Genomic DNA, 72,089 nt, shown 5'->3' with positions numbered 1-72,089 from the left:
ATTGCTGATACCAACTTACGGGTGTCAAGTCATCCAGACCACCGTGGTGCCATGTATATGTACTTCCTGATACCACATTTCTTCTTAACAGTGGCTTATTTGTATTAGGCTGGCAGCTCATACAATGACTGTGTAAAAGTAGCTTTGTGTGCACCTCCTTGTGTGACTTCTGTTATCCAGGCACATGTGTGTTCTGTTCCAAAAGTGGAACATTCACACATTCCAAACATGTCGATTGTGTAAAGTGTTGTGATTCCCAAGGGATCACAATGTATTTCTTTAGGGTTTACAAAGTACTCACAGGTCTCTGAGTGTGGGGACACCTTCAGCATTGGCGTCTGTTATTTGGCCTTGGGTGCACCAATACTGTTTCTTTCACAGTGAACAAGAGGTGGCATGCCTTCATAGTCTGGATGTGCGCCACTGTTCACAGACACTAGCTTCTCAGTATAATTGGATATCGAGTTATTTGCTGTTGTGTCCTGATGTTCATTTTTTCAGGTGGCATGGTGGGTGAACCAACTGGGGAGTGCATTGCTTACATATGTGCGGAGTATTCTAGATGTTACTCATGATGCATTTCCTGATATAAACTGTGACCTATTTTGTTTGGACTCATGTGTCATATGTACACAGGTGACTGATTATTTCATGTCTCTTCACCTTGCACACAGCATCATCGGGGGACACCGAGGGAGACACCTGCACGGACCAGGAGGAGGGATCGAGCACCGGGGAGTCGGCGGAATCAAGTGGCACGAAGGGCGAGGGGAGTCAGGCGTAGGACCTGTCTAGTACCAACACCGACTACGGCGCTGACGGGTCCGAGGCTGAGCTCCCTGAGGGGGCGGAGGCTGCTTCAACAGCTGGCAGCAGCACTACAACTGTCACCGCCCCCTCCTTTCCCATCTCCGCCCTCCCACTTGCTCGGGTCCCTTCTGTCCGTGTAGGGCAACAACGTGTCTCCTTCGTGCCAGGCACCACACCCCCTGCCCCTGTCTCCCCTGCTGCCCTCACTGCCGAGTCTGTGGACATTCAGCGGCAGTTGCAGGTTGGGCAGACATTGATCCTGACTGTCCTCCATGGCCACACCAGACTGCTGACACAGATGGTGTCGTACATGGAGTGCATGTCATCAGCGATGTCTGACCAACGGATGTTGCTGAGGTCCATGGACTCGTCACTGACGGCAGCACCGAGTCTCCTGCAGCGCTTTGTCCCCCCCACCCCTGCACCATCCACACTTCTCACTCCCAAGCCTGTCCCAAGCACACCCAGACATTCCCAGCGACGCACCCCTCCAGACACAGGCACACCTCCTGTCACCCACACTCAGGGGGAAGAAGGCACACCCACTGGGTCTAGGGCACACAGGCAGACACGCAGCCACAGTCCAAGTCCATATGCCTCACTCCCCAGTCCCTCCAATGTCACTCCCCTCAGCTCCCCTGCCCCACAGTCTGAGAAGGAGACATACTTGGCTGTGCTGGGCCTCAGCCCCACTGGTTTACCATCACGCAAACGGGCAAGGCACTCCACAGGTAGGGGAGTTGAGTCCCCCCCTGTCCACCACCTCCCCCAGTAGCGCTGCAACCCATCTCTCCAACCCCCCCCCCTCCTTGGGGCCTGTGGTTTCTTCGGGTACAGGGGAGACGCTGGACGAGCTTGCGGACGTGTGCAGCGCCATGCTAACCGCCACCTTTGGCGCTGACCCACCCCCTGTGGTGGAGTCATCCGTCCTTGCACCCACAACACCTACCCTTCCCCCTCCTGTCCCTGCAGTGCCTGGTCCTTCCCCACATGATGCCCCCCCCAGTCGCTGAACCAGAGGTTTAGTATGTGCAGGCAAGCTCGGGGAGACGCGTGGACATGTGTCCCCCCCAGGACTTCGCATCTTGACTGGCCTATGGGCTTTGTAAATATTGTCCTTTTATACCTTTTAATTTAATGCTGAATAAAGCATTTTTGTTTTTCCTTTGACCACGATTGGTTTTCAGGTTATTGATGTTGGTGCTGATGCTCCATGAGTTGGGGTGGTGATCATGTGTTAGGTGTCTGGGAAATGTTGTAGTCTGCTGCTCATGGGGTGGACCCTGGTATCTGCGTGCCATCACAAGGTATCAGAAAAGAATCTTTGGTCGTGTATGCTCTTTGTGTTTGGAGACATTGTCCCAAGGAGTGTTCCTTCCTCTGTGGCACCTCCTGACATCTTCCCTGCTGGGAGTTTCACAATTGTTGTGCTTAACCTGTGTCTACATTTCCTTTGTGGGTGACGGATCCCTTCAACTATGGCCATGCCTGCTCATCAATGTCTCTGGCTGCATCGTCTGTGCCATCCTTGGTAGTCACTGTACTTGTGTATAGAGTATGTTGCCATGCCTTCATGTAGAAATTGTCCCTTTTTCGCACTATGCATGTGTGTACTCCCAGCCTGGCACACATATGGTACTTGTTCAGCAGGGTATTTGTTCACCTGACTCACAATTGTGGGCATTGTATCTGTGGGAAGTCCTCCCTATTCCTTCCATGGGAGACAACAACTTGGTGGCTGTCCCAGCACCTGTACATTCCTATCAGTCCTGGAATGTGCGTGACAGTGTGTGTTCCCTTTGGCTCTCTTAGTTTAGTAGGCTTTAACATAACTATACAGTCTTGTGATAAGATCTCAGTGTGTGTATTGTGCTGCATCCACCAGGGGTGGGTATGCATGTGTCATTTGTCCTCACACCCACATGTGGTGTGTCATGCAGTGGGGGAAAGACATCCATCCTCATGGGAGTGGGACACTGCTGTCAGTGATGTGTTGTTCTGGCACCCTCAACATAGTCGCACATTGGGGATGCGTTCAGACACCCATGGAGTTGTGGTCATCTGAGGATGATGTACTCACCCCTATGTCTCTGTCCACTGCTGGTAGTGATATGCACCCACTCCTCATATGTCTGGGCACTGCTGGGAGTGATATGCACCCACCCCTCATATGTCTGTCCACTGCTGGGAATACTCTGCACCCACCTCTCATACGTCTCTGTGCACTGCTGGTAGTGATATGCACCCACTCCTCATATGTCTGGACACTGCTGGGAGTCATCTGCACCCACCCCTCATATGTCTGGACACTGCTGGTAGTCCTCTGCACCCACCCCTCATATGTCTGGGCACTGCTGGGAGTAATATGCACCCACCCCTCATATGTCTGTCCACTGCTGGGAATACTCTGCACCCACCCCTCAAACGTCTCTGTCCACTGCTGGTAGTGATATGCACCCACCCCTCATATGTCTGGACACTGCTGGGAGTCCTCTGCACCCACCCCTCATATGTCTGGGCACTGCTGGGAGTGATATGCACCCACCCCTCATATGTCTGTCCACTGCTGGGAATTCTCTGCACCCACCCCTCATACGTCTCTGTCCACTGCTGGTAGTGATATGCACCCACTCCTCATATGTCTGGACACTGCTGGGGGTCCTCTGCACCACCCCTCATATGTCTGGACACTGCTGGTAGTCCTCTGTACCCACCCCTCATATGTCTGGGCACTGCTGGGAGTGATATGCACCCACCCCTCATTTGTCTGGGCACTGCTGGGAGTAATATGCACCCACCCCTCATATGTCTGGACACTGCTGGGAGTCCTCTGCACCCACCCCTCATATGTCTGGGCACTGCTGGGAGTGATATGCACCCACCCCTCATATGTCTGTCCACTGCTGGGAATTCTCTGCACCCACCCCTCATACGTCTCTGTCCACTGCTGGTAGTGATATGCACCCACTCCTCATATGTCTGGACACTGCTGGGGGTCCTCTGCACCACCCCTCATATGTCTGGACACTGCTGGTAGTCCTCTGTACCCACCCCTCATATGTCTGGGCACTGCTGGGAGTGATATGCACCCACCCCTCATTTGTCTGGGCACTGCTGGGTGTGATATGCACCCACCTCTCATATGTCTGGGCACTGCTGGTAGTGATATGCACCCACTCCTCATATGTCTGGGCACTGCTGGGAGTGATATGCACCCACCCCTCATATGTCTGGACACTGCTGGTAGTCCTCTGCACCCACCCCTCATATGTCTGGGCACTGCTGGGAGTGATATGCACCCACCCCTCATATGTCTGGGCACTGCTGGGAGTCCTCTGCACCCACCCCTCATATGTCTGGACACTGCTGGGAATCGTCTGCACCCACCCCTCATACGACTCTGTCCACTGCTGGGAGTCCTCTGCACCCACTCCTCATATGTCTGGACACTGCTGGGAGTCCTCTGCAGCCACCCACCCACCCCCTTGGTGCAGTACACTGCTGTCCTGGGCATACACCCCCCCCAAATTTACTGCTAATATGCTGCACCAGGTCGTAGTCCGACATTTGTGGCGTGTGTATGCCTTGTATCCATAATGTACAGTTGCCGTAGGGGAACGGGTGAGACGGACCCTACCCCTGCTTTCATAGGGTGTGTACGGTCCGTACCACGGTGCCCCTACATCACCACGACAATGGTGGTACGGACCGTACTCACGCTCTGGGGGGCGTGGGTACAGTCCGTACCACGCGTACCCCTACCTCACCACTACAATGGTGGTACGGACCGTACCCACGCTCTTGGGGACGTGGGTACGATCCGTACCACGCGTACCCCTACGTCACCACTCCAATGGTGGTATGGCCTGTACCCACGCCCCCGTGTCAGTTGATTCCTTTGTGTTCTACTGCAGCTTCTCAGAGTGTTCAAAAGAACAATTAGAGCGCTAACAGCGTTATTTATGACAAAAGTATGGCACACCTGAAGCCATCTTGATTGGAATAAACTGGTAACACTTAAAACATTTAATGTAAAAAGGAACACAATGACGGGGTTCATTTTGTCATAGAAACTATGGTTAGTGCCGTAGAAAGAAAAATTAGGACATGTTTCAAGTGTAATCTCAAATATCTTCCTGTTATATTTCAACAGGAGCAGCCTGTCTGTTGATGCCTTTGTGTTCTACTGCAGCTTCCCAGAGTGTTCTAAAGAACAACTAGAGTGCATACAGTCTTTCTCATGACAACATTATGGCACACCTGAAGCCATCTTGATTGGAATAAACTGGTAACACTTAAAACATTTAATTTAAAAAGGAACAAAATGAAGGGATCATTTTGCCATAGATATTATGGTTGGTGCAGTAGAAAGAAAAATTAGGACATGTTTTAAGTGAGATCTCAAATATCTTCCAGTTATATTTCAACAGGAGCAGCCTGTCAGTTGATGACTTTGTGTTCTACTGCAGCTTCCCAGAGTGTTATAAAGAACAACTAGAGAGCTAACAGTCTTACATATGACAAAATGATGGCAAACCTGAAGCCATCTTGATTGGAATAGACTGGTAACACTTAAAACATTTAATTTAAAAAGGAACAACATGAGGGGGTTCATTTTGCCATAGAAATTATGGTTAGTGCTGCAGAAAGAGAATTTAGGGCATGTTTTAAGTGAGATCTCAAATCCTCTTCTATTTCATTAGAAAAGTCTAACATGCAGACTGAAACAATCACTTTCAATACTAGCAGTAGACTTTCAGTTTACTCCCTGGTGAGCTGTAGCTTTACTACAGTGATCTAATGAACAACTAGAGTGCTAACATTCTGAATTTATGGCAAATGTGTGACACATCTGAATGCCATTTTGATGGAATCAAAGTAAAACAACTGTAAGCATTTCCTACTGAGGAGACTGCAGTAATTTTAAAATTAGGAAACTTCATAGTTTCTGCAGTTTTATATAGTGCAGACTGGTCAGGTATTGGAGCGTTATATCTTACTTGGACCCCTTATTGCGTATTTTGCACGAAGTACATGAGATTGATCTTGTGAACCATTGAACTTTATGATTCTGTTAACCTGAAGTTGCTCTGAGCCGGGCTTTGTAACACCCGTTTTTACCTACTGGTTTTAATTAATTCTCACTGTATTGTATTAGGAAAGAGGATTTACTGTTTTTATGTACACTTTTATGATCTATGTTTCTAAATCAGATCGAATAAAGTTTAATGAATTCTATGGCAGGATGGAGGAGAGGATTATGCATATCTTTCCTCTCTCTATTTGCATAGTAGTTCAAAGAAAACATAACACAACCATCATTAAACAAAAGACTACAAAACTCATAAACCATTGGGGGGGGTAGTCTCCAAGGCAACTATAGTCAATCATATCACAGTTCATCGTATATAATATTGTGATGTCCATTCCCCTTCTTCTTTCTTCACTGCTTGTCAGTTAAGTGCATTCCTTAAATGTTTGGCTTAATCTGACATTGTTGCTGTTTGTATAGCGGTTTCTTGTGCAGGTTATTAGCATTATTGCCTTGGTATTGTTTCATGTTCCCTGCACAGCAGACTCTCCCCCTCGCAGTTTCTACCGCTGTGCGCTCTGTGCACGGTGAGATCCTGTCAGCCGCGTCTGGTCCAAGTGAGGCAGCTCCGTCGAGCGCTCCCGCTGGTCTTTACGCGCGCTTGGGAATCCGGTCACTCCTTTAGTGTCCGCTTGATTCCCGACCAACCCTCGTCTAATTTTGACACCACTACACGGTGATTTCCCCAAACGACCAGTAATTGGTATTGCACCTCAGTCTATTCTTATAACAATTTTGAGGAAAGCCCAGCTGTTGGAGCACCGCCGAGGGGGCTGCCTTAAGGATTTTAAGGGCATTTGTTCTGTGCTCACACCCTCTGCTATCATGTCTTCTCCAGAAGACCATTTTTACTCCTCCTACCAGGAAGTGGAGGAGAATGGCCCCCCAACTTCTCCCTCCAGCAGTGGACCAAGCCCTCTCTCTGGCTATTTCTAGGGTGCTGGCTCCTCTTAGGGATCAGGTTGATAAGCTGGCGAAAAGCATCCCTGGGGTGTTCAGTGACCCAGATCTGGTGGTGGTGGGTCCCAGTTGCTCCCAGATGGGGAATAAAAGGGCCGTTAAGCATAACGCGGGGCACTTAGAGGGATTTGATAAACTTACTGAGACCTTCCTCAAGAGTGCGCAAACACTAACACATGCACCCTGCCGGGAGGAGGAGGAGTACTGAGAAAATTGCGACGCTGTCACCACTATTGTAGACCACAACGGCGGGTTATCCTTAGAGGGAGAGAGTGTATCGGAGGACGATTTCTCCACCGATGAGGATAAGGATTTGGAGCGTCCCTGGCATGCAGTCCCACTCCTCTCAGTCCCAGGTTGGAGACGGGTTCCACTCAGACATGTTCGAGCCTACCCAAATGTACCATCCTAGGTCGGCAGAGTGGACCCCTGACACCAAAGTGGCAGAGTATGTGGTGAGGAAAATCCATCAACCTCTTGAAAGGGAGGTCGGGAATAGGATGAGGGGAGAATGCCCCATGCCCTCACTGAAGGGGAAGGTGGCACACACGCCTGAAATTGATGAGAAACTATGTACCTATTTCTCCAATTATATGAGGGATCCCAAGAAAGGTATTGATAGGTCTTGGACGTGGTAGGGCCCTTGACCCAAATTATTCAATTGGCGGAGCGTTCAAAAGAGTCAGGATGCCCTTTGTCCACGAATATTGTGGCTGGTTGAGCACACTACCCTAAACCCTAAAACACTACCCCTTCACTACCCAAACAACACTGCACTACCCTAAAACACTACCACCAGCACGACTCCCTACACTACCCAAACACCACTGCACTACCCTAAATCCAAAATCTACCACAGCACAACCCCTACACTACACAAACACCACTTCACTACCCTAAACCCTAAAACACTACCCCCAGCACGACCCCCTTCAATACACAAACACCACTGCTCTGCCTTAAGCCCTAAAACACTGCCCCAGCATGACACCCTACACTACCCAAACACCACTGCATGACCCTAAACACTAAAATATGACTGGTTCTGTACGAGTGAAATGTCCAGCTTACTATAACGCCCCTGAAACCTATGTTTTTTTCAGTGAATTTCTAAGGTTTTTTAAATGCTAATTTCTAACTATAACGTGCCTGAAACCTATGTTTTTTTCAGTAAAAAAAAAAAATATATATATATATATAAATACATATTCACAGAAAAAAAGATCGATTTCAGGGGTGGTATAGTTAGCTGTTCATTTCACTCGTACAAAACCATAGAAATTCCTCCGTTATAGTTAGTTCTGCTAACTAAAACTCACGCGCCCGCAATGCACTGCTGATGCTGTCACATATTGCATCATTCATGACATGGTCAGTGACATCACTGATGACATCACTGATGACATCTCAAATGACATCACTGGTGACATCACTGATGACATCATCCAGTGAATGTAGTTTAGTTTGAAATTTAAATATGTATTATATACATATACCAATCTGTATTGAAGATTGAGAAGATATATAACTGTCTGGATGGAGGATTTAGTAGCTGTCTGACTGTCTCTTTAAGTGAGTAATTAAAAGTCTCACTTAATACATGGATTAGTAACTAAACTATGTGAATGTGTGCATCAAAGTCTCTGTTGTTGTTTAACATGCTGCATCAGTTGTCACTATATGAGGGTGTATATTAGTTATTGATTAGTTGGATGAGTATTTGCATGGGACACTGAGTTTGTGTGTGGTTGGATGGGGTGTGTGTAACTCTATGCCTAGATGTGTGAATGGTTGATTGAATAGGTGTATAGGTTTAAGAGTACATGTGGAAACAGTTTTTTGGGTGACTGAGTGTATTTATTTGTATGTTGGTGAATATATGTTTTAGTTGTACATCTTCAACAAAGTAAAAAAATAAAAGGCATTGTATGTGAGAGTTGGTGTATATAAATAAGTATGTGTAAGAGTCAGTGATTGTGAGAGTAACTATATGAATGAGTGTATAATTTTAATGTTGATTTTTTAGCATATTAACTATGAGTTACTATGTGTTTGAATAAATGAGGTGCTGTTGGATAATTGTGTGAGTAAATGTAAGTGTAATTAATTTTTTTCATGAGTGAGTAGGATGACTGCATAACCGACTAAGATGACTGCTGATGTGTCAATGTCTATATATGTGTATAAGTGCATTTGATAGTGTTCTATTAATTAGTGACTGCATGTATAAATGATTCTGTTGTTGAATGGGTAGTTGTGTGTGTAGACTTAGTAATCAGTGAGTGGGTATGTAGTAACTGGTATTGGTGTGTCAATGGTTTCAAATATGGTACTCTGTATTTTACAGTGAGTGATGAAAGGTTATACTAGTGTATGATGAGGTGTATCAGAGTGTCACGTGGATGATGTCATCAGTGATGTCATTAGTGATGTCATTTGAGATGTCATCAGTGATGTCATCAGTGATGTCACTGACCATGTCATGAATGATGCAATATGTCATCAGCAGTGCATTGCGGGCGCGCGAGTTATAGTTAGCAGAACTAACTATTACGGAGGAATTTCTATGATTTTGTACGAGAGAAATAAACAGCTAACTATAACACCCCTGAAATCTATGTTTTTTTGTTTGAATTTCTAAGTTTTTTTAAATGCTAATTTTTAACTATAACGTCTCTGAAACCTATGGTTTTTTCACTGAATTTCAAAGCTTTTTTAAATGCTAATTTCTATCTCTAACGTCTCTGAAACCTATCCTTTTTTTCAGTGAATTTCAAAGGTTTTTTAAATGCTAAATTTTAAGTGTGATAGTTGTTATACCTATTTTTTTTGTACTGATTTTCTACAGTTTTGTAACTGTTCATTTATAAATATTTTTTTCATTAAATAACATTATTTATTTTTCTGAAAATTGCAAAAAAACATGAAAAAAATATTTTAATTTATTTATATTATTTTCTTTAAAAAAATGTTTCTTCCAATTTTTTTCGGAGTCGCGCACTCAAAGCGTACACATCACTATGCGTGCACGGATTCTAGCTGCTATTTTAGAAAAGTCGTGAAGGATCCGCGTACGGTGTGTGACGGCTGCGTGTTTTTCAGTTACATCATATACATTTAATATTATGTGATGTGCGCGATTGGTATGCGACCAGTCCGTGACTCCTGCTCCCGCGCATTCGCAACACATGCGCATTACGGTACGAGATGCTTGCGCGGTGGCGGGTCCCACGTGATGTCATATACATGCTGGGGCGCACTGGGTGCGCAACTCCAGCCATAAAAATGTATGTTGCAAAATGATATGTATGTGTCTTAAATATACATATTAGGGCAAGATATTATCTAGGATAGTCATAAAACTAACATATTTGTACTTATAATAAACTTATATAATTTTTAAATATATTTTCGCAAAGTCGTGTGCGTGCATTGTGAGTGCAGAGAACCAGCTCAGCAGAGGTGCTGTAGAGCCAGAGAAACCAGGTCAGCAGAGCCATTGTAGATCCAGAGAACCAGGTCAGCAGAGCTGCTCTAGAGCCTAAGAAGCAGGTCAGCAGAGCTGCTCTAGAACTAGAGACCCAGGTCAGCAAAGCTGCTCTAGAGCCAGTGACCCAGGTCAGCAGAGCTGCTCTAGAGGCCGAGAACCAGGTCAGCAGAGCTGCTGTAGAGCCAGAGAAACCAAGTCAGCAGAGCTGCTTTAGAGGGAGAGAACCAGGTCAGCAGAACTGATTTAGAGCCAGTGAACAAGGTCAGCAGAGCTGCTCTAGAGCCAGAGAACCAGGTCACCAGAGCTGCTTTAGAGCCATAGAACCAGGTCAGCAGAGCTGCTCTAGAGGCAGAGAACCAGGTCAGCAGAACTGCTTTAGAGCCAGAGAACCAGGTCAGCAGAGCTCTTAAGAGGGAGAGAACCAGGCCAGCAGAGCTGCTTTAGAGCCAGAGAACCAGGTCAGCAGAGCTGCTTTAGAGCCAGAGAACCAGGTCAGCAGAGCTGCTCTAGAGGCAGAGAACCAGGTCAGCAGAGCTGATTTAGAGGGAGAGAACCAGGTCAGCAGAGCTGATTTAGAGGGAGAGAACCAGGTCAGCAGAGCTGCTTTAGAGCCAGAGAACCAGGTCAGCAGAGCTGCTCTAGAGGCCGAGAACCAGGTCAGCAGAGCTGCTGTAGGGCCAGAGAAACCTAGTCAGCAGAGCTCCTCTAGAGCCAGAGAACCAGGTGAGCAGAGCTGCTGTAGAGCCAGAGAAACCAGGTCAGTAGAGCTGCTTTAGTGTGAAAGAACAAGGTCAGCAGAGCTGCTTTAGAGGGAGAGAACCAGGTCAGCAGGTCTGCTTTAGAGCCAAGGGATCAGGTCAGCAGACCTGCTCTAGAGCCAGAGAACCAGGTCACCTGAACTGCTTTAGAGCCATAGAACTGGGTCAGCAAAGCTGCTTTAGATGCAGAGAACCAGGTCAGCAGAGCTGTTGTAGAGCCAGAGAACCAGATCCGCAGAGCTGCTCTAGAGCCTAAGAACTAGGTCAGCAGAGCTGCTCTAGAGCCAGAGAACCAGGTCAGCAGAGCTGCTGTAGAGCCAGAGAAAACAGGTCAGCACAGGTACTTTAGAGGGAGAGAACCATGTCAGCAGAGCTGCTTTAGAGCCAGAGAACTAGAACAGCAGAGCTGCTTTAGAGCCAGAGAACCAGGTCAGCAGAGCTGCTGTAGAGCCAGAGAAACCAGGTCAGCAGAGCTACTTTAGAGGGAGAGAACCATGTCAACAGAGCTGCTTTAGAGCCAGAGAACTAGACCAGCAGAGCTGCTTTAGAGCCAGAGAACCAGGTCAGCAGAGCTGCTTTAGAGCCGGAGAACCAGGTCAGCAGAGCTGCTCCAGAGCCAGAGAACCAAGTCAGCAGAGCTTCTTTAGAGCCATAAAACAAGGTCAGCAGAGCTGCTCTAGAGTCTAAGAACCAGGTCAGTGGAGCTGCTCTAGAGCCAGAGAACCAGGTCAGCAGAGCCGCTATGGAGCCAGAGAAACCAGGTCAGTAGAGCTGCTTTGGAGGGAGAGAACCAGGTCAGCAGAGCTGCTCCAGAGGGAGAGAACCAGGTCACCACAGCTGCTCTAGAGTCAGAGAACCATGTCAGCAGAACTGCTTTAGAGCCATAGAACCGGGTCAGCAGAGCTGCTTCAGAGCCAGAGAACCAGGTCAGCAGAGCTGTTGTAGAGCCAGAGAACCAGATCAGCAGAGCTGCTCTGTAGCCTAAGAACTAGGTCAGCAGAGCGGCTCTAGAGCCAGAGAACTAGGTCAGCAGACCTGCTGTAGAGCCAAAGAAACCAGATCAGCAGAGCTGCTTTAGAGGGAGAGAACCAGGTCAGCAGAGCTGCTCTAGAGCCAGAGAAACCAGGTCAGCAGAGCTGCTCTAGCTGACACTGACTGACTGACAGTTTCTCGCTCTCTACTGCTCACTCTCTACTACTCTCTACTATTCACTCTCTACTATTCACTCTCTACTACTCACTCTCTACTACTCACTCTCTACTACTCTCTACTACTCACTCTCTACTACTCTACTACTCTCTACTACTCGCTCTCTACTACTCACTCTACTACTCTCTACTATTCACTCTTTACTACTCACTCTCTACTACTCTCTACTACTCTCTCTCTACTACTCACTCTCTACTACTCACTCAGTACTACTCTCTCTCTACTACTCACTCTCTACTTCTCTCTACTACTCACTACTACTCTCTACTATTACTCTCTACTACTCACTCTCTACTAGTCAGTCTCTAATAGTCTCTACTACTAACTCTACTACTCTCTACCACTCACTCTCTACTACTCTACCACTCACTCTCTACTACTCTCTACTACTCTCTCTCTGCTGCTCACTTTTTGCTACTCACTCTACTACTCTCTACTACTCACTCTCTACTACTCACTCTTTACTACTCTCTCTCTCTACTACTCACTCACTACTACTCACTCTACTACTCTCTACTACTCACTTTCTACTACTCACTCTCTACTATTCACTCAATGCTACTCACGCTCTACTACTCTCTCTCTACTACTCTCTAGTACTCACTCTCTACTACTCACTCTCTACTACTCTCTAATACTGACACTCTAATACTCATTCTCTACTACTCTACTACTCTCTACTACTCTCTCTACTACTCACTCTCTACTACTCTCTACTACTCACTCTACTACTCTCTATTACTCTTTACCACTCACTCTCTACTTCTCTACTACTCTCACTCTCTACTACTCACTCTACTACTCTCTACTACTCACTTTTTACTACTCTATCTCTACTACTCACTCTCTATTACTCTCTACTACTCACTCTCTACTACTCGCTCTCTGCTACTCTCTACTACTCACTCTCCACTACTCACTCTCTACTACTCACTCTCAACTACTCTCTACTACTCGCTCTATTACTCACTCGCTACTACTCTACTACTCTCTACTACTCTCTCTACTACTCACTCTCTACTACTCTCTACTACTCACTATCTACTACACACTCTCTATTACTTGCTCTCTACTACTCGCTCTCTACTACTCTCTACTACTCACACTACTACTCTCTAATACTCACTCTACTACTCACTTTCTACTACTCTCTGCTACTCACTCTCTACTACTCCACTACTCTCTACTACTCACTCTCTACTACTCTACTACTCTCTACTACTCTCTCTCTACTACTCACTCTCTACTACTCTCTACTACTCACTCTCTACGACTCTCTCTCTACTACTCACTCTCTACTACTCTCTCTACTATTACTCTCTACTAATCTCTCTACTCCCTCTCTACTACTCCCTCTCTACAACTCACGCTCTACTACTCTCTCTCTACTACTCTCTTCTACTCACGCTACTACTCACTTTCTACTACTCTCTACCACTTTCTCTCTTCTACTCACTCTCTACTACTCACTCTCTACTACTCTCTACTACTCACTCTCTACTACTCACTACTGCTCACTCTTGACTACTCTCTACTACTCTCTACTACTCACTCTACTACTCACTCTCTACTACTATCTTCTACTCACTCTCTACTACTCAGTCTTCTACTCTCTACTACTCACTCTCTGTAACTCTCTCTACTACTCTCTACTACTCTCTACTACTCACTCTCTACTCTCTATTACTCACTCTCCACTCTCTACCTCTCTACCTCACTCTACCTCTGTCTCTGCTACTCTCTATCTCTCTACGTCTCTACCTCTACATCTCTGCCTCTACCTCTACCTCTCTAGCTCTACCTCTCTACCTCTACACCTCTACCTCCTCACCTCTATCTCGCTACTTCTCTCTACACGCACACATATGCACATATATATATGCATATATATGCATATGCATTTAATCATATGCATGTGTTTATATATATATATATATACATACATATATAAAAATATATATGATCTACATATCTATATAAATAGAAATAGAAATGCATGCATACATATACATATACATATATGCAAGCTTGAAAAACACTAATACAAGCAAAGCTAAAAAGCCACCTAATTACAAACAGAATTGCTTTAACTTAAACGAGGGCGAGACCTATTGCATTTTCAATGCTTGTTTACTTTGGTTCCATTAAGAAGGCATTCAGATGTGTCACACATTTGCCATAAATTCGGAATGTTAGCATTCTAGTTGCTCATTAGATCACTGTAGTAAAGCTACTGCACACCAGGGAAGTCTGCTGCTGGTATTGAAAGTGCATGTTTCAGTCTGCATGTCTGAATTTTTTAATGAAATAGAAGAGGATTTGAGAAGTCAAAATGTGCCCTGATTTTTCTTTCTGTAGCACTAATCATAATTTCTATGGCAAGATGAACCCCCTCATTTTGTTCCTTTGCAAATTAAATGTTTTAAGTGTTACCACTTTATTCCAATCAAGATGGTTTCAGGTGTGCCATACTTTTGTAATAAGTAAGACTGTTAGCGCTCTATTTGTTCTTTAGAACACTCTGGGACATTCTGTCATTGGGCTATACGTGGGCTACATCTGAGTGATAATTGTGCTATATTTTGGCTCTTTTGCTTCTGGTGGCCATCTTGGGAGACTTATTTGTTATGAAGTTTCCTAATTTCCTCATTTACTACAGTCTCCTCAGTAGGAATACTTTCAGTTTTTTACTTTGATTCTATCAAGAAGGCATTCATATGTGTCACACATTTGCCATAATTCAGAATTTTAGCACTCTAGTTGCTCATTAGATCACTGTAGTAAAGCTACTGCTCACCAGGGACGTCTGCTGCTGGTATTCAAAGTGCATGTTTCAGTCTGCATGTCAGAATTATTTTTTAATGAAATAGAAGAGGATTTGAGAAGTCACTCAAAATGTGCCCTAATTTGTCTTTCTGCAGCAATAATCATACTTTCAATGGCAAAATGAACCCCCTCATTGTGTTCATTTTTAAATTAAATGTTTTAAGAGTTACCACTTCATTCCAATCAAGATGGCTTCAGGTGTGCCATACGTTTGTCATAAGTAGGACTGTTAGTGATCTATTTGTTCTTTGGACCATTCTTAGATGCTGCAGTAGAACACAAAGGAATCAACTGACAGTCTCTGCCCTTGTTGGATGTACATGTTTTACTGAGAATGTCAGACTTCATTCTCACATGAATGAGAAAGATAATGTGAATTTACATAAAATATGCTCTCAGTTTAGCTTATAGATCATCTTTCAAACTTCTGTGGGAAAAGCATGAGAAAGTAGTTTTCTCTCAAACATGATTCATGATATCCCAGCAGAAGGCTTTTTCACATGGTAAAATCACCTTAGAACATACCACAATTCCTAAAATTAGTATGGTACCATCATCAAATGATTTATAATGTAACTAAAGTCTTAAAACCTTCTATTAACTGCAATGCTTTTTTAATGAGGTGCTATCATGTATATTGGTCCCAAGATGGCTGCCAACACTTCTTGGATGAAGTGCTGACAGCCAATCTGATCTCACGATGAGATGTGTGGTTAGGCTCCGCCCAGATATATATGTGATTTTACTTTTGATTTTCTCAGGAAGTACTGAACAGATTTACACCATTTAAGCAAAAGGCACAAGTCTGAACCGAGGACTACCTTTCTGCCAAATTTGGTGTAATTCCGTTCAGCAGTTCAGGCTGTAGCTGCGGCTAAAGGTCCTATGGGAAATTGCATGGGAAAAGCAAGTTTTGGGACCCCCTTTTTTCTCAGCCCCCGCTACACGAATCATCCCGAGACTTCCAGGAAAGGAGCGGACCGGAGCTGGCCAAAAGTTTTGAAATTTTGCGAAGATTCGTCAATAGAATGTTGCGGATTTCCTATGGAAAATAGGTCCTAACTATAACTACCTACTCAGCTCTGGAGGAATAGCAACCAACTCTAGATTATTATGAACAGCTCTAGCAGGCATTTTATTCTCATCTAATTTGTTATAACAATATTTGCAAATACGCTGCTCAGATCCCAAATCAAAACAATCCTCTACCAACAGATAAGTTGCAAATTTCTTCCACTTATCATTATCTTCTATTTCACTTTTTAAATACAGATTGACACCCCAGTCTGATTTTATAGTGACTTCGCCGACAACAAATACAAGAAACATTTGGTCTTTCACCTGAAATTTCCTTAAACTTTGTAATTTCATCCCCAACATTTTTTGTAATCACAGGTTCTGCATTGTCTTCAACATTTTGTTCTACTAATGTGTCAGCTTCTGCACTGTCTTGCTGAGAACCAAAGCAACAAAACTCAATATCATCACAAACCTTCTTCACATCTGATACTGACCCACGCAAAAGAGCACTTATCAACTCATTTAACTTTAGTGCTGGACTTTTTGCATAATACAATCTTCTCACTAACTTCCGCATTTGAGTATGATTTACTGCCAACATCCTGAAATGGTGAAAAACACTTTGACAAACTTTCCTAGAAAGACAAGCCAGAGAATGACCTTGCAAACCAGTATTTTTTCTCACTCTGCAAGGGTCTAGTCCTTGCAACACCTTAATCTTTTGTTTAACACTTTTTTTACTATATGCTCGTAAAAAACTACATAATTTATCAATAGATTCTTGTCGTACACTACAAATACTACTGCAATCCCAAGTGTACACAGGGTGTTTAGGACGTCTCCCTAGAACTTCATCAGCTATCACTTCTTCTGCATTTCTTTCAACACTTTTCTCTCTGTCAATTGGACAACCATCTCTAGCCTCATAACCTCTGCCACTGGTGTCAACTGCATACAATAAGTTAGGCTCTGAACTGGAACTGTGTTTCCATTCTCCCAAAAAAAATCACAATTTTTTTTTCTATTAATTACTCTTTTCCTCCTAATTTTGGCCTTCATTAAATGGATTGGTTTATCTAGTGATCAGATTCTGTTTAATACTAAAATAAATAGTTTCCTTTTTACTTCAAAAGCCTTTTCAACAATGGTTTCAATATGCTTCTTCTTTTTATAAAATCGAGCTCTCTTTTTATATTTCTTCACATCTTTCAGCAAATTATGTACTACTCTCTTGTAAAATATTTTTTGCGTATTTCCTTATACTGATTTTTCCTTCTTTTACCATACTTTGTCTCCTTTGACTGTCCATTTCCTTTTTTGCTTTTCCTATTATTTTGAATTTTTTTTCTAGTTGAAGCATTCTCAGAGGTTCCAGGATTCTGTACATTCTGTTTGGTCCTACGAACAATTTTTATAAATTGCTTTGTGATCTTACCAGAAGATTTTTTCTTTTTAACCACATTATGTTGTTCATTCAATACTTGTGGTTGATGTTTCTTCAAGTAATTCTCCTGTCTCTGTTCTTTTCTTTTTCTTTTTTTTCTGGCATGGTTTCTCTATTTTAACGGTGAAAAACAGTATCTGTAAAAAATAATCACAAATAAATGTATATTATTAACTTTCAAATGTATACTATTCTATCACTGTACAATCACATTTTATATAAATACTGACTAAGAAACTATAGCCCTGAAGCACAAGTGTGACGATGGTTAAAACACTACATGCATAGTGCATACTACTTTGAAGCAGTTCATGCCCTAAAGCCTGCTTCACTAAAAGACTACATGCTAACTGACTGAATGATTACTGTACTATAAGGAGAGACACTGGGTGAGTGACAGGGTGTTTTCTAGAAGTGTATGAATACTGACATGGATATTGATGGTGTGAAAGACAAGTGTGTAGGTGATTAGAGACCTACATGCATAGTGGATACATGTCTGAATCCATCCATATGTTAAGGCCTGTCTCAGTCCAATAGTACTTGGATACTGACTGAATGTTTTGAGTATTGCAAGGAGAGTGCCAGGATGAGTTTATAAGTATTTGTATTTTGGTGCAGTAAATACATTAGTACATGGTTCTGAATAAGTCACTGGAGAAGTATAAGGGGAGTGACAGAGTATTTGCGGGAACTGTATGAATACTGTCTGGGATATTGAAGGTGTGAAAGACAAGTGTGTAGGTGGCTACAGACCTACATGCATAGTGGATAGATGTTTGAAACAGTCCATAGGGTAGCACTTGGATCACTGCAAAACTACCTGAGTACTGACTGAATCATTAGAGTACTACAAACAGAGTGACTGGGTGAATCTTTTTAAGTTTTTGGGTTTTGGTGCAGTGAATAGATTAGTACTTAGTGACAAATGAGTCAGTGGAGGTGTGCAATTGAAGTGACAGAGGGAAATTGAAGGTCTGAAAGACAATTGTGTTGGTACTTAGAGACCTCCATGCATAGTGGAAAGACGTTTGAATCAATCCATGTGCTAAGGCCTGACTCACTCCATTAGTACTAAGGATTAGACTATTGCAAGAAGCGTGCCTGGGTGAATTTATAAGTGTTTCAGTTTTGGCACAGTGAATGCATTACTACATGGTGCTGAATAAGTCACTGGAAGAGTGCAAGGGGAGTGACAGGAATGTTTACTGGAAATACATGGATACTGACTGGGGAATTCAAGCTGTTAAAGACAAGTGTATAGCAGGTTAGAAGACTGCATGCATACAGCATAGACATTTGAAGCAGTCCATGTGGTAATGCATGGTTCACTACATGAGTACCTGGGAACTGACTAAATCATTAGACTACTGCTAGGAGAGTGCCTGGGTAAAACTTTTAAGTTTTTCTGTTTTGGCGCAGTGAATAGATTAGTACATGGTACTGGATAAGTCACTGGATGAGTGCAAGATGAGTGACATGGTGATTTTATTGAAGTATATAGATAATGACTAGTTAATTAAAGAAGTAAAAGACAAGTGTGTAGGTGACTAGAGGCCTGCATGCATACTGGATAGGCATTTAAACAGTCCATGAGCTAAGACCTCAGACACTGCATGATTACTTGGGTACTGACTGAATCATTACACTACTGCAAGGAGAGTGTCTGGGTTAATCTTTTTAAGTTTTTGTGTTTTGGTGCAGAGAATAGATTATTACATAGTGCCAGATGAGTCAGTAGAGGTTTGCAAGTGGACTGAAAGAGTGTTTACTGAACTTTATAGATACTGACTAGTTAATTGAACAAGTGAAAGACAAGTGTGTAGGTGACTAGAGGCCTGCATGCATACTGGACAGATGTTTGAATCAATCCATGTGCTAAGGCCTGCCTCACTCCATTAGTACTTAGGTACTGACTGAATGATTAGACTATTGCAAGAAGAGTGCCTGGGTGAATTTATAAGTGTTTCAGTTTTGGCGCAGTGAATGCATTACTGCATGGTGCTGAATACGTCACTGGAAGAGTGCAAGAGGAGTGACAGGATGTTTGCTGTACACGCATACTGACGGGAAATTCAAGCTGTTAAAGACAAGTGTATAGTAGGTTAGAAACCTGCATGTATACTGGATAGACCTTTGAAGCAGTCCATGTGGTAATGCACAGTTCACTGCATGAGTACCTGTGTACTGACTGAATCATTAAACTACTGCTAGGAGACTGCCAGGATGAAACTTTTAAGTTTTTTGGTTTTGGTGCAGTGAATAGATTAGTACATGGTACTGGATCAGTCACTGGAGGAGTGCAAGATGAGTGACAGAGTGGTTATTGAAGTATATAGATACTGACTAGTTAATTAAAGAAGTCAAAGACAAGTGTGTAGGTGACTAGAGGCCTGCATGCAAAGTGGATAGACGTTTAAACAGTCCATGAGCTAAGACCTCAGACACTGCATGATTACCTGGGTACTGACTGAATAATTACACTACTGCAAGGAGAGTGCCTTGGTTAATCTTTTTAAGCTTATTGTGTTTTGGTGCAGTGAATAGATTACTACATTCTGCCAGATGAGTCAGTAGAGGTGTGGAAGTGGACTGAAAGAGTGTTTACTGGAGTTTATAGATACTGACTAGTTAATTGAAAAAGTGAAAGACAAGTGTGTAGGTGACTAGAGGCCTGCATGCATACTGAATGGATTAGAACATGGTGCTGAATGGGTCACCAGAGGAGTGCAAGGGGAGTGACAGGGTGTTTGCTGGAAGTGTATGGATACTGACTGAGGAATTTAAGGTGTGAATCTTTTGTATCTATGTTGTTATTTAGCTGTTTTCCCCTGTTTTTAAAATTGCGCTTCTTCCCTCTTACCTGCATTTAAATTTGTTGAGTCACCGCTGCTTTAGCGGGTCCGGTCCTGGTGGGTCACGCTACTGGGGGGAATCGGCCGCCATCTTGGAATGGTGGTGGGGACGCTTTGGGCCGCCATTCCGAGAGGTCTAGTGGTGTTGTCCACACGCGGACACGCTATTTAAACCAGTCCTCAAGCGCGCAGCGGTAACGCGCAGCGGGCGCGCCCTGATCGCGCCTGAGACCTGCCCGTCTGCGCCCGTCAGCGCTAAGGAGGTGCGAGGTGCGGGACTCGCCGCCCGTAGGTGCTTTCCATCTGATGAGGTGATGGCCACAGTAAGGGGATATTCCAGGGAAGAGTTGGTGTTTTTTGGACAGGCGGTCCCACGTTGTGCATTTGAGCCTGTCAGTCCCCTCTATGGTCGGTATACGTGTGCCTGTGGCAAATGGTCGCTCAATGCTCCTTCCTTAATTTCTGCTCTGACGGAGTCTCCTCCATGTAAGCCTTTGTGTAGTAGTCCTTCTGCCCCCCGAAATACCACTATCTGGAATCTTAATATTAGGGCCCTATCTAAGCATTTTTTAGAAGTATTTGATCTTCTACGTGAAGGGACACCTGACGTGTTTTGTATGACGGAGACCTGGCTTCAGGAAGCTGATATGGCAGTGGTGAACTTGGCTCTTCCCCCAGATTATTCCATTTTTACTCATAATCGGGCTTCTAGGGGTGGTGGAATTGCTATGGTTGTCAAGTCTTGCTAACCTTGCGACTGGAGGGTAGTCAATTTGGTATGATGCGAAAGTGCGTTCTTTAAGATCGCTATTAACCATCATTTTGCTCTATCGGGCCTTCTCATCTATCGTCCTCCTGGATGCGATACTGCCTTTCGAAAGGCTCTCCCGGAATGTGGCAGCTCGCTGGCATTGGGGTGCGCTAATTTTAGCATCCTGGGAGACCTCAATCTTCATTTCGATTGCCCTCACATCCTGGCCATTAGCAGCACTTTGGCGGACCTGGGGGCTTTTCAGATTCATCAGCTGGTTACTTCCCCCACGCATGTGGGGGGGCACATACTTGCCCGCTGTTTACAAACCTGGTAGGGGCCATAGTGGCTACGCCTAGCCCGGTTGCCTGGTCTGACCACTTTTTGGTTAAAATTTCTCTTGCATTTGCTGAACACCCTTTTAAGCCCCTGGATAAAGTGGTGTACAAACGCCACTGGAAAAAACTCAAGTTGGAGGACTTTCACCATTTGCTGGAAACGAACCCGCTAGGCCCTTATCCCAATGTCGAATCTGGGTATGACCTTTTTTGTGATTGGGTCTCCCGGGCCTTGGACGTACTGATCCCTGCGGCTTGGTCGAAATGCCGTCCCAGAGAATACAGCCCATGGTACGATAGTTCCCTGAGGCTGTTAAAAAAAGCCTGTAAACAGGCAGAATGGGATTGGCGAAAATCTTATGAGGCCGGGAAAAAATCTAGGCATCTCTCTAAAGTTAAAAAAATATCATAGAGCTGTGTGCAGAGCCCGGGCGGCCTACTACTCACAAGAATTCAGAACATGTCTTAATCCATCTAAACTAATTTTTAACGTCCTAAAGGACCTGTTGGCTAAAAGAGTTCTTGTGGCTGAAATCTGTTCTGTGGCCCACTGTGAAAATCTGGCCTCTTTCTTTCTTGGAAAAGTTCAAGCCATCTACCGTGCCTTTTCCAATACTGAGCCAGCCGTTGAGCACATCAGCCCCATACCAACTACAGGTGAGACATTGGCGGTATTCCCTAGTCTCTCAATGGAAATATTTCTAGAACTAGCCTGGAAGACTAAATCGGGTTCGCCTACAGATCCTATGAGGCCAGCTCAGTTCAGAGATTCCGCTACTATCTGCCTCCCTACACTATATCATCTTTTAAACCTCTCTCTTGCCCCTGGTGTTGTCCCTCTTAAATGGAAACAGGCTGTCGTGACACCTATTCTGAAAAAGCCCACAATGGACCCCTCGAAACTCGAGAGCTACCGCCCGATCTCTCTCCTCCCTTGGACTTCTAAAGTTGTTGAGTCCCATGTGAACAAGGTGCTGACCGAACATTTTGTAAAGGCAAATATTCTCGATTCTTCCCAGAATGGCTTCCGGGCTGGTCACAGCACCGAGACTGCCTTGCTCTTTATGACAGAACATCTGCGCACTATGCTCGACTCTGGTCAGACTACGGCACTGATATTACTGGATCTCAGTGCCGCATTTGACACGGTGTCGCATGGGATTCTACTTCAACGGCTTAGGGAGGCGGGTGTTATGGGCATTGCTCTCGAATGGTTCCGTTCTTTTCTAACTGGTCGGACCTTTAAGGTTGCAACGCCGCCTTTTGAGTCCAAGTTCTACTCGCTGGAGATGGGTGTGCCTCAGGGCTCGTCATTAAGTCCCACTTTGTTTGATCTATATGTGAGACCGCTAGCAGATGTCGTCAAGCACTGGGGCCTGACTATGGTCTCCTATGCGGATGACACGCAGCTGGCGGTTGCCCTGAGTGGTGACTCCAACCTTGATGCCCCCAGATTCCGGGATGGGCTCTCGGCAGTGGCTAGTTGGATGAATGCCAATTGCCTCCAATTAAATGCTCCAAAAACTGAGGTCCTGATTGTGGGCAAGAGGACGGACATTTGGGGCGATAGGTGGTGGCCTCCAGAATTGGGTGTGACTCCTGTGCCAGTGTCAGAGGTAAAGAATTTGGGAGTATGGATAGACTCTGTTTTGAGCTTCAGTGTCCACACAAAAAAAGTGGCGGCCACCTGCTTTGGCATTCTGTGAGGGTTGCGAACCATCCTGAGATTCTTTGATGCCCCTACCAGACAGCTAGTTATTCAGGCAACCATACTATCGCGGCTTGACTATGCCAGTTCGCTCTTGCTAGGGGCTAATCAGGCTGAAATTGCACGGATGCAACGTGTCATAAATGCCGCAGCGAGAATCTGGTAGGATTACTGAGGTTCTGTTCTGCGGAAAGTACCATCCGTGCTTTGCACTGGCTGCCTATGGTACAGAGGATCCATTTTAAGACTTTGTGCCTCTCGTTCAAGATCCTCCGGAAGGCCTCCCCTCAGATCCTCTCCACTTTTCTGGTGCCCTATGTGCCTTCGCGTCCTCTTAGATCTCTAGGTCAAAACCTGGTGGTGGTTCCTCAGTTCAGGCTATGCAGGGCCGGAGGCCGGTCCTTTTTGGTTTTGGCATAAAAGTTGTGGAATTCTCTTCTACCCCACATGCGTGAAATGGATGAGCTTCTGATGTTTAGGAGGACCATTAAGACGCATCTGTTTCCTCCCTCATGTTAGTATTCTGTTCTGCGCCTGTCTGCCCTTTTTTAGCCTTGTTGTGTTGGGACCTTTTCTCCAAGCGCCGGGACGCCCCTTAGCTGGGGCAGCTGTGTGCTATAAAAGTGTTTTTAACATAACATAACATAACTTTAACAAAAACAAGTAGGGCTGCATGCATGGTGGATAGGGGTTTAAAACAGTCCATGTGCTATGGCCTGGCTCACTGCATGAGTACTTGGGTACTGACTAAATGATTAAAGTACTGCAAGGAGAGTGCATGGGTGAATTTATAAGTGGTTGGGTTTTGGCGCAGTGAATGAATTAGTACACGGTGCTGAATGGGTCACTAGAGGAATGCAAGGGGCGTGACAGGGTGTTTGCTGGAAGTGTATGGATACTGACTGGGGAATTGAAGGTGTGAAAGAGAACTGTGTAGATGGTTAGAGGACTGAATGCATAGTGGATAGGCGTTTGAATCAATGCATGTGCTAAGGCCTGCCTCACTCCGTTACTACTTGGATATTAACTGAATGTTTACAGTATTGCAAGGACAGTTCCTGGGTGAATACATAAGCAATGACTGCCTTCTAATTCTATCAAAACCTGAGAACAGGAAAGGTTTTTAAGCAGTTATGTGTATGCAAAGATATGAAGTACCCAAATGCTTCTCTCACAGTGGTTCCCAAATGCACACAGACTCACAGTGTGATTCTAGACAAGCAACACTATCCCTAGAAGTTTACCAAAACTCATTCACTATTCTGAAAGGGGTAAGGGGACTACACACAATCTACATATTTCAGTACTGCACTTTAGTGTCAAAGCCTAACTCATTTTATGAATGCATAAGCAATGACTGGCTTCTAATGCTACTAAAACTTGACAACATGACAGGTTTTAAAACAGTTATCTGTCAGCAAATACACGATGTTACCAATTGCTTCTCTCACAATGGTTACCCAAATGCACACAGACTGACAGTGTGATTCTAGACAAGCAACACTATCCCTTATACTTTAGCAAAACTCATTCACTACTCTGGAAGGAGTAAGAGGTTTGCACACAATCTACATATTTCAGTACTGCACTTTACTGTCAAAGCCTGACTCATTTTATGAATGCATAAGCAATGACTGGCTTCTAATGCTACTAAAGCTTGACAACATGACAGGTTTTAAAACAGTTATCTGCCAGCAAATACATGATGTTACCAAATGCTTCTCTCACAGTGGTTCCCAAATGCACACAGACTCACAATGTGATTATAGACAAGCAACATTATCCCTAGGAGTTTACCAAAACTCATTCACTACTGTGGAAGGGGTAAGGGTACTGCACACAATCTACATATTTCAGTACTGCACTTTAGTGTCAAAGCCTGACTCATTTTATCAATGCATAAGCAAAGACTGGCGTCTAATGCTACTAAAACTTGACAACATGACAGGTTTTAAAACAGTTATTTGTCAGCAAATACACAATGCTACCAAATGCTTCTCTCAGAATCCTTACCCAAATGCACACAGTCTCACAGTGTGATTCTACACAAGCAACACTATCCCTAGGAGTTTACCAAAACTCATTAACTACTCTGGAAGGGGTAAGGGGACTGCATACAATCTACATATTTCAGTACTGCACTTTAGTGTCAAAGCCTGACTCATTTTATGAATGCATAAGCAATGACTGGCTTCTAATGCTACTAAAACTTGACAACATTACAGGTTTTTAAACAGTTATTTGTCAGCAAATACATGATGCTACCAAATACTTCTCTCACAGTGGTTCCCAAATGCACACAGACTCACAGTGTGATTCTAGACAAGCAACACTATCCCCTGTACTTTAGCAAAACACATTCACTACTCAGGAAGAAGTAAAGTAACTGCACACATTCTACATATTTTAGTACTGCACTTTAGTGTCAAAGCTTGACTCATTTTACGAATACATAAGCAATGACTGGCTTCTAATTCTACCAAAACTTGAGAACAGGAAAGGTTTTCAAGCAGTTACGTGTATGCAACGATATTAAGTACCCAAATGCTTCTCTCACAGTGGTTCCCAAATGCACACGGACTCACAGTGTGATTCTAGACAAGCAACACTCTTCCTTGTACTTTACCAAAACACAATCACTAGTCTAGAAGGGGTAAGGTGACTACACACATTCTACATATTTCAATACTGCACACTACTGTGAAAGCCTGACTCATTTTGCAATTGCATAAGCAATGACTGGCCTTTAATGCTACTAAAACTTGACAACAAAACAGGTTTTAAAGCAGTTATCTGCCAGCAAATACATGATGTTACCAAATGCTTTTCTCACAATAGTTGCCCAAATGCACATAGACACACAGTGTAATTGTAGACAACCAACTATCCCTTGTAGAATTACTAGTCTACAAGATGTAAGGTGACTGCACACATTGCAGACAATTTTCTACTACACATTAGTACCAAAATGTTTCTCTCAAAATGATTCCTAAATGCACACAGACTCACTCTGTGATTCTAGACAAACAACACTATCCCTTGCACTGTACCAAAACACATTTCTTAATCTAGAAGGAGTACTACATTTTAGTGTAGAAACGTGACTCATTTTGTAAATACATAAACAATGACTGGTTTCTAATTCTACCAAAACATGAAAACAGCACCGTTATCTGTCTGCAAACACATGAAAAACACAAATGCTTATCACAGAATGGTTTATACATGCACACACACTGTCCATAAGATTCTAGACCAAAAAAAGTACTCCCTGCACTTTAGCAGGAGAAATGCATTAGTCTGATTAAGATCAAAATAGACCACATATATCCCCTCACAATTAAATAACTCACCTTTCAAGTTGTTTTGTAGATTAAGAAGTATGTCAGTCACACACCATATTTTATTGTACAGAAACTCTGCACTATGCCATTGGTAAAATCCATTATGCATCTTCAACACCCTGACCTCATAATAGTGCACTGTGAGTTACAATGACCTAAGCACTTTGACTGGGGTAGGTCTGGAAATGCTTATGAAGGACACCTTTGCAGAATTGATTTCACTTTTTCCCAAAACTGCCTTTGTGTATTCTAAAATATGCCAAAGGCAGAAATGAAACTGGTCCAATCATTTTTGTCCACAGATTGAGAAAGCTAGAAAACATGTGAATAAATCTGTTTCTGCTTTTCTCCGAGACTATAGAATGGGGTCCATTTACAATAACAATCTGCGCTTTCATATGCAAGAGATGTATAGGAGAGATGGAGTACACTTTACTGATGAAGGAAACAGGAGTCTTCCTCAACAACTTTAGACTCTGTATAGGTACTTACTTATAAGTACCAAAAACTCTCAATGAACACAACGGCTCTTTTTAGAGCCACTCAAGAACAAAACCACTTAAGATTGATGTTTATCTCCCAAAAACTTCAGTTTTTTTTCCTTGGATCTGCACACCCAACGTGTTAGGAACCGCGCACCCTAATTTTACTGTAAAACAAAAAAATAGCCCCTATCACTAATTTTTATTATCCCCGGGGACCTCATCCCCCGGGGTTTGTTAAAAACTGTTGGGGACTGTGGGGGGAGCCCCAACGCCCCCACGGTCCCAGCTGGCATTGCTTTTCCACATGGGGAGCTGCTGACATGCAGCTTCCCATGTGGAAAAGCAATATCGCTTGGATTTTGAAAGAGAGAGCAGGTTTCTCTCTTTCAAAATCCAAATGAAGATTGCTATGGGAGGGTGGGAGACTCCCGCCCTCTCTTAGTAAACAACATTGACCTGGGGTGGGCACCCCAGGACACTGTAGGAGATGGCCCTGGGGGTGGCGGTCTCCAGGGCCCTCAAGGGCTCCAGGAGGGAGGCCATGCAGCCCCCCTCCCTCAAACAATAAAGCCCTGGGGGGTGGTGGTCCCCGGGGCTTGGGGGGGCCGTTCAGCCCCCCCACCATGTCTATTTTCTAGCCCCGGGGGTAGCGGTGCCGGGGCTGGGGGGCCCCCCATTAATTTTTACAGATTTTGCCCCGGGGGCTAATCATTAAGGAAGCGCGGAAGCCCGCGCTTCGGGTTTTTTTTTGGCCGGATCCGCACACCCTGCACGCATTGTGCCATTTTTTTTTTTAAAAAGGGGGCCCGGGGGTTCCTTTTGGGACCCCTAAGCAACACTAGAGGGTCAGAGTATTTTTGCCCTGCCCCCTTTACATCTTTCACACACTTATTTCCCTTACTTAATCAGCCTCGCTTCTACCCAGGCACAAAATGGCTGCCAACAGTTCCTGGTTTTGAATGTAGACAGACACTTGACCGCCAATTAGCATCCAGCGCATGATCGGGAGGGTGCACGCTCGGTTCGCAGAGGGTGTGTTCAGGGTGCGCATAGGGTGCGCGGATCCTCCGAGGCCATAGATGTATCTTTATTTTTAACTCTAATTTTCTCAGGAACTACTGAACGGATTTACACCATTTATGCAAAAGGCACAAGTCTGAACTGAGGACTACCTCTTTGCCAAATTTGGTGTAATTCTGTTCAGCAGTTCGGGCTGTAGCTGCGTCAACTGGTCCTATGGGAAATAGCATGGGGAGAATGCATTTTGGGACCCCCCTTTTTTCTCGGCCCCCGCTTGACAAATCACCACAAATCTTTCAGGATTGGAGCGGACCGGAGCTGGCCAAAAGTTTCAAAAATTTCGTGAAGATTCGTCAACCGGCGCCAGACTTAATGGGAATAGAATGTTGCGGATTTCATATGGAAAATAGGTCCTAACTATAACTACCTACTGGCGACTGCCAGTAGGTAATATGTATATTTATATATTTTTTTTCCACTGAAAAAACCATAGGTTTCAGGCATGTTATAGTTAGAAATTAACATTTAAAAAACCATAGAAATTCCCCCCAAAAAACCATAGGTTTCAGGCACGTTATAGTTAAAAATGAGCGTTTAAAAAACCATAGAAATTCACTGAAAAAAACCATAGGTTTCAGGAACGTTATAGTTAGTTGGACATTTCACTCATTCAAAACAATAGAAATTCCGGTGTTATAGTTAGTTCAGCTAACTATAACTTGCGCCCCCGCAATGCACTGCTGATGACATCAAATATTCCATCATTCATGACATGGTCAGTGACATCCCTGATGACATCACTGATTATTGATTATTTTCAATATAATTTTGTCGAAAGTAAAGTTACGAAATGCGCGGTGTAGCCGCTTAATGCGCGTAACATCTCCCCATGCGTTTTTCTAGGGTTGTGCCATGATCGCTCTGAGATCGAGCCGAAGTCGAGACTTCGGCCTACTTTTAAAGTTGAATAAAAGAATATAGAAAGTTTGAATATGATATTAGACTGAACAGTTTTGCTAATATACTTATTAAAAGTTTATAGACATTTTTATTTATAGTGTATAATGATATATATGATTTTTGCGGGTGCGTGATGAGTGCTTGCACACTACGCGACTTCATGTCAGCAAAAGAAAAAAGGAATCTGTTTGGTTGAAATAAATTTCATCGTGAAAGAGGGAGGATCCATCCTTCTGATATTTCCCTTATGTTTTGTCCTTGATAGAGAGAAGACCTGTTTCTTGTTTCTCTTTATATTGATAAACCTTTTTTGTGTGTTTGTTTATTTTTAATACATCCATGGCTTCTTTTTTTGCTGATGTTGATCCACTTGCAGTAGAGGAGGAAGAACAGATGGAGCGGCAGAAGAAGAAAAGAAAGGAAAGCATTTTTTGGTCATTTTTCAGTGTACAAGAGGGCCTGCGATAGATGCTGCTTCTGCCTCCTGTAACCTAGAACGGAACAGTATGGTCAAACTGCGGAGGGACGCACACTCGTTGACCACTCATGGCACTGCTCCACACTCCGGGGAGGACGCTTTCCATTAGCTGTGTTTTCTGATGACGTGTCACACCGGCCCTGTCCAAAACAGAACTCCTTTAAATCGAAACTGACTCTTCCACTCTCTCACCGGAAGTGAAACCAGGCCACTTGGACACGTTCACAATACAACAGCCGGGAACGCACTTTTCGGTAAAAAACCACAGTCTTTCCTCCTAAACAAATAAAAGACTCTCTGAAGAACTGGGGACAGCCCTGATCGGCAAACAGCTGTTACAGCGACTTTTTTACTTCACAATACCATTACAATTACATTTGTACATCGCAAAGTCAATCATACACATTTTTTTAGAACACATGGTCATTTACCACGGATGCCTTTACAACGAATTTCGGTGTAAAGGTATGCATGGTAAATTACCATGCGGTCTAAAAAAATGTAGACGATCCACGTCGTTGTAAGGATACATAGGCTGCTCCGTTTCCTCACAACGACATGCACCACCCCTCAGAGACGACGTCAAGCAGGAACCACGGGGAGTGATAGGTTAGGGGGATTGGGCATGGAGTGGGGGTCACTTTTCTAGGGTTTCGGGTAGTGAAGTGGTGTTTGTGTGGTGTAGGGATTCGTGCAGGGGGTAGTGTTTTAGGGTTTAGGGCAGTGCAGTGGTGTTTTGGTAGTGTAGGAGGTCATGCTGGGGGTAGTGTTTTAGGGTTTAGGGTAGTGCAGTGGTGTTTTGGTAGTGTAGGGGGTCATGCTGGGGTAGTGCTTTAGGGTTTAGGGTAGTGCAGTGGTGTTTGTGTAGTGTAGGGGGTCATGATGGGTGTAGTGTTTTAGGGTTTAGGGTAGTGCAGTGGTGTTTGGGTAGTATAGGGACTTGTGCTGGGGGTAGTGTTTTAGGGTTTAGGGTAGCGCAGTGGTGTTTCTGTAGTGTAGGTAGTCGTGCTGGGGGTAGTGTTTTAGGGTTTAGGGTAGCGCAGTGGTGCTTCTGTAGTGTAGGTGGTCGTGCTGGGGGTAGGGTTTTAGGGTTTAGGGTAGGCCAGTGGTGTTTGGGTATAGCATAGGGGGTCGTACTGGTGGTAGTGTTTTAAGATTTAGGGTAGCGCAGTGGTGTTTGGTTAGCATAGGGGGTCTTGTTGGGGTGGTGTTTTCGGGTTTAGGGTAGGGCAGTGGTGTTTGGGTAATGTAGGGGCTTATGTGGGGGTAGATTTAGGGTTTAGGGTAGTGCAGTGGTGTTTGGGTAGTGTTGGGGGTAGTGCTGGGGGTAGTGTTTTAGGCTTTAGGGTAGCACAGTGGGGTTTGTGTAGTGTAGGGTGTCATTCTGGGGGTAGTGTTTTAGTGTTTAGCTTAGTGCAGTGGTGTTTGGGTAGTGTAGGGGTTCGTGCTGGGGTAGATTTAGGGTTTAGGGTAGTGCAGTGGTGTTTGTGTATTGTAGGGGGTCAAGCTGGGTGTAGTGTTTTAGGGTTTATCGTAGTGCAGTGGTGTTTGTGTAGTGTAGGGGTTCGTGCTGGGGGTAGTGTTTTAGGGTTTAATGTAGTGCAGTGGTGTTTGTGTAGTGTAGGGGGTAGTGTTTTAGGATTTAGGGTAGTGCAGTGGTGTTTGTGTAGTGTAGGGGGCATTCTGGTTGTAGTGTTTTAGATTTTAGGGTAGTGAAAGTTTTGAGGTGATTTGCCAAGCAGGGGCAGAGAAAAAAGGGGGTACCAAAACGTGTTTTTTTTAGGCCTGGGCGAAAATTTCATTCCGTTCGCGGAAATTGCGATAATTTGACATTTTCGCGTTCCGCGGAGAGCGCGAAAATGTCTAAATTTCCACTTTCCGCAGCTTGGCGATAATTTGTTTCTTGCTCGCGCTGTAAAATAATACATTCTCGCGCACGCGCGATCGCCTTACCTGAATCCCTGCGTTCGCCGACAAGTTTTCTTTATCCGGTCGCGTTCTCCATGAGATGTTGTATTGTTTTTAGCCATTTGTGCTGTCTCACGACAGTTCGCGCCCGCAGTGACGTCATGCGTCGCGCGATCACGTCTTTCCTCTCGCGATCATGCACCACGAGACAACTCAAAACAAGATGGCCGCGCCCGTGAGAAACCACTTGGGTAAGTTGGCGACCCGCAACCATGCAGAAAATCTCACGAACATGCTGGAAAAAAACTTCCGCATCTTCGCGATATTTCCGCTTGTTTGCGATAATTTTAAACATTTTCCCGATAATTTGCGGAAGTCGATTTCGCAAATTCCGCCCACCTCTGGTTTTTTTTCATGTTATTTTCCATCGGAAACTTTAGACACAGCTACAGCCCGAACTGCTGAACGGAATTACACCAAATTTGGCAAAAATGTAGCCCTTGGTTCAGAAATAGTCCTTTTTGTTAAATGGTGTAAATACGTTCAGTTGTTCCTGAGAAATTCAAAAAATAGAGGCCGTAAAATCAATTTCCCATAGGAACCTTTAGCCAAGGCTACTGCCCGAACTGCAGAATGGAATTACACCACATTTGGCAAAAAGGTAGTGCTTGGTTCAGAAAGTGACCTTTTTTGTAAATGGTGTAAATCTGTTGAGTAGTTGCTGAGAAATTCAAAAATAAAAGTTTTGATATCCAGGGCAGCGGTGGATTCGCGAACCCTCCCGACCACAAGCTTCACTTTGATTGGCTGCCAACACTCCAAACCTGGAAGTGTTGGCAGCCATCTTTTGACTCGGTAGAAGTCACAAGAAAACAGTTAAACAAAGATAAAATACAAAACTTTGGGCGGAATTTGTGCTGGGGTCGCGAATACCACCGAAATTATTTTAAAAAAGGAAGCACAGGCTCCCACTCTTCAATATTGAAAAGCCCCGGGGTGGGCAGGTCCCGGGGGCAATCCCAAATTATTTAGCGGGGGCCTGCTGTTTCAGTCTTTACTAAGAACAATAAACTCTGCTTATTCTAATAAAATGCACACTTTATTCTTTTACTAATATCCGGTGTCCAAAGAATAACTGTGGTTACGCAAGAAAATGTACATAATATATTTATTCATTACCATTCAACAGATGCCAAAGAACTGTGGCTTTTCCAAGAAAATCACGTTCACGTACATTTCTAGAACATGTCAGACTGACATCGCTTTCTTAGACGACAGCACAGACATAATATAAACACAAACCCCCACACACATATGATGCACAAACGCACATACACACATATGCCATGTACACACACACACCATGCACAGACCACGCACACACGCACCATGCACGCACACACCACACACACATACCATGTATACACACACACACACCCCACATCATGCACATGCACCGTGTATTCTGTCTCTCTGTGAAGCCACGCATCTGCCTTGGTCGTTCAGTTTCTTAACATGAGTGTTCTGTAATGAGCATTGCTGGCACTGTTTTAGCAAACATCCTGGAAATGCACTGGTGATTTTTCAATAAAATTCACAAAACATTCCTGACTCTAGGGCACATTTTTAACAGTCGAATTAAGTGAGTAAATTTAAGTGTATATGGTTGTAAATACTGAAATCCGCAAAGTATTTTCAAAATCTACCATTTCAGATCTGACCAAGAAAAGGCAGTGGGGTTTGGCAAAAGTGCCCCAGGTTGTCTTTTAGACAGATACAGCTGTCCCAGCCTCACCAATGAGAAGGATAAAAGCCCTCAACTGTGAAGGATGACTTCCAGAAGTGTGCAGCCTGAGGCTGCTCCTTGGCACAGTACACCCCGCCGCTCCAGCCATTCGCCAGAGTCCATGACGGGTAGCTGTCCATGGAGATGTATGCTTTATGCCTGGGTTTGCCCGGTTCAAAGCCAGACACCATGTCGATGTACCCTGGCATGTGCTAATAGGGCCCGGGGTACCCCTGAAAGTAGGAGACTTCCTTGGACCACGAGGGCCCCTCGCTGCCCTGTGTGCTACCCCCGCTGACCAAGGCGAGCACATCCATGTACTTCTCCACTGGGAAGGCGCCATAAGGGGATGGCTTCAGGGCGATTTGCTGGACACCCACCCTGTGGACATGCAGCAGCTGTAGTAGCCATTCCCAAAGTGGTAGCCATAGCCAAGAGAGGGCGCGCTGCCCCCGTGGAGCCATCCTTGCCAGAGTCTGAGGGCGCACCAGTGGATGATCTCTCCGGTCCCAAGAAGGTGAAGCCAGATGTTGCTCTGCCAGCGGTGAGCCTGAAGACATTAGGGAGGCAAGGAAGCTCTGGGCCTGGTCATTGGAAGAGGTGCACTCCGCTCGGAGCCCTTCATGTCCCTCTTACGGGCCTGCACACGGCACTCTCCTCCATATCCGGCCAGGCATGGCAGAGTCAGGCATTCCCTGAAGCAGGTTAGGTCATCTTGGTGAGGTTATAAACAATAACCTCCAGCCAGAGAGAGGGAAGTGAGAGGAATGTGTGTGCAGCGTGGCAAGTGCAAGGCCATTGGCCATCTGAGACAACATGGTCCTAGAGTGCTCAGAACTTCTCTGCCCTCAGTCCCCTTCACCAGGTTATCTCGCACCCAATCTCCTGCGCACAGGTCCTTCTGCAAGAGGAGTCTTTTCCCATCCGACCATTCAACAATGAGGCCTTCAGCACTCTGCCCCCTCGCCCCCCACCACCACCTGCCACAACAAGGAGGGCTCTTGCCTCCAGCACACGACTACCCACATCCCCTTCCACAAGTATTGATTCTGCCCCAATCCAGCCCCCATTCCTCCTGTCCCCTTACTGTCCCCCATAAGGAGGAAGGCCCCTGACCACTGACCCTCAGCAAGGAGGAGGGCTCATGCACCCACACTCTCCGCAAGATGGGCCATTGCGCAACATGCCTATCCAGCCAGGCCTCCCTGCAAGGAGTCTGCTGAATACAACCCTTCATAAATGGACCCGTGTCCCCTGCACCCCAGCACCCATCGGAAAAGCAGCTCCTGCCCACACACTTTCGCTTCAAAGGCATGTTCTCCATCAAGCCCGGGCTGCGCATGCACTGGGTTATACGTTAAATGAGTCAGGGGCAGGCGTGCAACACCCTTTGGGCTCACCGGGCTTCAGCCCCCGCCCCCCCCTGTTGTGTGTATCAGCCCTGCTGAGACAGATTCGCTGGCTGGCGACCTTCTAATTGAGGCCGCACCCGAGTACTTCACAGGTCCTTAAATGACCATTTACTTATTAATGAGGCTTTTGTTGTGTTTCACCCCTTCTTAGAGCCACTCTGCCTATGGCTGGAAGAACTAGCCCCCCCCAAAATATTTGTCAGCCCCCCAAAATTTGGCTCTAGTTGCCCGCCTGGTCAGGGGAGACATGGGGACAAGAGGCAGATGTTTCCAAAGCCCAGACTATGCAACTTTCCTCTTGTAGGGCACATGTGAAGAAGCGCTGAGATTAAATTAAATTAAATTATAATTGGTTGCACTCAGTTGTGTAAGGCAGCGTAGAAGAAACAAACTGTGTAAATTAGATGCATGCATGGTACATGTTTAGAGGGTACCATTTGAAGAAGGAGGTTATCTCCTAAAGGGCAGACCCCCTTACAAAATAGAGCCGAGTGGTCAGGCCATCCTTCAGAGTGAGGTTGGGGGCTTGCTGCCCTCAGTTGTTGTGTTAGGCAGGACTGAATGAAAGAACCTTGTAAATACATGCAAGGGATGTGTTTACGGGCTACCCTCTGGTCAGGGATCCTCTCAGAATGTCATCATTCCTCACCCAATAAGTTGTCAGTGGGCAGTGAAAGGCGTTGCCTCCCTAAAGGGAGGGGTACAGGATTCAGCGTGCAGATGCTTGTGTAAAGCAGTGGTGAAGAAAGGGGCCTTTTATATATATGCATGTGATATGTTTACAGGGTAAGCACCCTCTCTCCTTAAGAGCAAACAATTTTCATTTTTGGGGTACATTCACCTCCCACATACACACAATAGCCTTGCAATTTACCACTCACTTAACCGTGGGGATATTTTAACAAGTGCTACGAGGCGGCAGTCGGTCGCAAGGGAGCTCTTTGCAAAAATAATTGAACCAAGACTCTATGGAAAGTCGTAGGTTGGCAACAACAACCACAACAACTGCTCATGACCACATGGAACCTCATGGAGGTCTGTAGTCAGGGGCCTTCAATCCCTTTACTCGGATCTAGGAAAGGTGTAGGGACAGGGGAGCTTGGTATATTGTACAGAAAGCATTTACACCAATGAAGGCGCCTTCCAGCTTCAGAAGTCATCACCAGTTGCGAGCTGTGTGTCTGTCTATGAGCAGACGAAGGGACGTACACTGCGCACTTTGAAACTTGTAGTGTATTAAGAGAGGCAACCTGTATATTAGAAGTAGAATTTATATGTGTGTTTATTTGAGTGCACACGTGTAGGCAGAGGGAGTTTTCAACACAAGTTTCTCTTACAAAACATAAACTGTAATTGTATTTGAAAATAAACCCAATGAAAAAATGCACTGTCTCATTAAAGACTGAAGCACATCAATAAAAGCATTTCCGCAAAAAAAAGAAAAAAACGTTTGAAGGCTTTACAAAAATGTTTGTGCACCTCGAACAATTCATTGAATCAGTAACTTACATCTACACAGAACAATTCAGTGTCATACCATGAGTTCCTGCACTTTTACACTAACTTGTTAGCATTTTAGTATCGATCTGTGATGTGATTTGTTTTAAAGTACCGTGAGTCAACTATTATGGTACTTTTAAGAAGTCAGTTTTTTGCACTATTGTAGCCTGAGCCCAATGTTTCCTTAAGTCTAGTTGTGAAGTTCTACTTCTAATGATTTTATTTTATTTGTGAGCAACAGTGGCTGAATATACACATTGTTCTAGTGAGCAGTATGAAGGTACTCTCAGCACGAGTGATCACATTTAACACCCTGTAATGCAGATTTAGTAGAATTAACATTCATGTGTCTGAATGCGCATTTATGCGAGTGAACATGGGTGCATCTCTGTGCATTCGATACTGTCGCACATGCCATTATGTCGACATAACATCTGGATACACAGAGGGAATACGTTTGTGAGTATTGTATCCGTTATCTTTTCGGTGGAGGTGTTATTGTTCACTGTGGTTATGGTCGTCACTCTTTCTTTTTTCTTCAATCAGGTGATTATTTTGTATGATTTTTAAAGTTCTGCCTGGTTCCAGTTTTTTCTAGGCATGTTACAAATTTCTCATTTTTTATATATTTGTTTTAAATATGCTAAAAATCAGTTAAACAACCTATTTTAAATCTTGGTCAATTTTCGCCAAACGTCTGGCACAGATGAATTATTTGCAGAATGCATTAGAAATTTGCTTTACTATGACCAAAAAATGCCTAAGTTATGAGGAGCATGCTCTTTTGAAAGTTGCTCACAGAAACTGAAATAGGCTTTCAACACACAATTACGAATGTGTGTGACACGCACACACACACATACACAAAACAATGGAAAATCTAAAAATCTGCAGAACAAGGTTCCAGTCTTGGCGTCGGCTCCACATCCTGTGATTCTGGGCACGCCGCTCAACCTCCCGGTGCCTAAAAGATTATTGAGACCTTATGTATTTGCAACGTTTGCTCATATAAAGTGCTCCAATTTCTCTTGGTTCTTTCTGCACCTTTCTTCCTCTTTCTGCACATATCCTACCTCTGTAGGCATAATTAGAAACTATAATTTAAAAAACCTTTGAAATTCTCTAAAAAAACATAGGTTTTAGTGACATTATAGTTAGAAATTAGCATTTAAAAAACCTTAGAAACGCACTGAAAAAAACCACAGGTTTCAGGGACGTTAAAGTTAATTGGACATATCACACGTACAAAACCAGAGAAATTCAGCCGTTATAGTTAGTTCAGCTAACTATAACTCGCTCCCCCGCAATGCACTGCTGATGACGTCACATATTACATCATTCATGACATATTTTCGCCAAACGTCATAACTTTACATATTTGAGCAATACGGGGATCTGTATGCAGAAAATGTCAAATTATGTATTGTATTGTAAATATATATAAAATAATCCATATGTTTTTACAATGTATAATATTTGAGTAATAAGTTTACATTGAACATAGTATGTTGTCTATTTCGATTCAGGCAAATTTAGCACTTGCACTTTAAATAGGATCCTCACAGTTTGAGCCATTTCATGTGATCAAGGCTGTGGGGTGGCCGAAACACGTCATGGCGGACTGACTTGGTGGCAATAAAGAATACAATGCACCTCCTTGGGTTCACACTCGTTTATTTCTACGAAGGAAAAGCAACAACATAAAATCTATTTAAACAAACAGTCTAATATAAATTAAAACATGAAATAAATATTTCTTTTGAAATTGAAATGCTGGGAGTGCATCCTGCTAGCAGAACAACTTTGGGACATATATATCTATCTATATATATATATATATATATATATCTATATATATATATATATATATATATATATATATATATTACCTACTGGCGGTCGCCAGTAGGTAGTTATAGTTAGGACCACGTCTCCATAGGAAAACCTCAACATTCTATTTTGAATAACTTTGGCGCCGGTCGACGAATCCTCGCGAATTTCTCAAAATAGGTGGGGCGCTACGCTCCGCTCCTACCCTGAAAGTCTCGGGGGGATCCGTCAAGCGGGGGCTGAGATAAAAGGGGGGTCCCAAAACGCGTTTTTCCCATGCATTTTTCCATAGGACCTTTAGAACGAGCTACAGCCCGAACGGCTGAACAGAATTACTCAAAATTTGGCAGAGAGGTAGTCCCTAGGTCAAGGAAGTGCCTTTTGTAGGTTTGGTGTAAATCTGTTCAGTAGATTCTGAGAAAATAGCCTTTAAATCAATATATATATCTGAGCCCGCTTACGGTACGCTTACCGTACGCTTACGGTAAGCGTACGGTGGCGTGCGCGAGCGCGATTCTGATTGGCTCTTAGATCTTAGTAAACATTCGAATCGGCCAAAACCAGGAAGCGGCGGCCGCCATTTTGTCTCTCGCACTGAGTGTTGTTTATCAAACATGATGGCCAAAAACATGTTACGGGGCTGTTTTGACAACTCCCTCCCACATAGTCATGTTGAGGGAGTCCACAAACATCCCCCAAGAGCAAAAACGGTTTTATTTTTTTTTCGGCAATTTCGCGGGGTACGCTTACCGTACGCTTACCGTAAGCGTACGGTAAAAAAATAAAAATAAAAAAAACACTATCCACACTTACCCCACCCCCTGTGCTTTTGGTGGCCGAAGGCGACCAAATGTACAGGGCTTATTAATAGGTAAAAAAAACTAAATTTTGGCAACATGAAATTATAAAATTGAAATAAAAAAAACACTATCCACATTGACCCCACCCCCTGTGCTTTTGGTGGCCGAAGGCCACCAAATGTACAGGGCTTATTAAAGTTGATAAAAACCGTGCACGGAACGAACTGCGTTAAGTGGGCGCGCACGCCTCGAATGGCGTAAAGTAACTTAGCATTTAAAAAAACGTACATATTCACTGAAAAAACCATAGGTTTCACACACGTTATAGTTAGGAATTAGCATTTAAAAAACCTTGCAAATTCACTGAAAAAACCATAGGTTTCACACATGTTATAGTTAGCGGAAATTTTACTGATAAAAAACCAGTGAAATTCCCCCGTTATAGTTAGTGCAGGCAACTATAACTCACGCGACCGCAATCTTCTGCTGATGACATATGTGTCTTTATGAAAAAAAAATATTTGTAATATATGTATAGCTAAAAATGTATGGAAGAAGACATGGGCATATAAGTGTCTAAATACAGTATTAGCATCAGCAGAGGATTGCGGTCGCGTGAGTTATAGTTGCCTGCACTAACTATAACGGGGGAATTTCACTGGTTTTTTATCAGTAAAATTTCCGCTAACTATAACATGTGTGAAACCTATGGTTTTTTCAGTGAATTTATATATATATATATATATATATTACCTACTGGCGGTCGCCAGTAGGTAGTTATAGTTAGGACCACGTTTCCATAGGAAATCCGCAACATTCTATTTTGAATAACTTTGGCGCCGGTCGACGAATTCCCGCGAATTTTTCAAAATAGGTGGGGCGCTACGCTCCGCTCCTACCCTGAAAGTCTCGGGGGGATTAATCAAGCGGGGGCTGAGATAAAAGGGGGGTCCCAAAACACGTTTTTCCCATGCATTTTTCCATAGGACCTTTAGACAGGGCTACAGCCCGAACGGCTGAACAGAATTTAATGAAATCTGGCAGAGAGGTAGTCCCCAGGTCAAGGAAGTGCCTTTTGTAGGTTTGGTGTAAATCTGTTCAGTAGAATATGAGAAAATAGCCTTTAAATCAATATATATATCTGAGCCAGCTTACGGTGCGCTTACGGTACGCTTACCGTACGCGTACGGTGGCGTGCGCAAGCGCGATTCTGATTGGCTCTTAGATCCTAGTAAACATTCGAATTCAAAACCAGGAAGCGGCGGCCGCCATTTCGTGTGTTTCACTCAGAAAAAAAAGAGTGATATCTTGAAAAGGGGGCAAGGAGGGGAGTTACAGACCCCCTAACATTTGTGAGGGGGTCAAAGAAGGACAGAAAAGTACAAAGAAAACATTTATTGATTTTAAAAAAAATCGCGGGGTACGCGTACGGTAAGCATCAACGTACGCGTACGGTAAAAAAATAAATAAATAAAAGAAATGAAATGCAGATTTAAGAGTTTAGATATTAGGGGGCTCTAAAAAGAGCCGTTGTGTTTATGAAGTGATTTTTTAGTGGTACCTACTAGTAAGTACCGATGCAGAGTCTAAGGTTCAAGAGGAAGACTCTGTTCCCTTCATCATTGAAGTGCACACCATCTCCTCTATAAATGTCTTGCATGTCATAACGCAAGTTGTTGTGGTAAATGGAACCCATACCATAGTCACGGAGGAAAGCAGAAACAGATTTGTTGACGTGCTTTCTTGCTTTGTCAATCTGCGGACAGAAATGATTGGACCAGTTCCATTTTTGCCTTTGGCATATGTTAGAGAACACAAAGGCAGTTTTAGGGAAAAGTGAAAACAATTGTGCAAAGGTGTCCTTCATAAGCATTTCCAGACCTACCCCAGTCAAAGTGCCTAGGTCATTGCCACCACAGTGCACTATTATGAGGTCAGGGTGTTGGATTTGCATGAAGGATTTCACCAATGGCATCAATTGGTGCCACTTTAACCCTCTCTGACCAATCCATTTAATGTCTACATTTGGCAAAGCAAGGTCTCTCACCATATCTGTTTTCTCTGCATACTTTTCACTCCAGAAGACATAGCTGTGCCCTACAATCCACACTGTGAACATCTTCAAAGGAGAACTGGATGCACTCAGGAGGTGTAATTCAGTAGAATGGTAAAAAGAAATGAAAGACAGTTTGGAAATGGAGGCATACATATTTTTTTCATAAACAAAAGAACTGATTGGCTGTTTCATACCATTCTAGAATAAAAACTAGGCTGTATGTGTAAATTAATAGAAGCATGTTTTGTATTGGTACAGAAAAATGTGTTACCAAAGAACAGTACTATGGATTTGCTGTTAGGTTTGAAAAGTCAAGCACTCTTGCTCTGTGGAATTGAAACATTGTTTGGTGAACTTCTGACCTAACTCCACACAGCAGTGTTCCATGAGCTGTTGCTATGGTAGCAGGCAGAAGTCAAGTTGGGGGAAGGGTACTAGGCAGAAGTCAAGTTGGGGGAAGGGTACTTTTGGAAAAGGGTTGGTTTTCAACCAATAGAAATGTGTGATTACATTTGAAAAAAAGGGGGAAGCACTGAGATTTGAAATTAACATGTATATGTGTGGAAAAAGAGAGGGAAAGTTTGCCATTATCTGGTTCTGCTGAGAGGAGAGAGGTGTAAAGAACAGAGATCCTGGCTCTGATAATCTGCTGTTTGAGTGCCACATTTCTTTCACAGCTAACTAATTTTAAAGGTGAGTTTAGAGTTTGAGAGGGGATGTATATGGTAAATTAAGAAATGAATAATAGAAATGGAATTCCTTTTGTTGAAGTTGTGTTTATTATTTTCTGTTTTGGGAGAAATTTAAATGTGAGGACCATGTAAAATAATATGAGCTATGTTTTCACCATAAATTAAGGTGTACTGGTAAAAATAAAGAATACTTTAAGGGTTTGAGGTTGGACTCAGTAATGCAAATACATTCAGCATCACTAAGGCTGGTTGCCCTTGCTGGAGTGTAGGCAGTCACCCAGGTTACACATGGTGGTGGTCTGAAAAAGCAGTTTGGACATGTGCTTTTTTAAGAATCTGAAAAGTGGATTCATAATGTGTCAGTCTGTAAAAGTGTTTATCACTTGCCAAAAAAAGAGTAGTAAGTGTGCTTTCAAATTGGCAAAGAAATTTCGTTTTGTGACAAATGTGAAAACATGACTCTGTGTGCAAATAGGAATTACAGGCAGAGATTTATTGCGTATTGCTCTGGTGATTTCACAGTTGCATTAGATGGAAAGGGGGAGCCATTTTTTAATGCAGAAGCAGACTCTTAGCACACACCCAGCTGCTTACCCTGTGGAATCATGCACAGTATTCACAAGCGAGTGGGGTTTGAGGTTTCAGTCAGTAATGCAAATACATACAGCATCACTAAGGCTGGTTGCCCTTGCTGGAGTGTAGGCAGTCACCCAGGTTACACATGGTGGTGGTCTGAAAAAGCAGTTTGGACATGTGCTTTTTTAAGAATCTGAAAAGTGGATTCATAATGTGTCAGTCTGTAAAAGTGTTTATCACTTGCCAAAAAAAAGAGTAGTAAGTGTGCTTTCAAATTGGCAAAGAAATTTCGTTTTGTGACTAATGTGAAAACATGACTCTGTGTGCAAATAGGAATTACAGGCAGAGATTTATTGCGTATTACTCTGGTGATTTCACAGTTGCATTAGATGCAAAGCGGGAGCCATTTTTTGGTGCAGAAGCAGACTCTTAGCACACACCCAGCTGCTTACCCTGTGGAATCATGCAGAGTATTCACAAGCGAGTGGGGTTTGAGGTTTCAGTCAGTAATGCAAATACATACAGCATCACTAAGGCTGCTTGCCCTTGCTGGAGTGTAGGCAGTCACCCAGGTTACACATGGTGGTGGTCTGAAAAAGCAGTTTGGACATGTGCTTTTTTAAGAATCTGAAAAGTGGATTCATAATGTGTCAGTCTGTAAAAGTGATTATCACTTGCCAAAAAAAAGAGTAGTAAGTGTGCTTTCAAAATGGCAAAGAAATTTCGTTTTGTGACTAATGTGAAAACATGACTCTGTGTGCAAATAGGAATTACAGGCAGAGATTTATTGCGTATTGCTCTGGTGATTTCACAGTTGCATTAGATGGAAAGGGGGAGCCATTTTTTGGTGCAGAAGCAGACTCTTAGCACACACCCAGCTGCTTACCCTGTGGAATCATGCATAGTATTCACAAGCGAGTGGGGTATGAGGTTTCAGTCAGTAATGCAAATACATACAGCATCACTAAGGCTGCTTGCCCTTGCTGGAGTGTAGGCAGTCACCCAGGTTACACATGGTGGTGGTCTGAAAAAGCAGTTTGGACATGTGCTTTTTTAAGAATCTGAAAAGTGGATTCATAATGTGTCAGTCTGTAAAAGTGATTATCACTTGCCAAAAAAAAGAGTAGTAAGTGTGCTTTCAAAATGGCAAAGAAATTTCATTTTGTGACTAATGTGAAAGCATGACTCTGTGTGCACACAGGAATTGTTTTTAGATATTTAATTGGTGAAGGTGTTATTGTGATTTCCAAGTATACGAAAGGGGTTTATAGTATTTTAAGATTTCTAAAGAACATAAAAAATGTAGTAATATATTTAAATAAAATAAAGGATTTTTTTTTTAGTTTTTTTCAGGTATTGCTGAAGAGCAGTGAACAAAATTTAAGATGCCTACAAAATCCAGAGTAAAGAAAGACCACAAAAAAAACCTATATTTGAAGACAACTGGAGGACCTAAGTTAGTGGGAGATGCTCATGTTGGGAAAAAGAAAAAATCTTCTGGTAAGCAGACAAAAAAATTTTTAAAGAACATATTCAAAAAAAGGAAAAATTTACAAAATGTCTGTACTGGAAAGAATGTTTTCAATAAAAAAGGACAGGAAAAAATTGAGAATTTAGTTAATGCAAATATACCTTCTGCAACTAAAAAGATTAACTTAAACAGAAAAACAGCGTTTAAAGAGATACGTAGAAAAATGTTTCAGAGAAGAATTATGTCCAATTTGATAAAGGATGTGAAGAAATATAAGCAAAAGGCTAAGTTTTATAAGAGAAAAAAAGAAATTGAAGCCATTGCAGCAAAGGCATTAGAATTAAAAAGGAAACTATTCATTTTAATTTTGAATAGGATGCGTACATTAGATAAAATGTTTAATGTACTGAAATCACAAAGCAAAAGGAAAAGAGTAGTGAACAGAACAAACTTTTGTAAAGTGTTTTTAGGAAAATGGATGCATAGTTCAAGTAGTGAACCTTTTTTTATTGAAGAGAGCTATTTTCAAAGTAATAGTTTGCTGCATGCAGTTGACACCAGAGGTCGTGCTTACGAAGTGAAAAATGGTTGCATAATGGAGAAGGAGATAATGGTTCCAAGAGATGAGGTACAAGTGATGGCGGATGAGGCTATGGGGAGACGTCCTAAAGCCCCAGTGTACACTTGGAATTGTAGTAGTATTTGCACTGTGCGTCAGGAATCTATTGATAAATTTCGTGAGTTTCTAAGAGAATATAGTAAAAAAAGTGTAAAACAGAAGATTAAGGTGCTTCAAAGCCTAGATCCATGCAGAGTGAGAGAGAATACTGGTTTGCAGGGTCATTCTCTGGCTTGTCTATCTAGAAAAGTGTGTAATAGTGGTTTCCATCATTTTAGGATGCTGGCTGTTCATCATACTGAAATGAGAAAGTTTGTGAGACGGTTGTATTTTGCTAAAAGTCCAGCAATAAAGTTAGATGAATTGAATAGGGCTCTGTTCCGTGGATCGGTATCAGATGTAGAGAAGGTTGTTGATGAAATTCAGTTTTGTTACTTTGGTCCTGAACAAAACAGTGCAGAAAAGGACACAGTAAATGAGGAAGAAGCGGAAGAGAATGTAGAACCCTCTGTAAGTAAGACATTTAATGATCACATAACAAATTTTGCAATAATCTCTAATGAAAGACCAAATATTACTTGTATTTGTTGCCGCAGAACTTATTATAGAAAACAAACTAGGAATGTTGATCTCTACAGAAAGAGTGAAAATGAAGATAATTATAAGTGGAAGGATTTTGCCACATATATATTTCTTGAAAATTGTTTTCAATTGGGTGAAGATCAGCGTATTTGTAAATACTGTTACAACAAGTTAGAGGAAAATAGAATGCCGACCAGAGCTGTACATAATAATTTAGAATTGGATGCTATTCCTGCTGAACTTTCTGAATTAAATACATATGAGTCTATACTCATTCAATGTGTTCATCTGTTCCAGACCATAGTACGTATGGAGCCCAAAACTGGTAAATTACCTCCTTCAGATTTACTGAGAGGTTTAAAAGGTAGAGTGGTGTATTTGCCCTTGAATTTGAAAAAAAATATGGAAACTATTGATGCGGATACTTTGGAAACTGAACCATTAATTATTCTGGTTAATGGTGTACCTACAAAGAATAAGAAGATTTGGCAGGAGCTGGTAGATGTACGGAAAGTACAAAGAGCAAATTTGTATTTGAAAAGGAATAACAAATGGTATGAATCAATTTATATAGAAGAAGAAGAAGAAGAAGAAGATTTACAAGAAGACACAGAAACACCAACTGGACAAATTGAAAAAGTGGACAAGTCAAAGGAAGAAGAAATTTATGAACATTTTAGCATACATCCTCTTCATTCAAAAGAAGTTATGGGAGACAATATTGATCTGTTTCAGATGAAGAAAGCAAAAGGAACTCCCGTGAGTGTATGGGAGGAGAGCTTGGAAGCTCGATGTTTTCCCCAGCTGTTTCCTAAAGGAAAAGGAGGACGATACGATGAACGTCCGGAACAGATTCCAGCTTCTGAGTATCGGACTACAAGACTATATGCTGAAGATCCCAGATTTCGACAAAGTATTCCTTATTTGTTCCATCTTTTATTTGAAAGCGACTTGTCTGCACTGTCTTATGCAGTAAATCACATTTTAAAAAGTGGAGTACATTTACAAAGTGTGTCTGCTAAGGATTTTATGGAGAAAGTGCAGCACCGAGATGATCATTTGGAAACACAACTGATCAATCTGATGGCTTGTCAGCGTGGGACAAATGAATATTGGTACAGACGCCATGGTGAATTAAAATGCATGTTACGGAATTTAGGAACACCAACATGGTTTGTTACCCTAAGCTGTGCTGAGTACGCTTGGGATGATTTACTGGATTTTCTACGAGAGGCAAATTCAAACATTAAAAACATCGAATACAAGACAGGAGGAGAACTGTGCTCATTGGATCCGGTTAATGTTTGCAGATATTTCAATCATAGATTTGAGGCTATGATGTCGTTCATCTGCAATAAAAAAATCCACCTCTAGGAGAAGTAGTGGATTTCTTTTGGAGAAAAGAGTACCAGGGAAGAGGTGCTCCTCATATTCATATGCTGTTGTGGATCAAAGAAGCCCCAAAGTTTGGAACAGATGCTGATGAAGCAGTGTTATCTTACATTGAAGAATATGCAACATGTGCTATACCAAAAAACACAGAAGAGAAAAAGTTAAAGGAGCAAGTTTTACGTTTCCAATGTCATCGGTGTGGAAAATACTGTCGACGGAAATACAAGAGCAAAGATAAATACTACACTAAATGTCGATTTGGATTTCCTAGACCTGTTCTTTCAAATGGAAGAGTAAACAGTTTTATGTCATCTGTGAGACATACTATCACAAGAAAATCACCTAAGAATACCTACAACCTTAAAAGAAAAGAAGAATCAAAAAATATAAATGACTACAACCCAGTCATGTTATCAATGTGGAATGCTAACATGGATATACAGTATGTAGCTGACAATTCCATTGCTGTTGCTCGATATGTAACGTCTTACATTACGAAATCAGAAAAAACAGAATTGAAGGAAATGTGGGAAGAGATTTCTCACGAGAAAACTGTCAGTAAGAAGCTGTACAGTTTCAGTTTGAAGATGTTATCGCATCGAGAAATTGGATCCTACGAATGTTCAGATACGTTATCTTCTGCAAGTCTCTACTCGAAATCAAGAAGAATAATTTGGGCAAGTTTAGGCCTTGCAGCAATGAGAAATCGGGTACTGAAATCTGTTGGAGAAATGGAATATTTGGCCGAGAATGACCCAGAAAGTACAGATATTTTGAAATCAAACATGTTGGACATATATTATCCCAAGAGAAGTCATCATCTGGAGAACATGTGTCTCTATGAAGTGCTGCAGAACTACATTTATTCACGGAAAGCCACAGAAGACATCAACAATGGAAAATATAAAGTCATTGGTGAGGAAGGATGTTTGGTGAAGCAAACAAAAGGAAGTTTGATAAATCACAGGAAGCTGAGTTGCGACACTACTGACAAAAAGGAATTTTACTACTTGGCTCTTTTACAGCTGTTTAAACCATGGCGTACAGAGGATGAACTACTGGGAGAATTTCAAAGCTATGAAGATTCTTTTAATGCTTGCAAAGACAGCATACAATGCAGTACATTCTCAGCTTATCTGCAAATGTTAAATGAAGAAATTGAACAGGAAACTACAATTGCAGCAGAAATAGCTAGAGACAGTTCTCAGGACAGCCAAAGTTCAGGAACACTCACTCAAGATCCCCTAGGACAACCAATCGTTGAAAATGAAGCATCAATAGCCATGAATGAAGTGGAAACGGCTATGAATCAAGCTCAAGAAGAATTTATAGACTTACAAAATTTGGAAAGACAACTGAACAAAGAGCAGCAACAAATTTATGAAGAGATCAGAAACAAAATTGATCACGGATTTCTACATGAAAAAAAAGAGTGCTCATGCACATCATTTCATCCAATCAGGATGTATGTAAGCGGACAAGCTGGAACTGGAAAAAGTTTCCTTATAAAAGTCATCAGAAGCTACCTACTGCAAAAAACGGATTCTACTTTGTCTTGTGTGGTTACTGCTCCAACTGGGTTAGCAGCATATAACATAAAAGGAATCACTTTACATCGTTTGCTAATGTTACCAGTGGAGCATGAGAACAAAATACAATACAACAAGCTAACTGGAGAAGCATGCTTGGAAGTTTCAAGAGTATTGAAGAAGATGCAAGTTCTCATTATTGATGAGGTGAGCATGGTATCAAACTTAATGCTTGCCTTTGTGCATTTAAGAATGCAGCAAATTCTGAAGACAGACTATGACGTGTTATTTGGAGGAAAACACGTCATAGTTTTTGGAGATCTTTTGCAACTTACTCCAGTTAAAGGACAACCAGTGTTTAATACTGTGACACATGAAGACACGAAGAAGTCATTGGGAAGCATCGGTAATACAAATATTTGGTCCTTCTTTGAGTACAAGGAACTTACTACTAATATGAGGCAAGCAAACGATGAAGAATATGGAAGTATTCTGAAAGATATCAGAATTGGACTACTCACTGAAGCTGGCACGAAAGCATTACAGAGTCGACTGCTATATAATTTATTTCCAAAGGAAGAAATAGTTGCAGAGAACATATACAAGAACATTGCAGAAAAGAAAAGTGTCATTTGCTTAATGCCAACTCTACGTGAATGCTCAATATTCAATGAGGAGCTTTTGAAATTGGAAATGGAAGATATCAGGAAATTGGAAGCAGTGGACAAAATTGAGGATGGAAGAATTACTGTCACATTAACAGGCACACTGAAAAATAAATTGGATTCACTAGAGAAGAACATTTCCAAAACAGCTGGATTAGAAAAAAATCTATATGTTTGCATGAACTGTAGAGTATTTTTAAGGAGAAATTTGGATGTTGAAAAAGGTTTAGTTAATGGAGCTATGGGAAGAGTTGTGGGTTTTATTAATTATCAGAAAAAAGATGGAATTGAATGTTTAAAAATAAAATTTGATCAGATAGAAGAAGTAAAAGACATTTGTCGTTGTTCAGTTCGTTTCATGCTTGTGAAAGACTTATATGTACGTAGGAAGCAGTTTCCATTTTCTCTAGCATATGCTGTAACTATTCACAAGTCTCAAGGATTGACTGTAGATTGTGCATTTGTGAACATTGGTTCAACTGTGTTCAAAGAAGGTTTGGCATATGTTGCTTTGTCACGAGTGAAAACATTATCAGGATTATTCATGATAGACTTTGATGACTCAAAAGTTAGTGCTGATGCAAATTGTGTAAAGGAGTATAATAGATTAAGAAGAAGCTATGCTCCTCATTTACGTCAGTATCCTGTGTTGGAGAAACGTGTAGTTTCTCGTAAAAGGAGAAATGAGAATATCTGTAATGAAGATGTAGAGAGGAGGAAAAAAAAGAGGAGTGATGTAATTGCAAGCAAAAAGAAAAAGGAAAATGAAGAACAGGTTGTAGGATGTCATTTTGAAAATAGCTCTGGTGTCAACTGCTACGCAAATGTAGTGCTGAATGTTGCATTTTATCTGGAAAGTGTGCAAGAGCAGATAATAGTAAATCAGGGAAAAAGATTCTGTTCTGAGTTGAGTCTCCTTTTTCAAAAGCTGAGTAATGATAAAACTCAAATAGAAAGTGCTACTGAAATTAGAAAACTTTTAGATGTATGTTCAGGACGAACACAGTTTTCTCAAAATGTACAGCAAGACGCACAGGAATTCTTGATGTTTTTTCTTCAGGTACTGGAAGAAGAAGGGGTTCCCATTGAAAATTTATTTGGTCTCTCTTATAAATGGGAACATAGTTGTGAAAACTGTTATAATATATGTGGCTCTAATGTTGATTCTGAAAGGGTTATTTATTTAAAATTGCCAGAAAGTAAAACAGTCACTTTTGCTAAATTAGTTAAAGATGTTAATCATAGCATGGAATGCAGTGAGTGTCAATCTGACATGTTTTCAACGTTAATTTTAAAGGAATACGGACAGTATGTAATTTTAATGATGCAACGCTGTAAAGCTGATGGTTCAAAATTAGATACTTTAATAAAGAGGTTTACAGGACAGCAATTATCAATTTCAGGAAAAACTTTTGTAACAGTTGCAATAATTTTCCATGATGGACCTACTGTAACTTCTGGTCATTACACAGTGTATCTTAAATGTGAAAAAGGCTGGACACTGTGTAATGATTCCCAATTGTTTTTTAAGCAACGTTTGCCTTTTGATTTAGCAAATTCCTATCTAATCTTCCTGAAACCTAAATTTTAGAGAGATTTGGCAACATCTGGACAAAACATTTTTACCATTTTATTGGATTACCATTGGAATTTACAAATAAAAAGATTTTACAAATTATCATTTGGCCTAATGGAAAGGTAACCAATTGTAATGTGGAATTTTTCAATTTTTTAATGAAACTTTGGATATCCAAAACTTTAGAAAAAATCGGTAACATCTGCACAATTTAAATTTTGGAATGTTATTGGATTGCCATTGGAAATTTATTCAAAAAAGATTTTTAAAATTACTATTTGGCCATGCGGAAAGGTAAACAATTCTATTGTGGACTTATTTAATCATTAATAAATCTTTCGGAAACCAAAATGTTACAGAGAATCGGTGAGATCTGTACAATTTAAACTTTAGATTTTTATTGGATTACCATTGGAAATTTAATCAGAAAAGAATTTTAAAATTACTATTTGGCCTAAAGGAAATGGAACCAGATGTATTGGGGAGTTATTTGAGATATATTTTTTTGATTATACTTCTGAAACAAAAATATCAGACGGTATTTTAAAGAAATAAGTATTGATATTAGATGATATTTTTTAAGAATATTATGCATTTCTATAAAGTTATGTTTATGCAAAAAGAGATTGTGGGCTTTTTTAAAACAATCTTTGAGATTGTTAATTTTTTTTTTTGCCCGCTGTTAAATGATGAATGAAATTGCTTTCACAATTTATAGTGAAATGCAATATATTCTGAAAACAGCAAAAAAAAGGCAAATATTTTTTTTGAAAAATATGTAAATATGTGTACTGTATTATAAAATGTTTTATTAAATATTAATACTTTTTTCTTTTTTTTCAGATTGAGATAGAACATTTTCGAAAACTAGAACCATTTGTAAAGCAATTAAAAAAAAAATTTAAAAAAATAATATTTTTTTGAGTGGGTATGGTAAGTTAAAAATGTCATGGTCCATTTTTTCCACTTCTCCACAATCACATTTTCAGTTTTTCATTGTAGTCTCTCAAGGACCTTGTAATGTGATAATTGATTTTTAGTGTTTTTTTAAAAAAAAAAAAAAATTATTACGCGTACGGTAAAAAAAAATCAAAAAAACGTTTTAAAAAATATATAAAAAAAAGTTGAAAGGTAAGGTTGGCTCTTAAAAGAGCCGTTGTGTTCATGCAGGGACAGAGGAAAGAAAGAATGGGAATATTAGACGGTACGACAAATGTGCTGATCTATTTTATTGTTCACTAGGGAAATACTGGTCTCCCTATAACAAATTAGATCATGACAAGTGGCGCACCGTATTTCAACCCTCAGAAACCGAGGGTTAATTTCCAGAGGACGAGAAAAAGGAGATGCTCCCCCCACAGATGAAGGGCTCACCTGACCTGCCGAAGATGGACTCGGCCCTGCAGATGATGGTCCAGGCTGAGCTGCTGTGGATGTGCTTGGTTGACTTACTGAAGGGTTACCTTCAGTATGTCGAGCATGTGTTATTCTGTGTACATCCTTAAGGTGTCTCAACATGGTGTGATTCCCGAAGGAATACTTCTTGTTGGGATTCCCTCTTGAAAGTACACGCTTACACAGCTTACAAGTCACTAAGGGTGCATTTACCTTTTTCTTGCCCTCTGGAAAAATAAAATACTCCCATATGAAACAGGTCTTTTGTTTCCTCGTTCTCTGCCTCAAGGTAGTGCTGCTAGCCTCACTCTCAGAAGGGCTCTGCTGTTCTGCCATCGTATCACAAAGACAACCCAGCTCCTTCTCCTAAGGGATCACAAGCAGAAATGAGGGGAATGGGTGTGGTGTAGGAGAGTTCTAGAACTGAAATTTGTAAAAACCAATCAAAAGTCTTGTTTCTTGATCACATGACCTACCGTACGCTTACGGAGCGCTTACGGTGCGCTTACGGCAAAAGTACGCATGCGCGTAAAAAAGACACGCGCACGCGCGCATGCGCACAACAGGCACGCCCCTTCACTTCCGCATAACGTGCGCGTGCAGCGTACGCGTTACGCGCTGTGCGCGCGTGACGTGCGTATACGCAAATTGCGTAAATAAACGCAAACAGCGTAGAAATCTAACGTAATTAAAGCAACACGTGCGCTTACCGTACGCGTACGTTTAAAAAAAAATAAAAAATAAAAAAAAATGGAAAAACAAAAAAAAAATTATACTAATAAATCTTACCTGTTTATTTTATAAAAATGGTAAAAAAAAACATATTGTAGAATTTTTAAAATTTAACCATAGTCTTTAAAAAAGGATAGAAAATTAAAATAAAAATATGTAAAAAAAAAAGAAAAAAAAAAAATAGCATTTTAAAAACCTTGCAAATTCACTGAAAAAACCATGGGTTTCACTCACGTTATAGTTAGGAATTAGCATTTAAAAAACCTTGCAAATTCACTGAAAAAACCATGGGTTTCACACACGTTATAGTTAGGAATTAGCATTTAAAAAACCTTAGAAATTCAATGAAAAAACCAAAGGTTTCACACATGTTATAGTTAGCTGGTCATTTCACTCGTAAAAAAACATTGAAATTCCCCCGTTATAGTTAGTTCAGCTAACTATAACTCGCGCGCCCGCAATGCACTACTGATGACGTCACATATTACATCACTCATGACATGGTCACTGACATCACTCATGACATCACTGATGACATCTCAAATGACATCACTGATGACATCACTGATGACATCATCCTTGTGATAGAGTGGCAGACCTCCTCTTCCCCTAATATAACCATTGAAACACACATTCAAAAATAGAAACTAAAATGTTCAAAATAATGAACAAATCAATATTAGTTACAACAACCTATTCAGTAATTCTAAGAACCACATACACATACAGTCATTCACCAACAGTCCTCTACAGTCACTCATACATGTACTCACTCATCATATGTACTCACACACCTATACATCCTGTTACACAACGCCACTCATCCATAGAGTTACTCACACACATAGTCACTCATGCTAATAAAGAATCAAACATCCATTTACTTGCATATACAGTTATACACACACCACCACACTTATTTCTACAGAAACTTACACATACTTAGTCTTTTAAACAATCACTTATAGAAACACATACTTATTCATACAGAAACTCTTCCAAACTCTCACTCTCACATATACTCACTTATATACACCAATAGTCACATATACTAGTTTAAAACATATGTAGTTACTCATAAAGACACTATAGAGACAGTCATTCACTCACTAACACACCCATGCACACACTCATCCAACCATACAGTCCTGCACACATGCTGTATTCAACACATACAAACAGTGAGTCACTCATTCATGCACCTATGCACTAAGTAATACCCCCCACCGAACCATACAGAAACTCAGACACTCATACTGATAAAAAACCAACTAATAACCTATATAGACACTCATGTAGCTACTCACCAACCCATGCAGCCACTTATACACAAAGTAAGAAACTGATACAGATATTTAAATATTTAAAGATTACTCAGTAAGCCATGTATTCACTATGATACACTTAATCAGTCAGTTACACAAATTTTTTTTTTTTAAAAAAGCATCCATTTAGACACTTATATACCCATTTATTCTTCCATTGACCTTGAGATATACATAAATATAAAAAATATTTAATTTTCAGAAAAACACACAATCACTGGATGATGTCATCAGTGATGTCATCAGTTATGTCATTTGAGATGTCATCAGTGATGTCATGAGTGATGTCAGTGACCATGTCATGAGTGATGTAATATGTGACGTCATCAGTAGTGCATTGCGGGCGCGCGAGTTATAGTTAGCTGAACTAAATATAACGGGGGAATTTCAATGGTTTTTTACGAGTGAAATGTCCAGCTAACTATAACATGTGTGAAACCTTTGGTTTTTTCATTGAATATATATATATACATATATAAACATGAAATTATTTAAAAATCTTTAAACTTAAATTTCCCACTCCAGTGTGTGCAACAGTAGGGAAAGTGTTAGATAGTGGAGGGACGCACGCAGAGAGACAATACTGCAATGTCCTGTTAGATGACCTGTGTTGATTGAGCCAGTACTTTTAGTCAGTCATTTTAATGTGTTGTGTGCAGCCCATACTTTAAAATAACCTACACCTTACCACCGGCATTTTTAAAATTGTGATTCTCCCTCAGCGTTATTTGCACATATATGTTTTTTAAAAGGCATCATTTGCACATTTATGTATTTTAAAACATTGCCATTTGCACAAAGATTTACCTGAATTCGGTCCTGAGTACTTGCCGTGACCGGTTGCTCCTCCCCGTTCCACCGCGGGTGTCGTCCCGATTGATGTGGAGGGAGTTTGCTACTTCCGGTGCACGGCAGTCAGCGCTCTAGTTGTTGCATTTCTACACCCTTAAAACGGATGCCCTGGCTAACGCCCAGCGGACGTGCGCAGAGAGACAATACTGCAATGTCCTGTTAGATGACCTGTGTTGATTGAGCCAGTACTTTCAGTCAGTCATTTTAATGTGTTGTGTGCAGCCCATACTTTAAAATAACCTACACCTTACCACCGGCATTTTTAAAATTGTGATTCTCCCTCAGCGTTATTTGCACATATATGTTTTTTAAAACGCGTCATTTGCACATTTATGTATTTTAAAACATTGCCATTTGCACTAAGATTTACCTGAATTCGGTCCTGAGTACTTGCCGTAACCGGTTGCTCCTCCCCGTTCCACCGCGGGTGTCGTCCCGATTGATGTGGAGGGAGTTTGCTACTTCCGGTGCACGGCAGTCAGCGCTCTAGTTGTTGCATTTCTACACGCTTAAAACGGATGCCCTGGCTAACGCGCAGCGGACGCGCGCAGCGGACGCGCGCAGCGGGCGCGCGCAGCGGGCGCGCTGGCGGCACGATGCGGCGAAGGCGCGCCAAAGGCAAGCCCGTCTGCGCCCGTCCGCGACCAGTCTGCGGCCGGGGCCAGGCATGCTGCTCGTGGTGGTACAGATAGGGAAAGGATCGTGTGGTCTCGAGATGATCTGTGGAGGCTTAATACAGACGCCGTGTGCTGCACTCACAGGTTTGACCCAAGATCTTTCCCCCTCGCTCACATCTGCGGGACGTGTGGGAAATCCTTTGGTGTGTGGGATAATGGAGAGGAGAAGGGGCTCTGTAAGTCCAGACCGCTCAGTAATAGAAGTCTAAGAGCGGGGCTGTTGAACTGCAGATCCCTTTCAAAGCATGCCAATGATATCTGGCTGCTATTGGAAGGTCATGACTGGGATGTTTTATTTCTGACTGAAACTTGGCTTAGTGAGGATAATGTGACTGCAATAGCTTTGGCAGTACCCCTGGGCTACACAATGTGTCTCGCTAACCAAGTGGGTGGAAAAAGAGGTGGAGGGGTAGCTGCTATATTCAAAGAACAGTTCACATTAACATCCTCTGCCCCTATGTTGATCGCGGGTATGGAGGGATTACATTTCTGCATTCAGGTGGGCTCTCAGACCTCCTTAGCAGGGCTAGTTATCTACCGCCCTCCTGGTGGGAATGATTCTAATCTTATTGCCCTGTTGGACGTGATAGTGCAGTGCTCCCTCCTTACTTTCTTGTAGTGGGGGATTTTAACATCCATATGGACAGAACGGACTGTGCCCAAGCAGAGATACTAAGGGCCACTCTGAATGCTGCTAATCTGAGTTTAATCAATGAGGGCTCCACACACAGAGCGGGTCACACACTCGATCTCATCCTCTCTAATATTGAAAAGGTGACGATGGAAGAGACCCTGCCATTACTCTGGTCAGACCACCTGCTTAAGCCTTTTTTAATAAATCTGGCAGCTGACAGACCAATGCCAAGCAAGCGAGTTTTTATGAGAAGACAATGGACGAAGCTAGTCCCTACCGCTATGGGCCCGGTGCTGGCGCAGAACAAACCCACGTTAACTCTGAATGCCAACACTGACGCTCTGCGGTTTCATCACTGGATTGGGAATATGATTTCGTCCATTGCTCCAGCTAAACGCGCTGTGTCTAAGAGTGACTCGCCTTCTGCTCCATGATTCTCACAGGACCTTAGAATTGAGAAGGCAAAATGTAAACGGTTAGAGAGGCTGTGGAGGGTAAACTATGGGACCCAGGAAAGAACACAATATAAGGTGGCTTCCCATAAATTTCAGAAGGCGGTTAGAAAGGCAAAAAAACAGTTTTTTGCAGTTTCGATTGAACAGGCAGAACATTCCAGCAAGGAAGTCTTCAAGGTGGTTCAGTCCTTTTTTAAACCCAGATGTATTGAAAGGGAGATACCGCCTTCGGTCACTCTCTGTAATAAAATCTCGGACTTCTTCGACCAAAAGATTATGCGTGTTTACGACTCATTCAGCCCAGAGGTAACAACGGAGAAAACAGATCAGTTTGTCAAAGTGTTGACAAGCGGTCCGTTAACCTGCTTCCAACCAGTAACTCTGTCCGCGGTCATGCAGGAATTAAGGTGCTGCAAGTCGGGCTCGCCGGACGACCCCTGACCCCCAAAATTGTGGTGCACAATGGCGGATTTTGTGGCCCCTTTTCTACAACACGTTTGGAATACGTCCATTTTCTCGGGGGTCTTCCTAGATTTATGGAAACATGCTACCCTCCTCCCACTAAAGAAAAAGCCTAATGGATATCCTAAGGATCTCAGCAACCTTCGCCCTATCTCCCTACTGGCTGCCCCGGGCAAGATGCTGGAGAAAGTTATCCAGCGGCAGCTTAGCAAATATATAGAGGACAACAAGATTCTGCACGAGACACAGTCAGGCTTTAGACCCGGCTTTACCACCGAGACAGCTCTGATCGAGGTGGCAGAGTCAATAAGATGGTCGTTGGATTCGGGAGACTCAGCTTTGCTGGTGCTCCTGGATCTGTCGGCAGCTTTTGACACCGTGACCACGCAAGGTTGATGATGCGATTGTCAGAAGTGGGCATACAGGATCAAGCGCTGGACTGGCTACACTCATACTTGTCCCAGAGAACCCAGAAGGTGGCCCTGGGGACCGCTTCCTCTACACCCAAGCCGTTATGCTGTGGTGTACCTCAGGGCTCGGCGCTCAGTCCACTATTATTCAATATCTATATGGCCCCACTCTTTACGCTTATTGCTAACTGGGGGGTCAAGGCAGTATCCTATGCCGATGACACCCAGCTTGTGTTTCCATATGCAGAGGTGTCAGAGGCAGCCCTCTCAAGTTTTAAAGGCTGTCTTTATGATGTGGCGCGCTGGATGAATACTAATAAATTAAAGCTCAATGCCGATAAAACGGAAGTGCTTTTCTTTGGCAAAGGCACCCCGCCCCCCTCTGAGCTCTGGTGGCCGATGGCAATGGGCCCCCCCCCCCTTCCCCCAGTCCCTCGGCAAAAAATCTGGGAGTGCGTTGGGACAACAATCTGTCCTTTGTCTCAAACACACAACAGCTGATGGGTTGCTGTTTGGGTAAACTTAGGAATCTTCGCAAAATCTTGCGACTTCTTCCGGTGAACTGCAGGAAAACGGTAATCCATGCGACAGTCACATCCAGATTGGATTACGCGAACGGCCTGCTCCTGGGCTTGCCCAAATACTTAACTCAACGTCTGCAAGTGGTCCAGAATGTGGCTGCGAGACTGTTAATGCATATTCCATTCAAGCACTCTGTCTCTCCGCATCTTCGATCACTTCATTGGTTACCAGTAGCCCACAGGATCAAATTCAAGGCACTTACGCTAGCCTTCAGATCCTTGTTTGGCTCGTGTCCAATATATTTGAGGGATCGGCTGCCAAGATACACGCAGTCTCGCTCTCTTCGCTCCAACTGCCGGATCCAGCTAGCAGTCCCTCGAATAAAAAAGGCTCGTCTGGGTGGTAGAACGTTTTCGGCCAATGTAGCGATGCTTTGGAACTCACTCCCCCCTGAGCTCCAACAGGCCCCCACTGAATCTCGTTTTAAAACAATGTTGAAAACCTGGCTCTTCACCCAACCTCGCTAATTGACTTGAATTTCGGTATATGTTTCTCTGCCTGCGTTTAGCACCGGGACACCTGCTTGTGAGGTAGCTGTTCGCGCTCTATAAAACTCTGTATTATTATTATTATTATTATTATTATACAATTTACTATTCTCACTCCAGTCAGTAAATTAGTAGGGAAAGTGTTTAGTTGTGGAGGGGTAAAAATTACTATTTCCACTCCAATAAGTGTAACTGTAGGGAAAGGGTTGAATAGTGAAGGTGTAAAAATTACTTTTCTAACTCCAGTGAGTGCAACAGTAGGGCAAGTGTTCGATAGTAGAGGGATAAAATGTATTATTCACACTTCAGTGAGTGCAACAGTAGGGAAAGTGTAGGATAGCAGAGGGGTAAAGACTACTATCCCCACTCCAATGAGTGCATAAACAGGGAAAGTGTTGGATAGCGGAGAGGTAAAAGTTACTATTCTCACTCCAGTCAGTTCACAATTAAAAACAAACAAAATATCAACAAAATAAAAATATATTTTATAAAAAGTAAATGCAAAAATATAAATATGTTAAAAATAAAACTCTATTTAATATTAAAAAAAATATTAAAATAAAAGCATAACATAATGTTAAATACGTATCATAAATACCTACAAATATTATATTAAATAAAATAAAAAAATTGTTTTTGAACAAATAATATATTTCTATTTAGAAATTATTTATTAAGAACAATATGAATTATTACATAAATTTTGTCTATTTACTTCGAACCCTAAAACACTACAATACCCACAGCCCACATCGAAAAAATGTATTTGCATAATTAACAATCAATTAAAAAATTTTAATAATTAAAAACAAATTAAAACACATAAATTGTAATTAACTTCTCACCTTTTGCACCTATAATCCCCACAACCCACACCTAAAATTAAACTGAAAATAAATCAATTACACAATTAAATTTTTTTTTCAATTAAATAACTAATAGTATTTAATAATTAATGATAAAATAAATAAAATTAATTTACTCTCCTCCCTTCATCCCCATAAACACAAAACCACACAAAAAAAATAATTAAACAATTACTCTAATTATCAATTAATTAATTTATATTAAATATCAACTAATCATTAATTAAAAATACATTACTTTCTACCTTTTAGCCCTAAAAACCACACAACCCACACCTAAAATTAATTACACAATTACCATAATTATGTGTCAATTAAATATTTAATATTAATTAACAACTCATTTTTAATTAATTAAAAATAAATTACTTCCCACCCTTTACCCCTATAAACCCCACAACGCCCACCTAAAACTTACCAGAAAAAACTAAAAACACAATTAACATTATAAATTCTCAATTAAAAAAATCAGTAAATATATTCATTAATTTATTATATTTAAATTACTTCCCACCCTATTCCCCTATAAACCACAACCCACTACAGAACTAAAAAACACAAATTGTAATTAAGGTAAAATTTATAACTACTAGAAATGTAACACATATATTAAAAAACATAAGCAATACCTCTACAAAACATACATCACATTCATATAAAATATATACTAATGAAAAAATAAATGTTAAACAACTATATATTTGGAAACAATTTCAATGACTTCTATAGTTTTTTTAAATTAATATTTCTTACCTTAAAGTTGATTTTCTTGAGCACAATATTTTTGCTGTCGATATTTCTGAGACACAATATTTAAAACTCTGTATTAGTGTAAATCGACATTTCCAACTCAATATTTTGATTGAATACCGGAGGTGAGAGAGTGCTGCTCAAGACCAGAGCTGGAGAGAGAAAAGCTGGCAATATGGGAATCTGAAACTCCTGCTCTAAATCCAGGCTGTTTTGAGCTGGGCATGCTCTCACCTTATAGCGACACTGCCTTGCATCAAACCTTTCTGCCTAGCTGTACAAAATAGGCCAACTTGATATCCCAGTGCCTAGAGTGTCTGGCAAGGAGATCTGTGCCTAACTATCTGGTCATCCGTCTGGGTCAGATTGATATGTTTCCTAACCTAGGCCTAAGTAGCAAAGTGACCTTATACCTACATTTGTCCTAACTTGCTCTGCATAACAGTTCTAGCAATGACCCATCACCCAGTTATGTGCTGAATAAATATCAATTGCTTTCCTTGAAACTATCCTAATTTATTATGCAAGAGGATTCTTACCATCATATCTTAAATCCCCTGTACATGACAGACATAAAAGGATTACCATACTCTGTACAAAAGTCATCATTATCTTCATCCTCGGGTGACAGGGCTACTTTGCACATTTACAATTTTTCATTTAGGCTTATCTACATAATCGTTCTCGTGACATATCAATTGTAGTTGAACCCCCAAGGCTACATTTTTACTATAAACAGCACCTTCACTAGGTAGAGAGAGGAGACACTCCTACGCTGACACTAACATGGAGGTCCCTGCATGATGAAGCTTCAACACGCAGTGGTTTGACATCCCTTGCGGGGTGTCCAACTCCTGACCAAGATGGGGTCCTTCATTCTCTGGGTTGGCTCTTTTCTAGGGGATACTTGGCTTCCCACCCATCCATATGCTAGGTACTCTATGGTAGGGTCTGCATCGCAGGAGTACAAAGAGATTACTGTTTTTATAAATGCCAGCATATATTCATGGCTTTAGCACCAGGGGGGAAATGTATCCGCTTTTCACTTTTTTGGTACTTGTAATGTCTTACGTTTGCTTCTTTCTACTGATTGTTGCATCATATATGTTTTATAATAGAATGGTGCAGGTTCAATAAATGCTTAATTAAAAATGTCCCCAACGTTTACTCTGAGACTAAGGGGCTCATTAGGATGGCAGACAGACTGGAGTCCGTCCGCCATCCTGGTGTAAACTGGGACCATCTACCATGCATGCGGGGGTCCCGCACACTGGATCAGGATGCTACTGCCACCGTGGCGGTTAGATCCTGCATATTAACATTAAGGCGGTTGATGCTGACAGCAGCACCCGCCGCAATGCTAAAATGCAATGTTGTGCATATCTCAGCACTACTCACCACCTAGTGCTGTGAAATGTAGGTGGGTGCCATGGGTACCCCCCAAGTGGACCCTTGCCTCCCCCAAAACAAGGGGGGCCTGCAACAGGCCACCAAACCCAATACCCACCAGCCTTTCCATGACGGTTCCACTGTCATGGAAAGGCTGTCTCCAGCCATCATCGAAATTTGGCGGACGGTGACTGCTAGGATTGCCTGTGGTGGTTCCGTGGTGGACGGTCTTTGCGACAGCCAAGGTCGCTGTGAGATTTCCCGCGCCATCCTAATTTGGCTGGGGAAACTCACGGTGGGCGTATGGAAGGAACGCCACCTCATGGCTGGCGGTGGCGGTCCTTCGTCCATCGCAATTTACCGCTAAGTGAGCACAATTGACTGAGCAAAAAGTACTGAACTGTTTCCACGATCCCTGAAGAGTCAAGGGTTGTCATGTTCAAAGGTTGCCATTGATATAATGAGTTAATAAGTATGCTTTCAATGGGCCCAATATGTTCTTAGACCACACATCTGAGATAATAGTGGAATAGTAGAGTTCCAGTTGGTCCTTGTAGTATATCATATCATAGAACAAGGTCCTCACAGTAGGTTTGCGATTCCTATCAATCACAAATGACACACGCCTCTTTGCCAACAGTAGTGCCATCGATGTGAACCATCACACAGTGAATGGAGTACCCTTAGTATAGCCCCTAAAACATGAATTACTTTGCCCCAGTACCTAGCGATCAGTGGGCATGCTCAGAACAGGAGCAGGAAGCCCACTTCTAGCATGTTACATCTTACACACCAGACGTGGGGTGTAATTTGTGAGAAAAAAGGTTGAGGACAATATTGTTTGTCTGGTGAAAAAATACCGATAGGTCCTCAATTTAGCTACAACAGTAAGACCACTCTTTATCCATAATTATATATCCCAGGTCGACATCCCAAAGCACATTGATACTAGGCCTTAGTGTTGAGGCCTCGGCCTGTATGGAGGAGTATAGATTTGTTACCAGTTGTCTATCCGACTGTCCTTTTAAGAACATGGCTAATATTTTTACTTCATCACTTCCTCAGGAAACAGAGGGTAGTGCTCCCTGCTCAATGCCCGAAGGCAAAGTAGGTGAATATGCCCATGAGGGAACAATCAGCTGTTGGGCAACCTAAAATTAGCTGGTAGAGAGTAGCTTCCTCAGTAAGTGTATCCCCCATTTAGTCAACCCCTGCAAGATAACATTACCTTTAGTCAGCAGTATTAAATGGAATTGATGCAAGTATTGTTCAGGGGACGGGGGGCGCTAGAGAGCGCGCACGCAGAATGGCCGCACTGCTGTGAGGCTCCTGCAGCCTGGAACTCAAATCCGTAATTTATCCTGTCTAAACCGCTGCTCCAGCGACCGAAACTACCCGTGGCTGTTGAAGGTGTTTTGCTGCTGCTTTGGTGAAAGTTGGAGCCCTGTGCGTCCAGCTGCGGCGGAGTTAGCGGCGGCGGTAGCCGGAAGGGGAGCTCAGCAGACGTGGGGCGGAGCGAGCCGCCCGGCGTGTGATCCACGCAAGTCCGAGGCTCACCACGAGGCAAGTGGGCCGTGCTGGGGACCCGCGTTGGCGGCACCTTGACGACTGTGCGGATGGCGGAGAGGTCGCTGAGAGAGGGGGAGGCACAGCCGGACACTACCCCCCTGCTATGAGTCACGTTGCTGCGTGAGCATTATCTGTGCACCCGGGGCCCTGTGCGGAACGGCGCCATCCGAGGGAGAAGCATATCTAAAACGGTGCGGTGGGGGCTCTGGAGCAATGACGACGAGATACGACCTGCTCGACGGGTAGCGGGCAGGGTGGACGGCGGTGTACCCTGCCCTGGTCTGGCCGACCCGCTAACGCGAAGGCCAGCGCTGAGAGCCCGTGTGGGTGGGGCGCTCCCCCCCCCTCCCCCTGCTGCCAGAGGAGGACGAGAAGGTGTCCGAGACTGCGCCCACCCGCCGGGGTGGGCGGCTGTGAGGTGCCTGGGCCGGTGAGGGAGACTCGGAGACTCACCGCCTCGTGGCCATCTGCTGGGACTCGACGAGTGCTGGGCTCATCTCTTATGCGCCGGTGCCTGGCTGGCCTCTCTCCCGTGTGCCGGCCTGCTGTTTAGAGGTTCGAGGGAGGCGACACGCTACGGACGCTGCGACCCTGCACCCTGCGACCTGCGGGGCATTTCGCTCCATTTGCCTGGCACGGCATCGTTGGATATTGGGGTCCCGGCGGCCGGTTCTTCCTCTGGGGGCTGTGGTGGTGGACGCCTCTTACCTGCCTTTTGCTCCCTGATCGGGGGAGGCTGGTTCGGACCCGCCGGTGACCTGGTACTCACCACTGAGGTCGCGCTGTGTGCGGTCCGGGACTTCTGGGCCCGCCTGTGCCCTTGAGGATAACAGAAGCCGGCATACTGAGACCTGGTTCAGCACCCACGATGGGCAAGCAGGACAGCCGGCAGCCTAAGCTCACGTTTGACCCCCCGGCGACCAAGAAAGGGGGGCGAGGTGCGCAGGACCCGGGAGGCGCCCAGAGCTCGCCCGCGCCCGAGGCGAGTTCCTCCTCCCCGGCCACAGACCTACAACACCTAATGCAAGAGATGAAGCAAGGTTTTGCTACAATTGTGGACAAAGTGGACCGGCTATCTTCCAGAATGGACGCCATCGCGCAGAAAATAGATATCCATGAAGAGAGGATTGCGGAAACTGAGCGGAGGATATCCGATAACGACGATACCACAGCCACCCACACCACGCAGCTTTCCAGAATGGATAATGTCTTGAGACTTATAGCTGCAAAGAATGAGGAGTTGGAAGCCCGTAGCCGCCGCAATAACATCCGCGTGGTAGGGATTCCAGAATCCACCAATACAGGGCGCATGGAAGACTACGTGGAAAAGATCCTCCTGGCCGCCGTTGGTTCCGACGCCTTTTCTAAGCAATTTATCGTTGAGAGGGCACACCGCTCTCTTGGGCCGCGGCCGAAACCGGGAGCTCCTCCTAGACCCATCATTGCACGGCTACTAAACTATAGAGACCGGGACACGGCGTTGCGAGCGGCTCGCACGGCTCAGACACTTTCGTGTGATGGGGTCAACTTTACCGTTTACCCAGACTTCACGCCTATCGTGCAAGAACAGCGGCGTAAATTTCTCGATGTTAAAAAGAAACTGAGGGCCCAACAAATTGATTATGCACTACTCTACCCGGCTAAATTGAGAATTACCCACCAAGAACGGCAGCACTTCTTTACAAACCCGCAGCAGGTAGAGGAATTTCTTAAGGCTCTGAAGAATGGGCGTACAGAGAGGTCTGCTGGTGGCGAGGAAGATCGTGAAGATGAACACTAGCTATGAGGGTGTGTTTTTGTGCTAGATGGATCTGCGAACTCAGGAACTATTGTCATATGCTTAATACAGATGCGAGCCCAAGGGACATGCAAGCATGAAGACGCTGTGACTGTTTGGAACTTCTTTGGTCGGATGTGGGACAGCGGTTGGTAACGTATTCCAGGCGCCACCTCCCCGTGCCTTCCCCTGTTGTGAGAGGGGACGGGCCGCTGGGGGTGGATATGGGCGCACTCTGGACGGACCCCATGGGGTGTACCCCATTGCTAACACTGACTGTGTTGCTCCTGTTGAGCTTTCGGCGGGGAATTATGGGTGGGGGGAGGGGAGGGGATTCTGGCAAGTTGGGGTTGCTTCAGTGGGTTGGGGGTGGGGTAGGGATGCGCGTGACGGCCCTGGTCTCTCCCGCTGCCCTCGATTCTACCGGAGCAACTTTGCCCGGGCGGAGGGATTGGCGCTGGCGGAGACCCCTGCTGCACACATTGTTTGTGACTATGGCCTGCGGCAACGATCAGGTAGGGACGCTCATTGATGGGTCATGGAGCATGGGGTGTACGGGGCTATCTGTCCTACATTCGGGGGGTGAAGGGGGGGGATTGGAGCGAGGGCCCTGGAGCTTACTAGCCCGGGCCGCCCTGCTATGCCCGCGCCTGGGGAATGTGGTAGAAGTTGGCATGCTCGGAATACTGAGGAATTTCTTGTAGATAGCTGCTGGACGACTGGGACAGAACGATTGTGTGTGACGACCCTGGCCCAACCTTTAGATCAAACTGCTTGGGAATGGTGGCTATGCAAGGCAGCTGACACTGGGTGGGGCGGGGAGATGCGCTTTCCGGTGCAGTATGAGATTGTCTTAGATACGTTGCCGGTAGACCATGTTCTTCAGATGGTTACGGGAATTCTGTTGGAAATGTTCAAGATGTGGGGTGGGGGGATGGGAATGTTTGAATATGTTATTGCACTATTGTACGCGACCAACATCAATGTGAGGTTTTTTTTTAAGATTATGGGTGCTCCTGCGGGTGGCATGCTGGGGGGTCCCCTCTTGGCGCCGACTCCTCCCACATTTATTCATGTGGGGTCTGGCGGAGGTAACTGCAGGCATAGGGGACACAGGTGGTGGCGCGGCTCTGATGCTGGGGTGACACTGCGGTTAAACATGTGTATTTATGGTTGCGTGGGGGGCCCTCCCCTGTCGCAGCACTATCATATTCTTTTACTGTCCCCATGACACGAGTAGATTCGGCCTTAAATATCCTGACGTGGAATGTTAGGGGTCTGGGAGACCCGCGAAAGCGGAGACAGATACTCTCCTATCTAGACCACCATGTTATACATATTGCCTTTCTCCAAGAGACCCACTTCAGAGAGCAAGCCAGCCACCCCTTTGCTGGCAGGTGGGCTGCATTTGCTGCCTTCTCCTCCTACTCTTCGTACTCTAGGGGTGTGGCGATATTGATAAAGAAGGGAACGCCCTTCAGTATGGAGGGCACTAAAAGTGATGCTCAGGGGCGGTACTGTCTAATGTGGGGTAGGCTGGGACATGTGGCGGTTACCCTGGTCTGTTGTTATGGCCCCAACATAGATGATCCGCATTTCTTTACAGACCTCAATGCAGCAATTGTGGGCGTGGGCCCGAGACAGCTTATTTGGGGGGGGGACTTCAACACTTCACTGGACCCGTCTAGGGATAGATCCCACCCGGCCCCGCACCATTACACTAAGGCGCGTGCGAACCTGTTGGACGCATTGGCTAATCATAACTTAATTGACACGTGGCGGCACCTACATGCGGACGCACGTGAAGGTACACACTTCACGGCGCAAGCAAAATCATGGGCACGGCTTGACTATGTTTTTATCTCCCCTCATTTTCATGCGGCGCTTGAACATGCACACCATCTCCCACGCACGTTCTCTGATCATTCGCCGACCTGTGTCACATTGCGAGCGGCGGACCTGGGCCCCCCTGTGACTTCTTGGCGCCTGCAGCCCATGATGCTGCTAGATCCGGTATTTCAGGAGGAATTACGGGAGGAATGTTTGGAGTTCTTTGAGCGCAATAAAGATTCCGTGACTGAGGTCGGAACCATATGGGACGCTTTTAAAGTTACCATACGGGGAGTGTGCATCGCTAAGGGGTCAGGCGTTCTCAAAACCATATTAGCCCGCCTGCGTACTCTGGAGAGTGAACTTGAGGCGCTTGAGGTGGGCCCCCAACCCTGAAGATGCCACGCTCGCTCGTATTCGTGAAAAGATAGCGGAATATATGACTGAAGCCGATCGGGAAGTGAAATTTAGGGGCAAACACTGGATAGCTCGCCGCTATGGCGAAGGCGAACGGCCAGGGAAAGCCCTGGCAGCGACGATGCGACTGACGCGCCCGCCAAATACTATAATGGGAATTGAAAGCAGTAGCGGTGCCGTGTACAGAGACACCACGCTCATTCTCAACGCATTTGTTGAGCATTATCACCACTTATATACATCGACCAGGGCTGGGGATCTGCACCTGCAGGACTATTTGGGGGATGTCTCCTTGGGATGGCTTAGCGATACACAACAGGCGTTTTTAAGCTCCCCTTTTGAATTGGATGAGGTGCGGGAGGCTATTATGCACATGCAATCGGGCAAGGCCACAGGCCTTGATGGGATCCCAATCGAATTCTATAAGACTTACATTGATTTTATGGCGCCGGTCCTCCGCGAAGTGTATGAAGATGCACTGGAGGTGGGCCATCTCCCCCCTTCGATGCGTATGGCCCTCATTACTTCGCTCCTCAAGCCTGGTAAAGCTGCTGACCAATGTGATTCATACCGACCCCTCTCACTGCTCAATTGCGATGTAAAAATACTTGCTAAACTGATAGCTACCCGCATTAACTTGCTCCTCCCTAACCTGGTCCTCCCTGACCAGGCGGGGTTCGTGCCCGGAAGGGCCACATCCCATAATCTGCGTACTTTTTTCTCGATTCTGAATGCCGTACATGACGATCTCCCGATGGCTGCCGTCTTCCTTGATGCCTCGAAAGCTTTCGACTCGCTTGAGTGGGATTATGTATTTCGAGTTCTGGAATTGATGGGGTTTCCCCTCATCTTTATTTCTTGGATTAGGCTCTTGTACGTATCCCCCAGGGCCCGAGTGCTGGTGAACGGGAAACTGTCGGAGGCGTTTCATATCACCAGGGGCACTAGACAGGGTTGCCCCCTGTCGCCCCTGTTGTTCGCTATCGCCATGGAGCCGCTCGCGGCGCGGCTCAGGCAGCATCATAAAGATAAGGCGATGCGGTGTTTCCAAAGACAGATATTGATTTCTATGTATGCGGACGACATTACCCTGTATATTCGTGATCCCTGTGATAACCTTCACCCGATTCTTAGGGAGTTCATCAGGTTTGGCAGGCTCTCGGGAATTCAGATCAATTGGAGCAAGTCTCGGGTTTTCCCGCTTACGTCATCTACTAGCAGGTTTACGCTGGAGTACCCTCTAGCTTGGTGCGAGGGGGATTTCACCTATCTAGGTATACACATCGAGAAAAACAGGGAGGAACTGCTGAGGGCCAATTATGGCACGAAGATGACTCGTATTTCAGACTGCATAACTCGATGGATTACACTCCCCCTTTCTATGGCGGGTCGGGTGTCGCTGGTTAAAATGGTAATACTGCCACAGTTGCTGTATCTCTTCCTGAACATCCCCTTTTACCCGGGCAGTTTCTTCTTCCGGACCCTGCGCTCGGAGCTTATTCGCTTGGTTTGGGGCGGGAAGTCTCCTTGACTCAAATGGGAGGTCCTCACTAGGCCATTTGTGCAGGGCGGGTTTGGCGTCCCGGACTTCGAGCTGTACTTTCAAGCGGCGCAGGCGCACTACGCCTATTTCTGGATACGGCAGCCCCGATACATGCCCCAGCTTGCGGCCGAACACTGGCTGGCGCATCCGATCCCCATAGAGGGCGCATTGTACGCTCCGGTAGCGGGGGCAGATGCACCGCCCACGACAGTGGCAGGTACGGTGATGGCCTGGAAGCGAATAACTGCTAAGCTGGGCCTGAATATGGTATACGCGCCGCTCTTGCCGCTTGTCTACCACCCTGCCATGCCCCTGCTGCAGGAGGCAGGGTTTCAGAAATTGGCCCAGGCTATCCACGTTAAGACATGGGGAGACTTATATCATGATGGCACGTTTCGCTCTATGGAACACCTCTATGGGGGCATCCAGCCTTCTCCCCTTGAGGTGTTTTTGTATATTCGGCTCTGGCAGGGGCTTAAGGCACTCACGCCCGATTTCCCACGGGAACCGCCAGAGGTGACACCGTTACAGCGTGCCCTTCGGGACGAGACCCCTGCCAAGTTGGTCTCCAAGATCTACGGGTCGGTGCGATCGCTGATGGACGCGCCGCCTCTTGCTGCTCGGGAGAAGTGGGATCGGGAACTGCAGATCCCACTGACGGACAAACAGTGGGAGTTCTGCCTTCAACAAACGGAGCGTATTTCTTCTAGTAGCAGATTCAGAATAATACATTATAAATATATTCACAGGTTGTATTACACTCCTGTAAAGCTGCACAAATACCGACTCCGGGAGGATGATAGGTGCGAACGGTGTCATGCTCCTGGGGCAGACTTCCTCCACTTGGCGTGGGCGTGTGAGGCGGTGCAACGTTACTGGCGTCAGATCTTTACAGCGGTATCCAAAATGATCAATTCGGAGATAGAGCCTTCCCCTGTCCTCGCCCTCTTGGGGTATGTGGAGCCCATACAAGCCGCGCACCGCAAATTCATTGCATTAGCCTTCCTGCTTGCTAAAAGACGAGTTGCATGCAAGTGGGGCAGAGGCAGGGCCCCCAAATTTAAGGATTGGATGCGGGATATTGTTTATTGCCAGGAACAAATTAACACGTACTCTGAACTATTACCACCTGCTTCCAGGCCAACTGACATTTGGGCACCACTGACTTGCTACTTGCTGGAGGGGGAGACTGCTGGGGGGGATGAGGCGATCCCATAGCCACATACGGGACTATCCCTCATGACATGTGTAACGCCTGCGATGAATGGTGTGCTCCAGTGCAGATGCGACTGGCTGGCCGTTAAGTGCAGCGGCCCTTAGGCTCGTGGAGAGTGTCTTCCATTTGCCCAGTGCTGAGACGTGAGAGAGTGGAATTGCGGCTTCACCAGGGGGAGTCTGATTTGAAACGCACTGCACAGTTAATATGGATTTCAAATGCGATCTTGATTTATTGATATCTTGTGTTATTGATGCTTGCTGTGATGCTCCTTGTCACCTCTGTACTGCTTCCCACTGCCATATGAACCCATTGAAGTAACTTGCTTATGATGTATGGTCGCTCAAATTTCATAAATAAAGTTTAAAAAAAAAAAAAAAAAAAAAAGTATTGTTCAGGGGACAACACAGCCATCTACAGATCTCATTCCATTCCTTGACTGCAGCGCAAGGCCTGGACAGCTGGGCCCCCAATGGATTGGGGTGTGCTATCATGGTAAGAAACTTTTGGAGGTAGGTGCAGGTGGCTACCTCCAGCTAGTATCAACATCACAGTAAAAAAATAAGGGCAAGGCAAGGTATCAATAAGTTATTACCCTGCTTAACCCTTGGTAGCTGCCTTAAAGCAGGCAGGTTTAACTTAGGAGAAAGGTGTGTGAAGCATTTGGAAACACAAATAAATTAAATAGGTAAGACACAACACTCACAAAAATGTGACATCTATTTATAAAAATAGGAAATATTTTTATGATTAAAATGATGGCAAAATGACAAAAAAAAAAAAGTAGGGAACCAGAGATTAAATATAAAAGTGTACCTTCTAGAGCCAAAAAATGCCAAAAAGTTAAAAGTGCCAACCACAGCTATCTGGATGCACCAGACTGGGAATAAGTCAAAGTTTCAGGCTGACTGCAATGTAGAGCTAGTTAGATGCACATGGGGTTTTGAGCCAGTAAAATTTTACCTTTGGACTTAGTCACTTTTTTGGTTCGTTTTCTCTCAACATCGAGCCGGTCTCTTCAACAGGCTTGGTTTAGAGTCGACGACAGCGGCTTAGTCCAGCAGCACACTTTCGTGAACTTCTGGAGGTCTTGTTGATGGCACAAAGCTCCGGATTTTCAGCGGAACAAATCTGGATTTCAGTACTAGTCACAGTTCTACATCACCAGCTTGGCTCTCAATGACAGGTCGGTCAAGTTATAGAGCTCTGTGAAAAAAAAGCTCTAAATGATCTCAAACTACTTGAACTTCTTCCAGAAGGTCCTTTTGGGGGTTCAAAGTGTCCACATCAATAATCCAAGGTTCCAGATACTCTGAGTTGCTCCTTGGGATATTAGGACTACGACACCCACAATGCACCTGGTAAAATCCTTTAAAGTCCAGTTGAAGGTGGTCTGCTAGCTTCTTCTTGGTGGAGATGATGCAGGTGGAACTCTTTTAGTCTGTTGCTTTCAGGGTGTCTACTCCTTAAACTTTTAATACAAGGCAAAGTCCTTCTATTGGTGTAGCCCCATACTGTGCAGCAGGTGCAGTCATTCAGAGTGTAGTCATCTTAGTGTAGGCCAGGGGTCCGGCCGGGCAGTCCTTTTTCTTTTTGTTTCTTCAGGCAGGGATCTGAGATACTGGGCAGATCACCCATATTCTTCTGGTATGACAAGTAGTTGGGCTACCCTGACCATTACGATACAGGGTGAAAACCTCAGGTATGACAAATTCCTTAAAAGTGTGCCATATTTCTGTTTCTTTAAGCACTGATTACCAAAATCTAAAATTAGTTGTTCAGCTCTGGATAATCCTGCGTACCATTGTTACTAACTTTCCCTAACATGCCCCTTCCAGACCCTCTGCTAATTCAATTACTGGGGCTCCTGTGCACCTGGAAGTACAGGAATTAGAGGTGAGCCTGGTTTCTGTATTTACTGTCCTTCTCTTTGAAGTGTGGTTTGGATGCCTGTCCTTCTCACCGCCTTTTGGTCTGCAGCCACAGATCTCCTCCCACCAGTTGTCCCTTTGTTTCAATGTAGGCCATTTAACACCTCATCAGACCAGTTTTGCTCAGCCTGTCGAACGCTGGTGACTCAGTACAGGCTGCTAGAAGGCTGGATTCTGGCACATCAGAAAAACAAGTAATATAACTTATTTTTTGGGAAAGTAATATTAAATATAACCATGGCAATGTATTGACTTTATACTTTCATTATCATGCTTTGAAATATATTTTTAACTCACTCCTGTCAATAGTTCGACTTTATTAAAGTTTAAGAAAATCTTACAAAGTTAGCCTATAGAGCTCATGTACTATAATGGGAAAAAACAAAATTTGCAGTCATTTCCTCACCAGGGCATATAAAAAACCTTTTAACTTGGCCTTTCTTATTATTACTTGGCACCCAGCCCCTGGGTCACCTATTATAGAACTTAGGAGTGACTTGTATGATAAGATAAGGTAGTTTAAAACTTTGGAAGTACATTTAATCCCAGAGCCGATATTGGGCATAATTTTAATTTAAAAGCAGCCTGCAAGGTAGGGCTTGCTTCTAAAATGACAGAGGCAACACAGCAATGCACACCTCAGTGCTAAATGTACTGGAATGTAATGGTAATGGTAATTAAATCCAGCAATGCCAGTACACCCTGTTTGAAAGATAAAGTCAGAGTGTCCCATCGAACATGAATGTGCTTGCCTGCCCAGGCCAGGTTGATCATATGTGATTTGAGTGTTTTAAAAAATCTATTGATTTAATATTACAGGAACATTGTTAAAAGGTAGTATTTGGAG

The 72,089-nt window shown here is 43.5% G+C and overlaps 1 pseudogene; it reads right to left on the bottom strand.

Annotated features, from left to right (window-relative positions):
* Window positions 1–33,247: 33,247 nt before the first annotated feature.
* Window positions 33,248–63,623, bottom strand: LOC146811147 (homeobox protein Hox-D13 pseudogene; annotated as a pseudogene).
* Between the last annotated feature and the right edge of the window lie 8,466 nt (window positions 63,624–72,089).

This window comes from Triturus cristatus, chromosome 7 (assembly GCF_964204655.1).
Source record: "Triturus cristatus chromosome 7, aTriCri1.1, whole genome shotgun sequence".
NCBI classification, from domain to species: domain Eukaryota; kingdom Metazoa; phylum Chordata; class Amphibia; order Caudata; family Salamandridae; genus Triturus; species Triturus cristatus.
Note: the sequence above shows the minus strand (reverse complement) of the source record. Positions and strands in the feature narration are given on the sequence as shown.